General features: G+C 37.9%; 7 protein-coding genes across 16 annotated transcripts in view; 4 read left to right on the top strand and 3 right to left on the bottom strand.

Annotated features, from left to right (window-relative positions):
* Positions 1 to 2,591: 2,591 nt before the first annotated feature.
* On the top strand, positions 2,592 to 6,078 carry LOC116203578 (ABSCISIC ACID-INSENSITIVE 5-like protein 5). 4 transcript variants are annotated; one of them, XM_031535402.1, is made up of 6 exons: positions 2,592 to 2,925; positions 3,238 to 3,320; positions 3,560 to 4,706; positions 5,190 to 5,261; positions 5,342 to 5,371; positions 5,704 to 6,078. In XM_031535402.1, exons 2-6 carry the CDS (start codon positions 3,247 to 3,249, stop codon positions 5,776 to 5,778), a joined length of 1,398 nt encoding a protein of 465 aa, XP_031391262.1. In that variant the 5' UTR covers positions 2,592 to 2,925; positions 3,238 to 3,246; the 3' UTR covers positions 5,779 to 6,078. The 4 variants fall into 4 exon arrangements, with proteins under 4 accessions (XP_031391262.1, XP_031391339.1, XP_031391502.1 ...); XM_031535479.1 differs by lacking the exon at positions 3,238 to 3,320 and having other exon boundaries at positions 2,593 to 2,925; positions 3,516 to 4,706; XM_031535642.1 differs by lacking the exon at positions 3,238 to 3,320 and having other exon boundaries at positions 2,593 to 2,925; positions 3,526 to 4,706.
* A 215-nt stretch (positions 6,079 to 6,293) lies between these two features.
* LOC116203499 (THO complex subunit 5A) lies at positions 6,294 to 11,610 on the bottom strand. Its single transcript, XM_031535283.1, has 8 exons — positions 11,276 to 11,610; positions 10,495 to 10,782; positions 9,736 to 10,072; positions 8,867 to 9,204; positions 8,486 to 8,745; positions 7,611 to 8,202; positions 7,166 to 7,270; positions 6,294 to 6,940 (listed from the first exon to the last, which is right to left on the bottom strand). The coding sequence occupies exons 1-8, from the start codon at positions 11,513 to 11,515 to the stop codon at positions 6,698 to 6,700; spliced, it is 2,403 nt and encodes an 800-aa protein (XP_031391143.1). The 5' UTR covers positions 11,516 to 11,610; the 3' UTR covers positions 6,294 to 6,697.
* Positions 11,611 to 12,912: 1,302 nt separating this feature from the next.
* LOC116214910 lies at positions 12,913 to 18,482 on the bottom strand. The gene is made up of 11 exons (XM_031550412.1): positions 18,114 to 18,482; positions 17,962 to 18,013; positions 17,750 to 17,801; positions 17,527 to 17,612; positions 15,900 to 16,927; positions 15,202 to 15,350; positions 14,760 to 14,988; positions 14,294 to 14,429; positions 13,952 to 14,046; positions 13,724 to 13,847; positions 12,913 to 13,259 (listed from the first exon to the last, which is right to left on the bottom strand). The coding sequence occupies exons 1-11, from the start codon at positions 18,212 to 18,214 to the stop codon at positions 13,173 to 13,175; spliced, it is 2,139 nt and encodes a 712-aa protein (XP_031406272.1). The 5' UTR covers positions 18,215 to 18,482; the 3' UTR covers positions 12,913 to 13,172.
* Positions 18,483 to 26,445: 7,963 nt separating this feature from the next.
* Positions 26,446 to 32,657, top strand: LOC116214920 (trimethylguanosine synthase-like). 2 transcript variants are annotated; one of them, XM_031550425.1, is made up of 9 exons: positions 26,446 to 26,840; positions 26,935 to 26,986; positions 27,632 to 28,198; positions 30,214 to 30,362; positions 30,602 to 30,806; positions 31,147 to 31,282; positions 31,531 to 31,625; positions 31,733 to 31,856; positions 32,320 to 32,657. In XM_031550425.1, exons 3-9 carry the CDS (start codon positions 28,080 to 28,082, stop codon positions 32,404 to 32,406), a joined length of 915 nt encoding a protein of 304 aa, XP_031406285.1. In that variant the 5' UTR covers positions 26,446 to 26,840; positions 26,935 to 26,986; positions 27,632 to 28,079; the 3' UTR covers positions 32,407 to 32,657. The 2 variants fall into 2 exon arrangements, with proteins under 2 accessions (XP_031406285.1, XP_031406290.1); XM_031550430.1 differs by having other exon boundaries at positions 27,947 to 28,198.
* A 4,929-nt stretch (positions 32,658 to 37,586) lies between these two features.
* Positions 37,587 to 42,473, top strand: LOC116214940. Of its 3 annotated transcripts, none has more exons than XM_031550465.1 (10): positions 37,587 to 37,774; positions 37,885 to 37,936; positions 38,097 to 38,148; positions 38,286 to 38,371; positions 38,995 to 39,790; positions 39,957 to 40,185; positions 40,951 to 41,086; positions 41,334 to 41,428; positions 41,537 to 41,660; positions 42,124 to 42,473. In XM_031550465.1, the coding sequence occupies exons 1-10, from the start codon at positions 37,674 to 37,676 to the stop codon at positions 42,208 to 42,210; spliced, it is 1,758 nt and encodes a 585-aa protein (XP_031406325.1). In that variant the 5' UTR covers positions 37,587 to 37,673; the 3' UTR covers positions 42,211 to 42,473. The 3 variants fall into 3 exon arrangements, with proteins under 3 accessions (XP_031406325.1, XP_031406331.1, XP_031406340.1); XM_031550480.1 differs by having other exon boundaries at positions 37,624 to 37,763; XM_031550471.1 differs by lacking the exons at positions 38,097 to 38,148; positions 38,286 to 38,371 and having other exon boundaries at positions 38,998 to 39,790.
* Positions 42,474 to 42,538: 65 nt separating this feature from the next.
* On the bottom strand, positions 42,539 to 53,944 carry LOC116214931 (probable manganese-transporting ATPase PDR2). 3 transcript variants are annotated; one of them, XR_004158378.1, is made up of 23 exons: positions 53,642 to 53,943; positions 52,936 to 53,201; positions 52,333 to 52,425; positions 51,792 to 51,991; positions 50,981 to 51,053; positions 50,614 to 50,786; positions 50,349 to 50,520; positions 49,949 to 50,053; positions 49,754 to 49,864; positions 49,575 to 49,661; positions 49,311 to 49,493; positions 48,910 to 48,960; positions 48,707 to 48,832; positions 47,944 to 48,023; positions 47,418 to 47,526; positions 46,994 to 47,122; positions 46,242 to 46,307; positions 46,073 to 46,144; positions 45,431 to 45,582; positions 45,032 to 45,143; positions 44,827 to 44,943; positions 43,119 to 44,258; positions 42,539 to 42,938 (listed from the first exon to the last, which is right to left on the bottom strand). XR_004158378.1 is itself a non-coding variant. In XM_031550443.1 (22 exons), the coding sequence occupies exons 2-22, from the start codon at positions 53,182 to 53,184 to the stop codon at positions 43,182 to 43,184; spliced, it is 3,537 nt and encodes a 1,178-aa protein (XP_031406303.1). In that variant the 5' UTR covers positions 53,185 to 53,201; positions 53,642 to 53,944; the 3' UTR covers positions 42,539 to 43,181. The 3 variants fall into 3 exon arrangements, 1 of the variants encoding a protein (XP_031406303.1); XR_004158377.1 differs by having other exon boundaries at positions 43,044 to 44,258; XM_031550443.1 differs by having other exon boundaries at positions 42,539 to 44,258; positions 53,642 to 53,944.
* Positions 53,945 to 65,585: 11,641 nt separating this feature from the next.
* LOC116209585 overlaps positions 65,586 to 69,154 on the top strand; it is a 4,534-nt gene continuing 965 nt past the window's right edge. The window contains exons 1-7 of one of the 2 annotated variants that reach the window (XM_031543283.1): positions 65,586 to 65,903; positions 66,290 to 66,404; positions 66,570 to 66,656; positions 66,751 to 67,416; positions 67,892 to 68,258; positions 68,741 to 68,822; positions 68,941 to 69,154. The exon at positions 68,941 to 69,154 is cut by the window's right edge and continues 16 nt beyond it. In XM_031543283.1, the coding sequence (XP_031399143.1) occupies positions 65,712 to 65,903; positions 66,290 to 66,404; positions 66,570 to 66,656; positions 66,751 to 67,416; positions 67,892 to 68,258; positions 68,741 to 68,822; positions 68,941 to 69,147 (1,716 nt within the window). In that variant the 5' untranslated portion in view covers positions 65,586 to 65,711 and the 3' untranslated portion in view covers positions 69,148 to 69,154. The remainder of the gene's footprint in view (positions 65,904 to 66,289; positions 66,405 to 66,569; positions 66,657 to 66,750; positions 67,417 to 67,891; positions 68,259 to 68,740; positions 68,823 to 68,940) is intronic. The other variant, XM_031543276.1, reaches the window with a different exon arrangement.

A 69,154-nucleotide genomic window follows, 5' to 3' on the forward strand; every position in this document is an offset into this window, starting at 1 on the left:
GGGCAAGGCTTAAGTTTTTAAAGGGTTTCTTTGATATGAAGTTATTTATAATGATTGATGAGCTTGATGATGATACTTCTATTGTTTTTACGTTCTAGATAGAAGCGTAGAGACAATTATTATTGAAAAAAATAAGAGGCGCGTTGAATTTTCTTTATATCTTTCTAATTTGGAATCTTGGAGAATGAAAGAAAGCACGAGGGCGATGGTCTATAGGAATAGAATTTACTAGGCTTCCCTAAAAAAATTTAATTTAATCCTAGCAGTTTAAAATTATGATCCAATATGTACTAGTATGGTAGGGTTCGGCCGGTCTATATGTGCAGCTAGGTAGTTCTTTCAGTGAGATATACTTACATTTCGATTCGAGACGCCAAGTTACAATTAATAATCCCCATAACTTATGCTTTTCATAATATATATCTTTTCGATAAATACATATTGTTTTTATTTTTGGGTTTGCTAGAGCGGTCTATGGTGGTCGGGAAAATAAGAGCGATCTATAAAACTTAACGAAGGTTAGAAGAGAAGATACAGAGGTGCGAAAAATTTAACTGGAGACTTTATGCTTCTAATATCTTGACTCGATCGTGATTAAAGGTCACTCCACTAAATCCAATCTTTAAATATAAATGCATATATAGTTATTATTCTGTGATTTGGTTTCATTGGCCAATGCAAAGATCTTTCTGACTGGCGAATGAGAGCCTGTGTTCAGATGTATATTCAAAAAATATATAAATAAAATAAAATAAAATAGCATACTTCTAAGGCAAAGCTCTTTTGCTTGGACTTTGCTGCCTTTTGTCATCTAGTTCATCCGTTCCCTGCCCACAGCTCATAAAATCCATCTCAAGCCACAAATTCCAAACGAACAATTTATCGAATTTCTACTTTTTGTCAACATACAAAAAAAAAAAAAACACGAGATTATAATTATCTGTTGGTCCGAGGAAGCTATGTTATAACATATAGTGAAAATAGATAAAAGACTCCTCAAGATCCCAAGCTGCCTTTAGTTGCTTCGGCGATCTGCACGCAGTAAGAGAAGCCATAAACCAGGGCTGGTTTGGCCCTCGACGATCAAGTTAATGTTGGCTAAGATGGTTGAGAGAGTAAGAAAGGGACGAGGGACAGAGAAAATAACAGATAAGGAAATATCCCATGCCACGCCATGTTGTGTGTCTGGCCAGTGTCATGTGTCTAGCTCGTGTTCCGCACCATGTCCCCATACGTCTAATTACACCTTCAAATCCAACTTTTTAGAGCGTGGTGATGGCCGTGTGTCTGAACCCTGGAGAGGAGCGTACCCAAGGCCAACCTCCACGGGAGAGGAGCGCGGCTCTGTCCAAGTCCCAAGGAGTGTCGCCATGCCCGAATCCTTGGTCGTCTCCCTAGATCGGCCTCTATGGTCATGTGTTGACTCTCGAGCAATAACATGATTAATGTCCACAATGTCCATTTCGCAAATAATTGTTCGTGATCATATTGTTATCCATTTATTATTATGTTGGAGCGAAATGATGGACCGCTTCGTTTGTTTGGATATTTATAGACAAATACATGTATGCACATTAACAGTTTGCCATAGTACAAATCAACTGCAACACTTTACACGTAAAAAGGTCAAAAGTATCATGTCGGATTAAGACAATAATAGGACATTCCAAAAACACGGATTTTCGAAATTGACCAAAACGCCCTCCTCCGACTTTTTCATCCCATCGCTTTTTTCTTATCCCACCGGAGTTTGGACCCCACGCGCTTCACCGCCCTACCAGCGCACTTTTAGCCCCTGCCCGTCGCTGTCGATCCCCACTGAAGTCCCCCCCAACCGCCAAACACCGGCAAGCCGAAAGCAAATCTCAGCCGTGCGTTGGTAGAGACGTGGACGGCAGATATCCTCACACTTTGTGCGCTCCCATTGGGTGACGTCGCAATCACACCTTCCTACCCCATGGTGATTGGTCCACGTCCATACTGCCAGCTGGCCCGCTCAGAAATTTCCCTATTATCTTATTATAACCCCAAAAAAGAAAATGTAAAAACAATAGAATAGGAAAAATAATAATAAAAAAACAAGATATTTCTTCAGATTTAATCAGTTCCATTCCATCACATTCAGGGGAAAAAAGTAAAAAAAAAAAAAAGAAAATTCAGTTCTATTACCAATTTATCACGGAAAATTTGAATTTCGATTTGTTGCGTGGAATTTTTAAATTTTTACAATTTGAAAATTTTGATACAGAGACACACGTTTTCACTTAAAAAATATCAAATTTATATTTAGAGAAAAGCTCGTATTTGGATTAAAAAATTATCATTGAGCGGGTGGTTAAAACAATCATTATTTACTAATAAAAGTACTGATTGAGTGACAAGCAATTTCAACCCTTACAAAAAGATAGCAGAAATTCGAGTCTCGAAAAGCGTACTTATTGAGAGGAGAAATAACTTTTAATACAAGATCTTTCAAAATTGCAATTCCCACAATTGTATTTCACCCAAAAAAAAAATCCCTGTTTTATTTTTTATTCAATTTTTTTTATAAATATTATATAATATGTAGTGTATATATATATATTCGGACAACATTGGGGAGGGGGGACTGATATGAGATTTTCATTGTCTTAAAAGGAAAAGAAAGACAGAAGAATAGGCTGGCGACACTTGGCGGCTCCGCCGTGCCCTGAGGCCGCGAGGAAGAAGGAGGCGGGAGCCCCCCGACACCAACATTTACCAACTACTGCTCTCTTGCTGCTGCAACAAGCAGCCTTCAGCCGGCAGCCCCCCAGCAGCATATTTAGCACTCACAGCAAGAAATCCTCCCCAGGAAAAATTTCTTCTTTTTATTTTTGGGATATAAAAAGGGAGGAGAAACATTATCGTTATCGCCTGAGGAAAAGCAGCTGACCGACCCTTCAGGTAGGAGCAGTCCTTACCTGTTCTTGGCACGCTTGATTCTTCCGTAAATCGGTTTTTCCTACTCTTACTTCGTTCCGATTTGGTTTGGATTTTTGTGGGCTTCTATTATTCTTGATCGTTGGGTTGTTGGTGTCATTGTTGTCATTTTCTTGGAAAATTGCTTTGCTGAGCGAGTCAGGTTTGTTGCTTCTGATGTTCCATGCAGTCGGGAGTTTAGTTTGGTAGCTGATTGTGGTGTCTGCTAGTGGGGGCTTAGGCGTTCCTGCAATGGGATTGTTTCTGATTCTTGTGAATTTTTGCTTGATCGAGTAGGGCTTTGGGATGTTCGGCTGTGTTTTGACCGGTCTGGGGACGTTAGGATTTAGATCGAAGAGAAAATTGCGGGTTCGGTTCAGGTTAGAGCTATTCGGCGGACCTGCTTCTGCTTCTGTATCTCCATTTTTCTTTTCAATGGATTCGCTGTCTGTTGGTGCTTTGAGTTCGTGAATGAAATCGAAGTCAAAGTCGGTCTTTCTTTGTCAAACTTAGAGTCAAGAAGTTCACGTATTGGGTACCAGGGATGAGGTCTGTCCTGTTAACTCTAAGTGCAGGGATTTGCAGAGGTTGGAGCGGATATTAACACTGTTTCGTTCAGATTTCACAACATGGGAAGCAACCTCAACTTCAAGAACTTCGGGAATGAGCCCCCTTCAGCGAGTAACAACAGGCCACCAGGAAATGCCCCCTTAACCAGACAAGGATCCATCTACTCTCTGACCTTTGACGAGTTCCAGAACAGCATTGGAGGGATGGGGAAGGACTTTGGATCCATGAACATGGATGAGCTCCTAAAGAGTATTTATAGTGCTGAGGAGAACAATATTACAATGGTCTCGACTAATGGTGGAGGTGGGCAAGATGGGACTGCCGGGCCAGGTGGTTATTTGCAGCGTCAGGGCTCGTTAACTTTGCCTCGGACTCTTAGCCAAAAGACTGTAGATGAGGTTTGGAAAGACGTTTCCAAGGAGCTTAGCATAGGGAAGGATTCCATGGGAGCGACGGGAGGTTCAGCTATGCCACAAAGACAGCAGACTTTGGGGGAAATCACTCTTGAAGAGTTTCTTGTTAGAGCGGGGGTTGTAAGAGAAGAGGCCCAATTGGCTGCAAAGTCAAATATGGGAGCAAGTTTTTTTGGGGACTTAGCACGAGCTGCAAATAATCCTGGGTTGGGAATTGGGTTTCAGCAGCAGGTTCGGGGACCAACGAACTTGATGGGTATCAGGAACTCGGAGAACGTAAATCCGATCCAAATCCAGTCCTCTTCAAACTTGCCTTTGAATGTTAACGGGGTCCGATCAAACCACCACCAGCAGCAGCAGCAACAGATCCTACCGAAGCAGTCTGCCGTTCCATTTGCTCATCAGGTGCCACCATCAAGTGGCAGTCAGCTTGGGAGCCCTGGGATTCGGACTGGGCTTGTCGGGCTAGCTGATCAGGTAATGAACAATAACTTGGTTCAAGGTGCTGCAGCTTTTCAGGGTGGAGGAATGGGAATGGTTGGGTTAGGGGCTGGACCCGGGCCTGTTGGGGTTGGAGGCGGTTCCCCTGCTAATCCAGTCTCATCGGATGGAATGGGAAGGAGCAATGGCGATACTTCCTCTGTGTCACCTGTTCCTTACATGTTTAATGGCAGTATGAGGGGTAGAAAGAGCGGCGGTGCTCTAGAGAAAGTTGTCGAGAGGAGGCAGAGGAGGATGATTAAGAATCGGGAATCAGCTGCAAGGTCACGGGCTCGTAAACAGGTGAACATCAGTGTCATTCACCAATCTCGTCAGTTTGGTTTTTCTGTTGCTATTTTTCTTATCTTTTGATACGAATGTCAGTTACTTCGCCAATCCAAATTCACTGGGGACTATTGATAGAACAAGTTAGTTGGCAATTGGCTAGTAGCAGAAAGATGGAATGTGCAGAGACATATGATAAGCCGATTACATTATGAATCAGGCAATCCGTTTAGTTTCTTGGAATTTGCTTAGTGACCCCGGGTAATGAGTTTTCTCAAAGATACAGTTATTAAAAGTTTCAATGGACCCTGTTAATGTCTTTCCGATATAAAACCCCAACGAGAAAGAGACGACTACTTATTTACCGATAGAGAATTCTTCACTGAATGTCAGGATCAAAGGTGTGAGGATATCAACCCGCACTTTATATTTTTAAACATGAGATTATTGGTGCCTCATATATTTATTGATGGTTCTCTCATTGTTTCGGTCCTCTCCCAGGCTTATACGATGGAATTGGAAGCGGAGGTCGCAAAACTGAAGGAGGAGAATGAAGAACTGCGGAAGAAACAGGTACATGTTCCCCCAATACAAAGCCATATTCATGCTTAAGGCCACAGAGTCCGCTCATTGACTGTTCTTGATTGCTGCAGGCTGAAATCATGGAGATACAGAAAAATCAGGTAATTCCGAGTTTTTCATCGACTGTTCGTGAATTTATGTTATGCAGATATAAACCTTCTGCTGCTAACCTACCTACCTACCGATCGATATATTTTATTTAATGATCCGTTTATGTGGTCGTAAAAGAATCTTCACATGACTCCCCAAAAAGCCCAGAATTTCATCTCGTACATCTTAAGTCTCGTACCCGATTTTTGAAAGAACAATTATATGCCAATACACTGAAGGGACTCTCAAGTTGGCCGGAATGCTGATACAGCATGGCGGCTTCTTGCTTTTCTGTATTCTGGGCGAATGTCGGTGGTTGTCTAACGATCTGGTGCTTTGACAGGTACTGGAGATGATGAACATGCAAGGGGGAGTCAAGAAGCGCTGCTTGAGAAGAACACAGACGGGTCCCTGGTGATGGAGACGAGGTCGATAATTTTGTGGGAGTGTATGTGGTTGCAGAATCGCGATGTAGTTGATATAAACTTAGGTGTTGTACATACACTTAGGGCAGTGAATATATCTTCTGTTGTAGATCCCAGAAGAAGAAATTTCAGATCTATAATTTTATTGTCATAAGTAACAAAGAGAATACCTTCCAGGGTTGTGTCTTGTTCTTTTTCCCATATGTATGCCCTCTAGGTTGCATTCCATTTTGTCTCGGATGATTAATACTTGAAATAGGTTTGTAAAATCACCTTGCCTTTGATTTTCCTTATCCTCTTGTACTGCAATATCTTTCTTGAAGTCGTACGAGGTGATCTTGAAAGAAGAGAATTTGGAGGACTTCATTCGATCTTGACGCTCTTTTAATCATCGGAGTAACAAAAACTCGAGTCAGATCTGCAAAGCATGCATTTCATGAATCTGACCTACTGATTTCTTAAACACGTATGCCAACTTCACACAATTTGATGCCCCGAACAAAGAAGCTGCTAGGCCAAATCCAAGAATTAGGTACACAACTCGTCGTCTACCGTAATCCGAACTACAGATCATTAGGTACCCCAGAAATTGACTGGGCGGCAAAGCTGACTAAAGAAACACACTCTTCTCTTGCGATGAAAATGTTCACAGAGACAAACAACTCCTCGAGCGACAACAGGAATTCTAGGCTGATATGTGTCCCTGCCACCAACTCGGGGAAAAAAAATGGAGGCACAAGGGAGGGGCTAAATTGTAACCTTAATGTTTCGGAATCTAGAAAATCTGAGAATCTCAAACCAGATCGTTTTCCAACTCAGGAAAAATTGGAGGCTCCAAGTTTTTGCTTTTAATAACCAAAGACCTCGATTGAAAGGGAGCTGAGAAATTCTTGAGGAATGCGAGTTTGCCTACTAAACATGCTTCCAGGATATTATATTCCTACGATCGCGTCCTCTGTATGATCTCCCAAGGAGACTCCCTGTCACGGGCTTACACAAGCCTACATCAACAATGGAAGTGCTGTCCCTCTTTCCTGAAGAGGAAGATGCCCCATCCAGGTAGTGATCGAATAGCATTGCCAAACAGTGTATTTGATGAGCTAAGACGTAGTTTTCATGCTCCAAAGGCACCATCTTCAACATATGCAGATTCACCTACAAGAAAAGGTAAAATTAGAGACGTAAAGCTAGAAATTCAATGGATTATCAAGACAAGACAGGATTACGGCAGATAGATTAGGTAATGAAACTCTACATGGATTCTAGGAACTGCATGGTGGGGGGGGGGGGGGACCAAATATTTACTAGATTGTACTGTTTTACATTCAGCATGTACGATTAAAGATGAAAGCATTTCTATAACTACGATAGGATTCTTACCTCAGCTTCCATAGCACGGGGTTCATTATACCACTGAACATCAGCTGAGTCAAGGCTCAGTGAGAACAGCGGAGGCCTGAGTGGATACTCCATGCTTATTTTGATCTGTCAATGTTGAAAAGAGATATTTACATCAAATAGGTAAAACCATTATGCTGAGCAATGGAAGATAACAAGAACTTTTATTGTCAGCTGATCTAATAAAAGATTTCCAATTTTCAATTTTATTCTCAGAGAAAAACATAGAAATCAAACATCATGAATGGTTCCAAACATCATAAAAATCAAAATGTAAACTGTTTGGAGTGCTCCCAGCAGACTTTTTCACAATATGTTCTGCTCATCTAGTCAAACTCCAAAAAAATGCCTAGAAGGTCATGATCGAAATTTCAAGTAAGAGTGAGATTCAAAAGTGTTCTCCAGGATCAACTAGAACGTTAAATACCTTTGCTTCCAGTTTCACATCTCTCTCATCAGTTCTCAGTTTCCTGGTCAAAATGAGACGATATTCTCTAGCCCCATACTCAACCCATGCGTCTTCAGCAAGCTTACGGACTTGAACAGCCGATGCCACTTCCTGCTCAGTTACTGCAGGTTCATCTATATCACTATCAGCTTCAAGCAGGATTTCCAGCTCATCATCTTGCTTCTTGAAACTCAAAGACTTAGCCTTAGTAATAGGTGAAATGCTCTTAGACATTAGACGCAGCTGCTTGGAGTTCCCAAAACTAGGTCCCCAGGGAGTAAGTTTGACATCCTTTGCTACAGAAGCAACAAGAGCCAAAGAAGGGAGCTCCCCATCTTCCGTTACACTCTCTAGCTGGTCTTTCGTATTATCAGTTGATCCATAAGCACCTGCTTCTGTGGGCTCCCGAAGTTGTTCCATCTCAACAGCAGGCATAGGTAGATTTTGATTATGTGAGTACCCTACCAGTGACCAACTATGCAAATTGCATGAGGGAGACTGTGAAGCCCATGGAACACTTTTATAACTTAAAGCAGGCCATTTGAGCTTCTCAAGTGAGTCAAGCTGCTCCCTGTAAGCCAATGAAAGAAGTTGAAATTTCAAGTAAACTATACCTGGTAATTAGAGTATGATGAACACATATCAATGAAACACGACAGAGTAATCCAAACTAAAGACTGCAGAGTACCAAGCACTTTAGTATCACCAAATGTGGAGATTTAATATTATCCCAAGTGAAAGAAACTACAAAGGTCATTTAGATCTCAAAATGTACGGTGTACATTCTTTGCTGATTTATTAATTTCCCACTCTCCCTTGATACCTAGAACTCCAGTCATACAGAGTTGACTCACACAAGAGCCAGCTGAGCCTTCTTCCGAGATCGAATCCTCTGCAAAATTGTCTCCACCCGATTTTGCTGGCGGTATAGTGAAAGGCCTGATGCAAAAACATCACTTTTGCTCATCTCGTCGCTTGTATTTTCTTGAGCTTTCAGCAGTGGAGACACTTCTGGCAAAAAATCAATTCCTGCTAGGTGCTGGGCCCACTTAAATGGGCGCGAACTTCTCTTTACATCAAATTTGAGGTTGTCACCACCAGCCAGTTTGGCCGACTGGACCATTGTCATGAAAGTAAATTTTCTTTAGAGACTAAACTGAATGAACGAAGCTAAAAGCAGTCTTGGAAGCAGATAAAGAATCAACTATGATGCATATGAACTAAATTGACCATACCTGGTGAGGAAGCTCAAGGCCGGTATCATCAGGAAATAAGTTGCATAAGATATTATCTTGAGGCCCTTCATTTGCAGCTTCAATCCCAACACACACCACATTCAACTTCAACATATATTCGAACTTTAGAGTTACAAGTTTCACAGGCTTAGGGTCTGAAGTCTCATCATCATATATATGAAGGATGACCTTGAGTGGATGGACTTGATAATATCCTGCGTGCTCAAGATTCTCTTTGGATGGTACCTTCTTTGGACGCTTCCTCCTCCTCTGTCCATCATCTTCTTCATCAGGGACATCATCCTCCAACCTGGAACTTTCTTGATTGGAAGAAATTCCTGGACCGTTAAATAACATTAGGTTTTGTTACCTTCTTTTAAGAGGGAATGATACGTGACGTATGAATCAAGAAAAGCAAAACTAAAATATAAGCAAGCACATTTTAATTGTTCTTGAGAGTTGCTATAGAAGCACTTATTCTTACAAAGCGATTATCTTGCCAAAAGAAATCAAATTGTTCCATATTTTATCCAGCCCGAAACCTCTTGATTGTAAGGCATGTTTGGACCATTAAATCAAATTACTTATTTACAACAGCATCCAATGAGCTGTGAGTTTTTCTTACATGTGCCTACCCTTAAGCAAAATTAATGCTCCTTGTTTTTCCTTACTTTAAAAAAAAATTTGTTGGAATTTTTTTATCAACCGAGATGAATATTGTACATATGAACAAGACTAGCAATAGCAACTGCTGAACAGAAAAATCCACAACAAACGAATGCCTACTGGAAAGATATTTAAAATTACGCCTGTTTGGCAACAGTAAATCAACAAAGAATTCTTTGACAGGATGGTCAATCTTATGTTACCAGAATCCTTGTTTGCTTGCTGGCGGACAAAGGTCTGTGCATCCTTCATACTCCCTATTATCTCCAGATCAATCTTCTCTTCAAATGCTTCCTTCTGTGCCATCAACTGGGAAAAGACCACATAAAGAGGTGGAGGAAGCAATTCTGCTGAGTGATGCTGCTTCAGCTTCTTAGAGTGCAGAACCCCTAGCTGGTTCTGCACTGGCAAGGATGCTTTCTTTAGAGACTTGAGATGAGAGGGCAGGCTTGATAAGAACTTTTTTCGGTTCGCAATAGTCTGCAAGAGACTTCTTTTGCGTTCTTCCAGTTGCTCATGGAGCTTGCGTAATTCCTTTCGCTGTTGCAAATGATATGTAAGTACTTAATGACAGCAAAAGTTACAAAACAGGCATCTTCAGAGTACAAACAGCTATACAACACCCAAAAAATAGAAAGTGACTACAACAGAAACCCTTTAAAGATTCTTGATTTCTGAATAAATTTACGAAATCGTTTCCCAATAAGCTAATCATACAAAAATGAAGCTCCACAAAGTAATAAAAAGGCACATAGCATTTCACGGTAATATCCAAAACATTTCTTCTGGAAACTCTGAAAATCCTCCAGTCTCTGAAAACTATTCTACTCAACATGCATGCATAATAAAAACTAAGAAACTCCCAATCTGCCACTAGTAGGCAACAACTTCAAATAGACCACTGAAAAGCACATCAAACATTATGTCAGCATGACAGAGACAACCTTAAAATGCAAACTCACCTGGAAGAGCTCGAAATTAAGCCTCTTCAACATTAAACTGTGGGCATCATTTGATTCTACGGACCCTTTAATATCTTCAGGTGCATCACGAAAAAATTCCTCCTCAGGTACGAGTTCAATGTCAGGATACTTTGATTTGAAGTCTTTACACGCCTTAATTGCTTTAATATAGTGACTTTTCTCATACATCAAATTATGAAGCTGCAAGGTCGTGAAATCAACAGGTGCCTTGGCACGTTCTGTCTCCGCTTTCACACGGTCTTCCTCCAACAAGATCGTGCGGTTTACCTGCAACACATAAAGTTGAGGCATGGCAGAAAAATGTCAGATGTAATATCTCATTCCAACAGTGATATATCGGATGCGCCAAACTAAAGACTCGATAGCAATGGCACGAGAGATCCATATAGTGCAGCACACTCGTAAGCATACGTATCCCAATACGCAAGAGTACCTACGAAGAAAAATTTTTCTTCCATCCAACTTCAAAAGTGCAGACTTTTCTATCGATAAGTGAGCTCGATAGACCTCAGCAGATTACTTGGCAGCGCAATAGAACCCTCGAGCAACAATCTATCCAAAATCAATCTTACAGACTACGAGCACCCAACATAAAAGCTCCAGGAACTCTTCCAGACATCAGAACATTCAATGAAAATTCGTAACCGAGCTCGTCGAACAGTTCAATCTCAAGCCAGAAAAGTCACGGAACATCCACTACACTGCAAGTTGAGAAACGGCAGCTGCGAGAGAGGAGGAACCGCGTGCGGCCGTCCCTTACCTGGCGGAGAGTGACGAAGTGGAGGAAAGTCTGAGTGACGAGCTCCCGCAGCTGAGACTTCGGGTGGCCTTGCCTCTTGATGGCGAGGATCTTAGCCACGACATCCTCCACGGAGCTCTTGCTCTCTCTCAGAAGCTCGTACGGCGACTTCCCTGAGGCCCTGCGGTCAGCCTGCCGGTGGCCGGGCAACGACTGGGGGTCTTCGTCCACCACCATGCCTTCCTCTATCTCGTCGTCCATTTGTTCCTCCTCCGCCGGGGGTTTTTGAGCTCCGTCCCACTGCGGTCCTCTGTACAGAGCTCTTCGCAGAAGTCGATGCAGCAGCCGAGGAGAAGAAGTCGCGGGCCGGGCTAATATACTTTTTCGGGTCGGAATACACACGCACCCCTGTACTTTCGATTATTTGATAATAAACCTTCATACTTTGCTCCGTTTGAAAACGGAGTTAAATTTAACTTTAATTTAACTTCACTTTGCTTTTTTCTCAATTCAATAATACGATAATAAATTTTTTTAATTTAATAATAAATTCTCTCATTTACTTTTTCTTACCTATTATTACACATAATTTTCAATACTAAATTCTCTCAACTATTCATTACTTTTCCATCGATTCAACAGCAAAATCATTTTTTTATCTTCTACAATTTAATAATAAAAATTTTTAATTATTTTTATCTTTTTCCTGTGAAATCAAATAAAATCATAATTGTACTATGTAACCAAACACACTATGAACCTCTAGGGAAAGTAACTACGCGAAAAATAAGGAATTGTTGAATTTCTTATATGGGGGATGATGCATGCCCAGTGCTGGAAGGCCGAGGAAGTTGGCGACCTAACGAGAGGGGAGCCGGCGACCGAAGCCCTAGTAAACGGCGGCCGTAACTATAACAGTCTAAAGTAACGAAATCTCTTTTCAAGAGATGATTGAGAGTTTACAAAATCGAAATGTAGGATATAATCGCAACAAATTCAATTGCCCTCATATATTGATTTTAAAATGGCATATTTTTTACTCGGCCGATTATGCTGCACGACAACTGTTTTCCCCGCTCGTGCGTATTCCAGACTTGCCTTTTAAATCTATTTCAAATAAGAAGCACCTTTGTAATCCTTTTTGCTAGATTTTTATTTTTATTTTTTTGAAAAATTTAAACTTTTTTTGGTTAGGGAGATTGTGCTTGTCCTTGAGGTTCAGTGAGTTGAGGTGGAGGTCAGAGAGATTGCCATCTTACACATTTGTAATACGTATAGATCGAAATGGGCATCAAGTTCGATCATCAATTCTAACTTATTGACAGCATGGGGTAAAGGATCATGTCATTTTTTTGTTGTTCGGAGTTAACTTGCATGGAGTTCAGACTATGCAGTAGTGGCAATATCAAGTGTCAGTTGATTTCAGTTGGTGATTAACTGAGCAAGGCCTCAAACTCTGAACCCGGGTAACGCTTCGAGGTTGGTTCAAGAATCTGGCATTCGATACAGGAGAAACTAAATAGGACTGATGAGCCTAGGAGGCAAGTGGTTGAGATCTCTGAGTCTATAATCGATTGTTGTTGAGCTTTGGTTATCTCTGATGGAGAAGCTATGGTACGATGTTGCGAAACCGAATTAGATTTGAGTTGTTACTGGTCTTATGGCCAAAAGAATCGTCCAGACAGCTAGATTGCTTTATCAATTACAGTAATTCATAATCATTTACAGCCAATTTAGGAACAAGCGTATTGCACAAAATAATTTTGAATTACCCAAGAACAAAAGCTAGGCGCCAGGAATTTACATTTTGATCTGGCATGAAAACTACCCCACGTACTTATGCAAGCACAACCTTAGCTCGATATGTGACCATGGCAGTGATCTTCATATTAACTTAGATCCATCACCGGGTTGATGTTTATTGGTCATTGTTCGTGCTGATTTCTGGGTTGGTGAAGTAAGCAGTTATAGCCTTTAATTTGCCATTCAAGAAATTCCTCTCAGCCTGAAACAACAGAAGTTGATTAAATAATGCATCAGTTCTTGCTAGAGGTGAACAGAAGAAAATAAAGATGTGCTTCTTATTAACAAGCATCAAGCAATAAGAACATCAGAAGCCAATGCAAGCATGAGGAAGCATCGGCTGAGAAGCTTAGAGAAACTGGCTGGTGCTAGCGTTTTACTTCTCAAATTCCGTTCTTACCAAGAGGGATATAAAATGTTCTACGCATGCATTTCACGTTCACGGAAAACCTATTTTGTTGATTTGTTTTACAAAAGTCGCATTTTTCTCCCGAACTAATCTCTCAATTTTCTCTTGAGGGGAATGGTCCAGTCAATCCCACTCTATAGATTCTGACATTCAAACTCTATTGTAAGGAACTGATAATTTGTTGACGACAAAAAATGGGAATAGTTTTCATCATATAAAGGGAAAAGGGCAAAATCTATTTGGAGAGACACTGTTACCTCCAGTGACCATGGAGGACGGGAAGAAAGAGAGAGCTCCGCTAGTTGGTTAATATCCACGTTTTTTGGGAGGAACATGACCACCTTAGAGGCAATTCCCTTGGCAGTTTCGAAGAGGAGGAAGCTGTAGAACCCGTGGTAGATCTCAGAATTAATGAGAGACGACAAACCGTGAACCAAAAGTAGAAGATATACAGCTTAAGAGAAGTTATGGAAGTCGCATCTTACCCATCATGTGGCTTAAGCATCGTCTTGATATCATATGTCTCTACTTTTGCATAATCAGGTCCTCCCCAAGGAGGTGACAAGAAGACAGTATCTGCCTGCAGAAAGGGAAGGCAAACATCTATGGAAAGACAAGATTGAAATCGTTCTTTATGGCAGTTTCTTATGGAATGAAGATAGATGAAAAGTTGACATCATAAGAAAATAGACCAGTGCTGTTCAACTTCTAACAGAGAATCGGCATGAATTCATATAACTCTGATTCAGCGGACAGGAAAGAAAAGCCACAAAAGTAAACAGAAAAGTGACTTCGTCATGTCTATTGCGACATCTTGGCTTCAGTACCTTTAGTCTTGGTGCCAGGAGAAAGAAGTCACCCCTCACGAAATCAATTCGGTCATCAACTTTATAGACGGCAGCGTTATGATTGGCGTACTCGATCTTCTTTGGATCGATGTCGACTGCAATAACATGCTTGGCACTGAAATTGCAAAAGAGAAGTCAAAGGAAATAGAGTAATGGAAATCACTACAGGAGTAAACAGACTATTTAAAAGCAAGCAGCTCATATCCAAAACTAAATCAACATCCAACAAAATGAAGGGACCAAAATTTGGAAATTCAATCTCCTCATACCCAAAACCAAATCTACATCCATGGAAATGAGCGGAGCAAAACTTAAAAATTAAATCTCCCCACGAATATCGGATATAAATAAATCCTTATCCAAATATCTTGAATTCTTTACCTAACCATTAGGAAGTTTAATCTGAGAAAAATAGAAGAAACAGTGAAATAAAGGCAGCTCCTACCATTTTGCAAACTGAATGGCATTCCCACCGACGCCAGTAAATCCATCAATTATGGCATTACTGCCACAACGAAGGGCATGGTGCTTCGCGACAGGCTCTGGGGTGACGGAAAACCACCCTTCCTCATCAAGTTTTACGCCATCATCAAATCTGGAGAATAGAAGATACCGCTGATACCAGTACTTCTCGATACTTGTTGAATAATCTTCCAGCAGAAGCAATTTTAGCTCTGCGCAGAACCACTGGTTTATCAATTTGAAGTCAATATGATTCCTCAAGGATATGACGGATATATCATAACAATGTTACAAGATATCAGCATGAACAACTCCCTTCATTAACCAGAATGGTAGTTCTGAGGATGCAGCCGTTAACTCAATGATAGACCTAATCACCTATAAGGAGCATACTCAAACTAATAAGGCAAATATAAATGAAGAACCTTCATCAGCAGCACCAGAAAATGTCTTCTGCCCCTTCTTTTTCCTTATTTTCTTCTTTCGTTTTACCACTTGAAAATCACCCTGAGCATCTGGCTCATCCAATTGCAAAGTCTCCTCTGAAACAACTTCAGTGACGCCATTTGTCATGCTGGGATACAATAACACGGGACGGGTCAACTCAATAAGACATGCCTTTAATAGAAAGCTCAAAAGTAGATCAAGTATTTACAAGGCTATATCCTGCAGGAGGCACAGGATTCTGAGAAGTTTTCCTCTCATATATAGAATTTCTAAAGATTGTTTTTCTTTCATTTTGTTGAAGGCAAAAATGAGCCCCAGCTTCTTCTTTTTTTTTGATGTTGTGATTTTTTAACATCTTTCATTACAATTAATCTCCTTTTTGCTTTTCTATAAGCCATGGTAAACAGATTTCTCAAGTGTCCTTTTTTTGAAAATTTATTTATTGTCTACTTAAAGCAAAGCGCTGCCAAAAAAGTTCTCCACCAAGTTTTTTTTTCTTATTGCAAAAATTTGAAAAGAGAACTTCAAAAGTCATAGCAACTTTTTCCAAAGACCCAATGTGACACTTCCATCTTCATGATGAATAGTAATACAATAAGCAGCTATCATGGTGAAGGTATTATTTTCATAAGGTAGCAAGCAAATACATGCAGGTCCAGATGGCAAGACAGCACACCTGCTGATATCTTGATTATTTGACAAGTACGCCATAATATCTTCATTGCAGCTACTATCAATCCCATCAAAGTTATCCCCATCTGTACATCTGCTGTTCAATGTAGTTATAGTAATATTGCATTTGGTGGAGCAAGAAGTAAAGTCATTGTCCAATTTCATAGGTTGATCAGGTGATCTATACTCATTTCTGCACTCTTCAACCAAGTCATTTTGCAAATCAGAAGCGTGGCTGCCATTTGTCTTAGACGACTTTACAAGCGTCTCATCTAACTTGTCCCTGATCCCATTGGAGTTTTTTGTGCACTTGATAAACACCTCGTTTTCCACACCAGGGGGTGGAAACCAGGTAGACTCCTGTGACTTTATATTGTAATAGTAATATCTCTCGTAAAAAGAGTCTAAATAAGCCCTCCACTCCCCATATTCTCCGCAGCACATATAACTGTCCATTTCATCATTTTGGAGCACTTCCATACATGAATTTACAGCAGCTTCTTCATGCAAGAGAGGTTCTACCAACTTGCATGACTGACTGACTTCATCATGGTTTACATCTAACTGTTTGTGCTCAATGAAGCTTCCAAAAGATCCTTCCTTTTTGTAGTCAGCAACATCAAAGTCATTTGCTTCTCTATTTATTCGCGGTATTCTCTTGGACAAGGCATCAACCTCCACAGATTGACAGTTCTGGCAAGCAGTTAGTAAACCTGAAATTTCAACAGAAATTGACTCATTGATGGCACCATGATCAATCCGAGACAGACTTCCTGAGCCTTCTTCGGCATCGCAAATGGATTTCTGGGCATGTGCTGCGACATCATAGCAAGATGATACACTTTGGCCCAGCATTGACATGGAACATAAAGAACCACTAGGAATAGGATCATCATGAAAAGGGGAATGAGATGCAACATCCCCCTCACTCACTTTGCATAGTTCAGGCATTTCATTCCCAATTTCTTTGAATCCTGAAGAATCCTTCATGCTTGAACTCTTCTTTTTTGCCTTGTCCTTTCCACTCTTCTTCTGTAAAAGATACAGTAATGCACCAAAAACGACTAGTCGATACAGAGAAGAAAGATGATGTAGTTCACGAAACAATTATATATGCTACAAAGATAACTAGATTTTTACATAATTGTTAAATTCAATTAAGCAACCTGCTAATTTCCATCTTAAAAACTTCCACATAACTGACTTAAGACTTCAGCGATGATTCTGGGAGAGGAGGGAGCACATATGAAATCGGTGGATGCCACAGGCTTTATATGTAATTCATCTTAAAAAATTTCAAACTTCTTCCAGATTATAAGTCTTAAAGGCATCCATTTGTTCAACACCTATTGCATATATATATGTGACTAAATCCAAACAAATTATCAGGTAATAATCACGGCTATGTTTTTGGTGCAAACAGTCAGACATTAGAAATGGACTAAAGACGAAAAACTTCATGTCATATGGGAACAAGGGTTGCCTCCACTGTCAACCCAAAAGCATATTCTGGGTATGAATACATAATGTTTGAAGAGACCGTTCAGAAGATTAGCAAGACACCGTCTTTCCCACAGCAATTAGCCTTACCAAATAATAGTAAATGCACAGCAGTGAGAATGAGAACTAACCAGTTTGTTCGTTTGAAATGAAACAGGAAGGCCAAGTGCATTCATCTGTTCCATCATTTCCATGTCTTCTGCTGACAGACAGATCTCTAAACACACAACACAACCAATAAATTCATCAAGTCTGATGAAGCTTTCCCAGTTGCATCATAAGGCCGCATTCAGAGTAGAGCAGAAACCAGTGAAACTCTGCGATCATGAGGGCAACTGAAAGATAAACTCTTACCAGAGGTTGTGCAGTTCTTACAGCCAATATCATCGATGCAGTGAGGCGATTTCTGTAGACACACGCAAAAGAAAATAGGTGAATTCAAACACGAGTACTGCAACCTACAGGCCGAAAAAACAGAGAAAAACATTAACTTTCAACTGTCAGGAGAGTTCACGGCCAGAAAGTTCATCGGTAAAGCACAAGAATGCAAAAGGGAAGAAGCTCACGCTGCTCTTTGTGACCAAAAGAGGCTCCCGTGTCTCCGTGGAGCCATCGTCCCTGTCGGAATTCAGAAAAAAGTTCCGTCAATCTTCCAATGGAGAATCGGGGTGCGGCGAAAACTAAACAGGAAGAGAGAGAGAGAGAGAGAGAGAGAGACCAAAGGTAGACTTCAGTGAGCTTGAAGAGGGAGCCAAGGGCTTCGATGGCGGAAGATCCGACGCCTCCACCGTCCCCCTGCAGAGCAGTGGCAGAGCCCATACCTCGGTTGGAGACAGTGGGAAGTCGAAGCGGACGCGGCCTTCTCTTCCGTCAGCTGCTCAGCTCAGCTCTGCTCAGAGTTAACCTCCCAATTCTTCCAGAACTCAACGCGCTAGGCGGTCTTTTCTCGTCTCTTTCTCTTCTACTCATGCATATTTATATCTATACCTGAATTTTCCTTCGGAAATAAAAACTATGAGTTTTTTTCGAGGGCGAAATGTATAATTCGATTTCTCGTACACGGCCCCCTTTAATTCTAATGGGTTTCGAATCGAAATCAAGAAGAAAAAGAATCTGCAAGCCGAGGTAATCTTGAATCAGATGTCATTTGTCTATTATTATAAACGATAACATCCATATTATCCATATCTCTATCTATATTCATATCTATTTATCTATTTTTCTAATATGTTCATTTTTCATACTCTCAAATTTCTATTTCGAAAAATATGAATAAATTAATGTAAATATAGACATTACTTAACAATGAAGTAAATAATAATAATATAAAATAATATAATTGTTCTTTTATGCCGACTTATAAAGTATTTAAATAGTGAGTGTTACTTATAGAAGTTGGATAAGCCAATAATATCATAGATAAGATGCATCAATATAATGACATAATAAGAGTTGGTCGAAGAATACTTTATGTATTTTTAATAAAGATATTGAATTGTTAAAATTTTCAAATACTTTATAATTATCATATAGAATTTAACTATGAAGCAAGTTATATATGTATTGTGCATGATTTCATTTATTAGTTTTTTCGTGCATTGCACGGGCAATCCTACTAATACATATATAAATCGAACGCATTTCAGAAGTTCCCGCAGATAGTACGTTTGTTTTTCCTACTTTCGAGTTATAGACATTATTTAACCATAGAGCAAGTAGTAATAATAATAATAATAATAATAATAATATCATAAAATAATAATATAATATAATTGTTCTTAATTTGATCTTATATGCCGATTTGTAAAGTATTTAAATAGTGACTGTTACTTGTAAAACTTGAATAAGCCAATAATATTATAGATAAGATGCATCAATATAATGGCATAATATGAGTCAGTCGAAGAATACATCATGTATTTTTAATAAATATATTGAATTGTCGAAATTTTCAGATATTTTATAATGATTGTATTCATGGTTGTTAGAATCGCGATTCAAATCGTAAAATTGTACGATTCTATGAGTTAAGAGATGAGTAGTGGTTTCGATTCCATGTCATGAGTTGGAAAGGTAGGATTGTCGCTGAATTGGGAGGAAAATCGCAGAATGGGGTCGATTCTGCGATTTCGGGTTCAGCTCATAGTCGGTCCGAGATTCTGGTTTCCGCCCAAAGTCGGGCCGAAGCCTAGCCCATTGAGCAACCCAACCCACCTTCCCTTTTGTTTCCTCTTCTTCACCAATCGGCCTATCCTTTTTCTTCCCCTCTTTTTCTGTCGACTGTCACCTAGAGTCTAAGACTTTGCCCTAACTTTGCTCTGATTGTTCGCTTCTTCGTGCTTTACTCAGCGATTTCACCACGTTCTAGAATCAGCCAGGAGCTTCTTCTTGCTTTATTCAATTCTCCGTCCTCGAGCTTCCTCGAGCTTCTTCGAGTTCGAGCTAGGAACATCATTTCCATCTAAGAACAACAGATGCAGAATGCTGGACTAGGAAAGTTGATAACTTTACCATAGGTATCTGCAAACTCGAGGAACAAACAAGGCACCTATCTGGTCAATGGAACGCTTCGAATGAGTGAGCCAGACTTGGTTCAGCTCCCACTTGTTAGGCCCCGTCTCCGACTCGGAGAGTAACTAGCAACTCATATTAAGGAAATAACAAATAAGTTTATGGTCGATGGAGGACAAAAGAAAAGGCAACTATCACAGGCTCATAGATAAAGCTAATATTTCCAGAAAGGCTTCCTTTATTGAATCGTAGGATGACTCAGCAAAATTTTGCCAAAAGAATCTACAACACTGTGGCCAAGCAATCCCTATAATGTCTCGGGCTCGGTAGCAACAACCGCGATCTTGCTCTAAAGAGGTCAGGTCGCGTGTATATATATATATATATATATATGTTATTTTTTTAATTATAAGTAAACTCTTACTATTCACTATTCTATGACATTTGATTAATTCTAGGTAAAATCGTTATTCTGACAATCTTAATTGTATTAAATTAAAGTAGAATTTAACTATGAAGTAAGTAGTATAGGTTTTCTATCATATTATACCGTGCATGATTTTATTTATTAGTTTCCTGTGTGGATCGGCAATTCTACTAATATATATATATATATAAAAGAGCTCATGTCTACACATGCATTCATATACACATATATGTATACATATGCCCGTACAGTTTTTTCCCCTTTAAAATTCTGGATAATGATACATGGCCCTACATAAGTTTTACTAATATTATGGTAAATTGTACTGGTGATTCAAAATTTTTTACAAATATTACAACATGGTACAAACAATTTTTTTTTGCTACTTAATGGTACACAATCTTTCAAAAGTGTTTCAGTATAGTACATACCGTCATCTCACGATTGACGTTGTCAAGTCGACACTGACGTAGCTCATTACGTGTCAACACCTTTCTGACGTCGCCAAAACAGTAAACTAATGTGGCTGAGGCGGGAAAACCGTTGCCATGTAAACCAATCATATCTCGCCACATCATTAATGAGATATAATCTAAAAAGCTAAAAAAATACAAAAAATAAAAATAAAAATGCAGAACAATTATCTAAAAATAAATAAATAAATTACCTCAGAATTCAATATGGTTATGCTCCCTCTCTCCCTACCTACAGCCCGTGAGGAATGAGGAAGGGGGATCGAGGAAGGAAAAGAGAAGGCAGTGGTGTTGCTTTCATCCCGACTACTACCATCGGACTAGCTTCCGCTGGCAAGCAACTCATCGCCGCCCCATCGCCACAACGATACCTCCTCATTCCTATTTTTTGTACTTGCTGGCCCTTGCACGAGATTAGATTTATTGCCCCAACCTCCTCTATCTCAACTCTCTCCACTTGGAATCCAAGCTCAAGACCAGAGCAATGCCGTGAGTTTCCCCTCCTCCACCGCTGCAAGTTCTTAGGCTTCCCTATGGTCTGGAACCAACCCGAGCTCAAGCACGCATCTCGTCATTGCCCCACCAACTCTACATCCCGAGCTCACGAGCTCTGTCCCACTATTCTGCCTATTCTCTTTCCCTTTCTCGCTCATTTCTGTCCGTTCTCTTTCTCTTGTAGGTCTGGGGTCCTACCATCTCACCGTCTTGAGCTTCCCCTCTTCTGCTACTCGAGTCTTGATTTCGACCTAGTACATGTAAAACTATTCCCTTTAATGGTTTACTGAGGCAGTACTCAGCTGTCACAGTTTGCATCTAATTTGATCTTACCGTGAATCCTTAAGTTACTTAAAGAAACATTTTGCATCATTATATAATCTCTGTAAAACATTTTGTACTATTAAATTACAATTTCAAAAGAGTTTGTACCATTATGTAACGTTTTACTAAAAACAGATAACAGTATCTTCTTTCCCTGTTTCTGTATATAGAGTTGTTCCTAAACATATCAGTTTTCAGAAAGGGAAACGGATGAACTCGGAGCCAGGCTTTCAAAAAAAAAACGACATTGTCATTTCCTTTACAAGATCTGATTAGTTTGAGGGTTTCTCCCAACCATTATGACCATCGCATCATAACCATTACAGCATCTTCTCCGTGATTTTGCCTCCGTCTTGGATCCACAGTCGAGGAATCATTGGCCTGAGTTTGCCTCCGTCCATGATGTGAACAGTCACCGGCATCTCCACGATTGCATATAAGGTGAACTTTCTGTGAATCCATCAAAATAGTAAAATCCGAAATTCGATTTTCATTTCACGGGTTTTGGAGCCCTTTGATGATTTCACAGGTTTTGGCGCCCTTCTGTGAATTCACCTCGACCACGTCATAAAGATGCTGACACGCAGTGAGCCACATCAGCGTCGACTTGACGGCGTCAATCGTGAGATAACAATATGTACTATACTGAAACAACTTTGAAAGATTGTGTACTATTAAATTAGCAAACAACTGTTTGTACCATATTGTAACATTTGTAAAACTTTTTAGACCACCGGTGCAATTTACCTCCAATATTATGTGATTGATGAGATAGAGAATCGTAGTATAATGAAATACACTTTCAATTATCACTAGTGAGATTTATCATAGTTCTATATTTTCATTATGCCTTAATTTAGCATGAGTTGATCGAGACATCAAATCATCTATGTTATAACTTATAATGTCATATGAAAAGCGTACCGCAGAGAAATCGGATTTATCCAAATATAAATACGAATGTAGGTGACTCGAAAAATTTAAGCGACTGAGCCAATGCATTCTTACTAGATAAAGATGATAAAATCGACAACCTTCGACAAGAATTGAGAGCACTTTTCTTGGATCAGGATTAAAGGGATTAATATGCAACTGCTTTTAACGTTTGAGGGCTGAGGGTGGGATTATGATTTCAGTCCTTTGATTTATTCTAATTTGTTTTGTGTTGTCCTACGAAAAAGGGGTGCCTTCCCACGCAAAAAGATTGACATTAGATTCCTTGGCTAAAGCCAACTTTTATGAAGGCTCTCTCTCTCTCTCTCTCTCTCCTTTTGTTTTTAATTTCATTCGTTTGTCTCCCTTTTTCTTTTCTTTTATTTATGAATCCTAAGTCAAATTCCCCTAAAACATCCGAGATAGGGAAAAGAAAGGTCCATAGAAATCACAAAAATAAGTTATAGGTTGAGTTTTCAGTGAACAGACTTTGACTGTTATATAAAAATTCAATACTCATTAGAAGCGTCTCGTGGTTGAACGAAACTGATACTTGAATAGAGATTAATTTCAATCAATCTGCAAATGATATCTCATGGTCTCATCAAGGAAGATAAATTATAAACTCTATAGAACTTCTAGACCACTTGGATCAAATTGTTTTCTCCTCACATCCATGAAAGAACTTTATGTGCGAAATAGGCATAGCACTAAAATAAGATTAATTGATTGAAAACATTTTATATTCAAGGCAAGTTGACGTCTGAGCAGCAAGGCTAATGTTATCCAAGGAGCCATGTAGGATTCCACATCACTCCACATCACTCCACATGCGATTTGTTTGGAGAAGGAAGAGGACTGGGATGGCTAGGCTAAGTTGCTTCCATTTGATCATTAGTAATAAGATGGTCCAAAAGAAAAGTTATTAGACATACAAGGAATTGTTGAATTTTTTATATGAGGGTTGACACCTGCCCCGTGCCGGAAGGCCAAGGAAGCTGGCAACCTGACGACAGGGGAGTAGGCGACCAAAACCCTGGTGAATGGCGGTCGTAACTATAATAGCCCTAAGGTAGGAAATTCCTAGAAATGATTGAGAATTTATAAAATCGAAATGTAGAATACAATCGTAGTAAAATCAATTACCCTCTTATATTGAATTTAAAATGGCATATTTTTTTACTCGATGGATTTAAATTTTTACTGTTTTTACCTAATAAATTTGAATTTTTAAAAGAGTATATCAAATTTAAGTTTTCTATAACGAGTTGAATTGGCAAAGAAAATAAGAATGTAAAATTGTAAAATTTTGTGTATGAATAGAATAGTGTGTATGAACCCTTCGGTCTCTATTATTACATCGATTTTGAATTTAAAATATATTTGATTGATTGGAATAATAGAAAATAGGAATATTTCTTGATCACGACCAGCTAAAGCAAAAGTTCATTAATGAGCGTTTCCACACACGAGGTAGAACCTCCTCAGGGAATATAAGGTTTTTCATGAGGCTGATCTTGAGTCGCCATCCAAGCATGAATACCTTGGTTTAAGAGAATATTTTTGGTGTGGAAAGTTTATTACAAAATCAATTTTGTCAGCCCTGTTCATCAGCTTCACAATAAGGTCCCTACAACATGTTAAATTTTCAAAATTAGCCCTACATAATATATATATATACACATATATATATATATATATATATATATATTCATACTAGGAACCGACCAATTGAGAACCTCAGTACTTCGGCTCAGACATGAATAATATGGACTAAGCTAAACACTATATCCATAAAGTGCTCCGCCTATTTCGAACATAAAGTTCTTTCATGAATGTGAGGAGAAAGTAATTCGATTCAAGTGGTCTAGAAGTTATATAAACTTTATAATGTCTTTCTTAACGAGTTCACGAGATATCATCTACTTATTGATTAAAATTAATCTACATTCAATAATCAATTTCGTCTAGTCACTAGACGCCTCTAGTGAGTATCGAATCTTTTTGTAGCAATCAAAATCTGTTCACTAAAAACTCAATCTATCGCTTATTGTTGTGATTTCTATGGACCTTTCTTTTCACTTTCTTGAATGTTTTGGGGGAATTTGACTTGGGGTTCATAAAAAAAAGAAAAGAAAAAGGGCGACAAACGAATGAAATAAAAAACAGAGAGAGACAGAGAGAGAGAGTCAGACAGCAGCCTTCGTAAAAGTTGGCTTTAGCAAAGGAATCTAACGTCAATCTTTCTGCGTGGGAAAACACCCCTTTCTCGTAGGATAACACAAAACAAATTAAAATAAATCAAAGGCTTGAAATCATAAATCCCACCCTCAGCTCTCAAACGTTAAAAGCAGTTGCATACTAATCCCTTTAATCCCGATCCAATAAAAGTGCTCTCAATTCTTGTCGAAGGTGGTCGATTTTATCATCTTTATTTAGTAAGAATGCATTGGCTCAATCGCTTTTATTTTTCGAGTCACCTACATTCGTATTTATATTTGGATAAATCCAATTTCTCTGTATTAAGCTTTTCGAATGACATTATAAGTTATAATATAGATGGTTTGATGTCTGGATCAACTTGTGCCAAATTAAGGCATAATCAAAATCAAGAACTACGAGAAATCTCGCAAGTGATAATTGAAAGTGTATTTCATTATACTATGATCCTCTATGTCATCAATTACATAACATTGGAACAACTTATGCAAGGGCGTGTATAATTATTCAGAATTTTAGAAGGAAAAAAAAAGTTGTATGGGCATATGCATTCATGTATAGACATGAGCACTTATATATATATATATATACACTAGTAGGTTACCCGTATACACGGAAAACTAATAAATAAAATCATGCACAATATATATGATAGAAAACATATATTACTTACTTCATAGTTAATTTTACTTCAGTATAATATAATCATTATAAAGAATTTGAAAATTTTGATAATTCAATATACTTATTAAAAATACATGATGTATTCTTCGACCGACTCATATTATGCCATTATATTGATGCATCTTATCCATAATATTGTTCGCTTATTCAGTTCCATAAGTAAAAATCCCAATTTAAATACTTTATAAATCTACCCGTAAGATTGAATTAAGAATAATTATATTATATTATATTATATTATTATTTTATGATATTACTCTATATTATTATCATTATTACTTATTTCATGGTTAAGTAATGTTTATATTTATATTAATTTATTTGCATTTTTAGAAAAATAAAACAGAAACTTGAAAGTATGAAAAACAAACATACTATCTGCGAAAACTTCCGAAATGTTTCCGATTTATATATATATACTAATAGGATTGCTCGTGCAATGCACGAGGAAACTAATAAATAAAATCATACACAATACATTTAAGATGAAAAACATATATTACTTGCTTTATAGTTAAATTTTATATAATAATTATAAAGCATATGAAATTCAATATCTTTATAAAAAATAATGATGTATTCTTTAACTGACCCTTATTATGTCATTATAATGATACATTTTATCCATAATATTATTGACTTATTCAACTTCCAAAGGTAACACTCATTATTTAAATGCTTTATAAATCGGCATATAATAACAATTATATTATATTATTATTATATATCACTATTATTATTGACTTCATGGTTAAGTAATGTCTATATTTATATTAATTCATTCACATTTTTTTTTAAATAAAAGACAAATTCGAGAGTATGAAAAAATGAATGCACTCTCCTAGAGAACTTCGGAAATGCTTCCGGTTTGTATAGATAGATAGATAGATATATAGCTATAGATAGATAGATAGATATAGATAATATGGATGTCATTGTTTATAATTATAGACAAATGGCATCTGATTCAAGATAACCTCGGCCTGCACATTCTTTTTCTTCTTGATTTCGATTCGAAACCCATTAGAATTTCAAGGGGCTGTGTACGAGAAATCGAATTATGCATTTCGCCCTAAAAAAAATTCTTATTTTTTTTATTTCCAAAGGAAAATTCAGATATAGATATAAATATGCATGGGAAGAAGAGAGAGACGAGAAAAGACCGCCTAGCGCGTTGAGTTCAGGAAGAATTGGGAGGTCAGCTCTGAGCAGAGCTGAGCAGCTGACGGAAGAGAAGGCCGCCTCCGCTTCGACTTCCCACTGTCCCCAACCGAGGTATGGGCTCTGCCACTGCTCTGCAGTGGGACGGTGGAGGCGCCGGAGCTTCCGCCATCGAAGCGCTTGGCTCCCTCTTCAAGCTCACTGAAGTCTACCTCCGGTCTGTCTGTCTGTCTGTCTCTCCCAGTTTAGTTTTCGCCGCACCCCAATTCTTCATTGGAAGAATGACGGAATTCTTTTCTGAATTCCGACAGGGACGATGGCTCCACGAAGACACGGGAGCCTCTGTCGGTCACAAAGAGCAGCGTGAGCTTCCTCCCTTCTGCATTCTTTTGCTTTACTGATGAACTTTCTGACCGTGAACTCTCCTGACAGTCGAAAGTTCACGTTTTTCTCTGTTTTTTCGGCCTGTAGGTTGCAGTACTCGTGTTTGAATTTACCTATTTTCTTTTGTGTGCGTCTACAGAATCTGCTTTTGGGTTGACAGTGGAGGCAACCCTTGTTCCCATATGACATGAAGTTTTTCGTCTTTAGTCCATTTCTAATGTCTGACTGTTTGCACCAAAAACATGGCCGTAATTATTACCTGATAATTTGTTTGGATTTAGTCATATATATATATATATATGCAAGATGTGTCGAACAAATTGATGCCTTTAAGACTTATAATCTTGAAGAAGTTTGAAAGTTTTTAAGATGAATTACATATAAAACCTGTGGCATCCACCGATTTCACATGTGCTCCCTCCTCTCCCAGAATCATCGCTGAAGTCTTAAGTCTGTTATGTGGAAGTTTTTAAGATGGAAATTAGCAGGTTACTTAATTGAATTTAACAATTAAGTAAAAATCTAGTTATCTTTGTAGCATATATAATTGCTTCGTGAACTTCATTATCTTTCTTCTCTGTATTGACTAGTCTTTTTTGGTGCATTACTGGTAATCTTTTACAGAAGAGTGGAAAGGACAAGGCAAAAAAGAAGAGTTCAAGCATGAAGGATTCTTCAGGATTCAAAGAAATTGGGAATGAAATGCCTGAACTATGCAAAGTGAGGGAGGGGGATGTTGCATCTCATTCCCCTTTTCATAATGATCCTATTCCTAGTGGTTCTTCAAGTTCCATGTCCATGCTGGGCCAAAGTCTATCATCTTGCCCTGATGTTGCAGCACATGCCCAGAAATCCACTTGCGATGCCGAAGAAGGATTATCTTTCTTCTCTGTAGCGACTAGTCTTTTTCGGTGCATTACTGGTATTCTTTTACAGAAGAAGAGTGGAAAGGACAAGGCAAAAAAGAAGAGTTCAAGCATGAAAATTTCTTCAGGACTCAAAGAAATTGTGAATGAAATGCCTGAACTATGGAAAGTGAGGGAGGGGGACGTTGCATCTCATTCCCCTATTCATGACGATCCTATTCCTAGTGGTTCTCCATGTTCCACATGGCCCCGACCCGAATAAGCTTGATAGTAGTTGCAATGAAGATAGTATGGCGCCCTTGTCAAATAATCAAGATATCAGCAGGTATGTTGTCTTGCCATCTGGACCTGCATGTTTTTGCTAGCTACCTTATGAAAATAATACCTTCACCATGATAGCTGCTTATTGTATTGCTATTCATCATGAAGATGGAAGTGACACATTGGGTCATAGCAAAAAGTTGCTGTGACTTTTGCAGTTCTCTTTTCAAATTTTTGCAATAAGAAAAAAAAACTTGGTGGAGAACTTTTTTGGCAGCGCTTTGATTTAAGGAAGTAGACAATAAATAAATTTTCAAAAAAATGACACTTGAGAAATCTGTTTACCATGGCTTATGGAAAAGCGAAAAGGAGATTTTTTTTTTCGGTGTATACCCTGGTATCCAGAATCCCAATGGATTCTGACTAATCCAGTCGGGAAATTGAGTATTAAAGGTTATACTCCCTCTCAATAAGTGCGCTTTCCGGGGTTTGAACTTTTGTTCTCCTTCTTACGGGGGTGAGTTGCTTACCACTCAACCAATACTTTTGTTGGTAAAGCGAAAAGGAGATTAATTGTAATGAAAGATGTGAAAAAATCTCAACACCAAAAAAAGAAGAAGAAAAAGCGGGGCTCATTTTTGCCTTCAATAAAAAGAAAGAAAAACAATCTTTAGAAATTCTGTGCCTCATTTCAATTTGAATTAGGAATTCCGTGTACAAATACAAGCGGTCCTTAACTACTTACATATACAGCCGATCATATATGTATTAACATTATACATTACAAAAAAGAATAAAGAAGGAGGATTTTCAATGCGAGATCTAAAAACATATCTTTCCGTGGCACCGGTACTAAGTACTCTATGGTTCGGGGCTTTAGCAGGTCTATTGATAGAGATCAATCGATTATTCCCGGATGCGTTGACATTCCCTTTTTTTTCATTCTAGTTTTTGACATGGGAAGGGGTGAAGAAGATTAGAGAGAGAATCAAAAGATCTGTGACTAATCCCTCCCCTCTTTTCTTTTAGATAAAATAGAATTAGATACAATTAAGTAAAATAAAGAAGGTAAGTAGAATAAAGAAAAAAGAAATAAAAAAGTGGATTCAACCTCGTCGAAATTCGGGTTCTCCAATTCAATTGATAAATAATCTAGTGAAAACGGAAAGCGAAATGTGTTTAAGACTATACTTCGACTTCGACTTAGAATAGAATTCTATTCTAAATCTAAATAGAGTTCGAAATCATTATTTTACTTAATATTTATTTACTATTACTTATTGGGTTGTGATTGCAACAAAATAATCTTTCATAATTTCGAGTTAGCAACTTCTATTTTTTTTTTCCTTCCTTTTTCCCTTTAAATCAGAAAATCGAAGAGTTGGCTCAATCAAAAACTCAAAGAAAGAAAGAAAGAAAAGGGGTTCATGGCCAAGGGTAAAGAAGTCCGCGTAACGGTTATTTTAGAATGTACCGATTGTGTTTGAAAGGGAAAGGGTGTTAATAAAGGATCAACGGGCATTTCCAGATATATTACTCAAAAGAATCGACATAATACTCCTAGTTGATTAGAATTGAAAAAATTATGTCCCTATTGTTACGAACATACGATTCAAGGGGAGATAAAGAAATAGATCGAATCAAATCAAGGTGTCTGTATGTCACTTTTTTAAGGAACATGAAAGGGGACATATTCTATCTATATACCATATTATTATATAGAAATACCTTATTTAATTTAGAAATACCATATTATATTATATAGATATCGAACAAGATTTCTATAATATAGCTTAAATCTATAATCTATAATAGAATAGAACTTCAAAATAGAACTTTAATTAAAATATTAATATAAAAAAATCAAATGCTCTTTTTTTAATCCTAAATAATTTTTGATCATATTGAAATAGGATTTTCGGGATAAGGAATAAACAAACCATGGATAAATCCGAGCGATTCTTTCTTAAATCCAAGCGATCTGCAGGATATAGCCTTGCAAATACTTGATCTACTTTTGAGCTTTCTATTAAAGGCATATCTTATTGAGTTGACCCGTCCTGTGTTATTGTATCCCAGCATGACAAATGGTGTCACTGAAGTTGTTTCAGAGGAGACTTTGCAGTTAGATGAGCCAGATGCTCAGAGTGATTCTCACGTGAGAAAACGAATGAAGAAAATAACAAAAAAGAAGGGGCAGGGGACATTTTCTGGTGCTGCTGATGAAGGTTCTTCATTTATATTTGCCTTATTAGTTTGAGTATGCTCCTTAGAGGTAATTAGGTCTATCATTGAGTTAACGGCTGCGTCCTCAGAACTACCATTCTGGTTAATGAAGGGAGTTTGTTCATGCTGATATCTTGTAACATTGTTATGATATATCTGTTATATCCTTGAAGAATCATATCAACTTCAAATTGATAAACCAGTTGTTCTGCGCAGAACTAAACTTCCTTCTGCCCTGTAGATTATTCAACAAGTGTCAAGAAGTACAGGAAGCAGCGGTATCATCTATTCTCCAGATATGATGATGGTGTAAAACTGGATGAGGAAGGGTGGTTTTCTGTCACCCCAGAGCCTATCGCTAATCACCATGCCCTTCGTTGTGGCAGTAATGCCATAATTGATGGATTTACTGGTGTCGGTGGGAATGCCATTCAGTTCGCAAAATGGTAGGATTAGGAACTACCTTTATTTCACTGTTTCTTCTATTTTTCTCAGATTAAACTTCCTAATGGTTAGGTAAAGAATTCAAGATATTTGGATAAGGATTTATATATATCCGAGATTTGTGGGCAGATTTAATTTTTAAATTTTGCTCCCCTCATTTCCATGGATGTAGATTTGGTTTTGGATATGAGGAGATTGAATATCCAAATTTTGGTCCCTTCATTTCCTTGGATGTTGATTTAGTTTTGGATATGAGCTGCTTGCTTATAAATAAATAGTCTGTTTACCCCTGTAGTGATTTCCATCACTCTATTTCGTTTGACAACTCTTTTGAAATTTCAGTGCCAAACATGTTATTGCAGTCGACATCGATCCAAAGAAGATCGAGTACGCCAATCATAACGCTGTCATCTATGAAGTTGATGACCGAATTGATTTCGTGCGGGGTGACTTCTTTCTCCTGGCACCAAGACTAAAGGTACTGAAGCCAAGATGTCGCAATAGACAATGATGAAGTCACTTATCTGTTTACTTTTGTGGCTTTTCTTTCCTGTCCGCTGAATCAGAGTTATATGGATTCATTCCGATTCACTGTTAGAAGTTGAACAGCACTGGTATATTTTCTTATGATGTCAACTTTTCATCTATCTTCATTCCATAAGAAACTGCCATAAAGAACGATTTACGTCTTGTATTACCATAGATGTTTGCCTTCCCTTTCTGCAGGCAGATACTGTCTTCTTGTCACCTCCTTGGGGAGGACCTAATTATAAAAAAGTAGAGAGATATGATATCAAGACGATGCTTAAGCCACATGATGGGTAAGATGCGACTTCCATAACTTCTCTTAAGCTGTATGTCTTCTACTTTGGTTCACGGTTTGTTGTCTGACGTTCATTAATTCTGAGATCTACCACGACTTGTACAGCTTCCTCCTCTTCAAAACTGCCAAGGGAATTGCCTCTAAAGTGGTCATGTTCCTCCCAAAAAACGTGGATATTAACCAACTAGCAGAGCTCTCTCTTTCTTCCTGTCCTCCATGGTCGCTAGAGGTAACAGCGTCTCTCCGAATAGATTTTGCCATTTTTCCTTGATATGATGAAAACCATTCCCATTTTTTGTCGTCACCAAATTATCAGTTGCTTACAATAGAGTTTGAATGTTAGAATCTTTATAGCGGGATTGAAAGGACCATTCCCTGCAAGAGAAAATTGAGAGATTGGTTCGGGAGAAAAATGCAACTTTTGTATAACAAATCTACAAAATAGGTTTCTGTGAACGTGAAATGCATGGGTAGAACGTTTTGTATCCCACTTGGTAAGAACGGAATTTGAGAAGTAAAACGCTAGCATCAACTAGTTTCTCTAAGCTTCTCAGCCGATGCTTCCTCATGCTTGCATCGGCTTCTGATGTTCTTATTGCTTGATGCTTGTTAATAAGGAGCACATCTTTTTTTTCTTCGGTTCAACTCTAGCAAGAACTTATGCATTATTTATTCTACTTCTGTTGTTTCAGGTTGAGAGGAATTTCTTGAATGGCAGATTGAAGGCTATAACTGCTTACTTCACCAACCCAGAAATCAGCATGAACAATGACCAATAAACGACAACCCGGTGATGGATCTAAGTTAATATGAAGATCACTGCCATGGTCACATATCGAGCTAAGCTTGTGCTTGCATAAGTACGTGGGGTAGTTTTCTTGCCAGATCAAAATGTAAATTCCCGGCGCCTAGCTTTTTTTCTTAGGTAATTCAAACTTAAAAATTATTTTGTGCAATGCGCTTGTTCCTAAATTGGCTGTAAATGACTATGAATTACTGTAATTGATACAAGCAATCTAGCTGTCTGGAAGATTCTTTTGGCCATAAGACCAGTAACAACTCAAATCTATTTCGGTTTCGCAACGTCATACCATAGCTTCTCCATCAGATAACCAAAGGTCAACAATAATCGATTATAGACTCAGAGATCTCAACCACTTGCCTCCTAGGCTCATCAGTCCTCTTTAGTTTCTGCTGTATCAAATGCCAGATTCCAGAACCAAACTCGAAGTGTTACCCAGGTTCAGAGTTTGAGGACTTGATCAGTTAATTCAACAGACACTTGGGGCTCTATTGGCTTGATATTGCTTCTACTGCATAGTCTGAACTCTATGCTAGTAAGTTTACTCCGAACAATAAAGAAATGACATAATCCTTTACACCATGCTGTCAATAAGTTAGAATTGATGGTCGAATTTGATGCCCATTTGGATCGATATGTATTACAAATGTGTAAGATCGCAATCTCTCTGACCTCCACCTCGACTCACGGAACCTCAAGGACAAGCACAATTTCCCTAATAAAAAAATGTTAAATTTTTCAAAAAAAAAATTATAACAAAAAGATTACAAAGGTGCTTCCTATTTGAAATGGATCTAAAATGCAAGTCTGGAATACGCACGAGCGGGGAAAACAGTTGTCGTGCAGCATAATCGGCCGAGTTAAAAAAATGCCATTTTAAAATCAATATATGAGGGCAATTGATTTTAATGCGATTGTATCCTACATTTCGATTTTGTAAACTCTCAATCATTTCTTGGAATTTCGCTACTTAGACCGTTATAGTTACGGCCGCCGTTCACTAGGGCTTCGGTCGCCGGCTCCCCTCTTGTTAGGTCGCCAACTTCCTCGGCCTTCCAGCACTGGGTAGGCATCATCCCCCATATAAGAAATGCAACATTTCCTCATTTTTTGCATAGTTACCTTTTCTGGAGGTTCAATAATTTTTATTTAAAGCAAGGGGAATAGAATAGTCTGTATGAACCCTTTGATCTCCGTTATTACATCAATTTTGAATTTAGAATATATTTGATTGATTGGAATAATAGAAAATAAGAATATGTATTGATCACGACCAGCTAAAGCTAAAGTTTCATTAACGAGCGTTTCCACGAGATAGAACCTCCTCAAGGAATATGAGGTTTTTCATGAGGCTGATCTTGAGTCGCCATCCAAGTATGAATACCTTGGTTTAAGAGTATTTTTGGTGTAGAAAGTTTATTACAAAATCAATTTTGTCAGCTCGTTCATCAGCTTCACAATAAGGTCCTTACAACATGTTAAATTTTCAAAATTAGCCCTATATATATATATACACTACTAACACTTTAGTCCTCGAATTATTTAATAGCCACCACTTGACTACCTGAATTTTCAAAATCAGGAATTTGATCCCTCAATTTTAATTTCGTCTAACACTTTGGTCATGATGTCAAGTCCTTGAATGGAAATCTGACGTGGAAGCTAAGTTGGCAGAAACGACGTCAAATTTATGCCACGTCATCACCGAAACGACGTCATTTTGCTTCTCGAGAACACAAAAACGAAAACGACGCCGTGCAACCTTGGCCTGCAGACCCAAGAACGCAAAATGACGCCGTTTCGGTCCTTCCGGACACGCAAACACGATGGCGTTTGCCAGCTTCCCTGGCTAACATCAAAACGACGTCGACTTGGCAACTTGCAGACTGAAGAACGAAAACGACGTCGGCTTCTTTGCCTCAGTCAGTGTTCTTCCTGCCGATCGAAACCATCCTTGAGTTGAATCCCAAATTCCCAAATCCATTTGAAACCCTAATCCCCAAATTGCCAAATTCCTCCAATCCAACCGAAAACCCTAAGCCCCAAATTTCGTAAATCCTCCAATCGAATCGAACCATGAATCCTAATTCCCATCATCCAATCGAACCGTAAACCCTAATTCCCAAAATCATCCAATCGAACCGTAAAACCCTAATCCCCAAATTCCCAAAATCCTCCAATCGAACCGTAAACCCTAATCCCCAAATTCCCAAAATCCTCCAATCGAACCGTAGACCCTAATCACCAAATTCCCACCAGATTCCCAAAATCCTCCAGTTGATTGCAATCCCAATTTCGAGCACCATGAGTTGTAACCCTCTGTCACAATGGAGCTGTGATAATCATCGTCGCTTGTGGGAGGATTCAGCCGTGTACCCCAAGAGCAAGAGAACAAGCAATTGGAGCATGTCCAATGACGAATATGGATTGACGAAGATGGAAGAAATTACGAAATTGCGGGAATTAGGGTTGATTGAATTTGGGAATTTACCGGAAATTAGGGTTTTGCTCGCGGAAGGAAGAACACTGACAGGTGGCCAAGCCGACGTTATTTCTAAGTCTGCCAAGGCAATTGCCAAACCCCACCGTTTTTGCGTGGCCGGAAGGACCGAAACAACGTTGTTTTGCGTTTTTGGGTCTGCAGGCCAACGTTGCATGGCGTCGTTTTCTTTTTTATGTGTTCGGGAACCAAAACAACGTCGTTTCGATGATGATGTGGCATAATTTTGATGCCGTTTCTGCCAACTTAGCTTCCACGTCAGATTTCCGTTCGAGTACTTAACGTCAGAATCAAAGTGTTAGACGGAATTGAAATTGAGGGATCAAATTCCTGATTTTGAAAATTCAGGTAGTTAAGTGGTGGCTATTAAATAATTCAAGGATTAACGTGTTAGTGGTCTATATATATATATATATACACACACTAGGAACAGACCAATTCGAGGACCTCAGTACTTCGGCTCGGACATGAATAATATGGACTAAGCTAAACACTATATCCATTGTGGTATGCAATAATGGTTAGGTGTGAAATTTTTCGACGACAATAATCGACCGCTCTGAAAAGCTGCGCTTTCCACTATTGCCTGACTGACGGTGAAAGAAGAAACACGCCCATGGTACATTTGATTAGTTATTAGAGAAAAATTATATATGCTAGGTTTGAAAAATTTTATATCCTTATAAAAAATAAATCAAAGGCTTGAAATCATAAATCCCACCCTCAGCCCTCGAACGTTAAAAGCAGTTGCTTACTGATCCTTTTAATCCTGATCCAATAAAAGTGCTCTCAATTCTTGTCGAAAGTGGTCGATTTTATCATCTTTATTTAATAAGAATGCATCGGCTCGATCGCTTTTATTTTTCGAGTCACCTACATTTGTATTTATATTTGGATAAATCCAATTTCTCCGTAGTAAGTTTTTCGTATGACATTATAAGTTATAACATAAATGATTGGATGTCTGGATCAACTTGTGCCAAATTAAGGCATAATGAAAATCAAGAACTACGAAAAATATCACAAGTGATAATTGAAAGTGTATTTCATTATACTATGATTCTATATCTCATAATTACATAACATTGGAACAACTTATGCAAGGACATGTATAATTATTCAGAATTTTAGAAGGAAAAAAAGGTTGTATGGGCATATGTATACATGTATAGACACGAGCAATTATATATATACACACTAGTAGGGTTACCCGTATACACGGAAAACTAATAAATAAAATCATGCACAATATATATGATATGAAACACATATTACTTACTTCATAGTTAAATTTTACTTCAGTATAATATAATCATTATAAAGAATCTGAAAAATTTTGACAATCTTATTAAAAATACATGATGTATTCTTCGACCGACTCCTATTATGCCATTATATTGATGCATCTTATCCATAATATTATTCGCTTATTCAGTTCCATAAGTAACAATCTCAATTTAAATACTTTATAAATCGGCATGTAATATTGAATTAAGAATAATTATATTATATTATATTGTTATTTTATGATATTATTCTATATTATTATTATTACTTACTTCGTGATTAAGTAATATCTATATTTATATTAATTTATTTACATTTTTTTAAAAAATAAAAGTGAAACTCGAAAGTATGAAAAACAAACGTACTATTTGCGAAAACTTCCGAAATGTTTCCGATTTATATATATATACTAATAGGATTGCTCGTGCAATGCACATAAAACTAATAAATAAAATCATACACAATACATATATGATGAAAAATATATATTACTTGGTTTATAGTTAAATTCTATATAATAATTATAAAGCATCTGAAAATTTTGAAAATTCAATATCCTTATAAAAAATAATGATGTATTATTTGACTGACCCTTATTATGTCATTACATTGATACATTTTATCCATAATATTATTGTCTTATTCAACTTCCATAAGTAACACTCACTATTTAAATACTTTATAAATCGACATATAACAACAATTATATTATATTATGATATTATTTTATATCACTATTTTTAGTTATTTCATGGTTAAGTAATGTCTATATTTACATTAATTCAGTCACATTTTCTAAAAAAATAAAAGAGAAACTCGCGAGTATGAAAAACTCTCTTAGAGAACTTCGAAAATGCTTCTCATTTGTATAGATAGATAGATATATAGGTATAGATAGATAGATAGTTATAGATAATGTGGATGTCATTGTTTATAATCAGACAAATGGCATCTGATTCAAGACAACCTCGGCCTGCATACTCTTTTTCTTGTTGATTTCGATTCGAAACCATTAGAATTTCGAGAAATCGAAGAATACATTTCACCCTCGAAAAAAATTCTTACAATGTGTTTAGTTTTAAAGTTAAGTTGAGTTGAATTTTGATTTTAATTGGATTGTATTGTTGAATTATGAGAAAAAGTGTTAAAAAATAATGAATAGTTTAAAGAATTTAGTATTAAAAATTAAATTGAATGATTAAAAAATTGAAAAAATTTAAAAATAATAATTATATTATTGACTTTTATTATGCATTAAGTATAGTTAAAGTTAAAGTGACTATAAAACCAAACGTTTTTTTTTTTTTAGAAAATTCAGATATAGATTTAAATATGCATGAGTAGGAGAGAGAGAGGAGAAAAGACCGCCTAACGCGTTGAGTTCGGGAAGAATTGGGAGGTCAACTCTGAAGAGAAGGTCGCCTCCGCTTCGACTTCCCACTGTCCCCAACCGAGGCATGGGCTCTGCCACTGCTCTGCAGTGGGACGGTGGAGGCGCCGGAGCTTCCGCCATCGAAGCCCTTGGCTCCCTCTTCAAGCTAACTGAAGTATACCTCTGGTCTGTCTGTCTGTCTGTCTGTCTGTCTGTCTGTCTCTTCCTGTTTAGTTTTCGCCGCACCCCGATTCTTCATTGGAAGATTGACGGAACTCTTTTCTGAATTCCGACAGGGACGATGGCTCCACGGAGACACGGGAGCCTCTGTCGGTCACAAAGAGCAGCGTGAGCTTCTTCCCTTTTGCATTCTTGTGCTTTACTCATGAACTTTCTGACCGTGAACTCTCCTGACAGTCGAAAGTTCATGTTTTTCTCTGTTTTTTCGGCCTGTGGGTTGCAGTACTCGTGTTTGAATTCCCCTATCTTCTTTTGTGTGTGTCTACAGAAATCGCCTCACTGCATCGACGATATTGGCAGTAAGAACTGCACAACCTCTGGTAAGAGTTTATCTTTCAGTTGCCCGCGTGATCGCAGAGTTTCACTGGTTTTTGATCTACTCTGAATGTGGCCTTATGATGCAACTGGGAAAGCTTCATCAGACTTGATGAATTTATTGGTTGTGTTGTGTGTTTAGATATCTGCCTGTCAGCCGAAGACAAGGAAATGATGGAACAGATGAATGCACTTGGCCTTCCTGTTTCATTTCAAACGAACAAACTGGTTAGTTCTCATTCTCACTGCTGTGCATTTACTATTATTTGCTAAGGTTTATTGCCGTGGGAAAGACGGTGTCTTGCTAATCTTCTGACGACGGTCTCTTCAAACATTATGTCTTCGTACCCAGAATCTGCTTTTGGGTTGACTGTGGAGGCAACCCTTGTTCCCATATGACATGAAGTTTTTCGTCTTTTGTCCATTTCTAATGTCTGACTGTTTGCACCAAAAACATGGCCATAATTATTACCTGATAATTTGTTTGGATTTAGTCATATATATATATATATATATATATATATATATGCAAGAAGTGTTGAACAAATTGATGCCTTTAAGACTTATAATCTTGAAGAAGTTTGAAAGTTTTTAAGATGAATTACATATAAAACCTGTGGCATCCACCGATTTCACATGTGCTCCCTCCTCTCCCAGAATCATCGCTAAAGTCTTAAGTCTGTTATGTGGAAGTTTTTAAGATGGAAATTAGCAGGTTACTTAATTGAATTTAACAATTAAGTAAAAATCTAGTTATCTTTGTAGCATATATAATTGCTTCGCGAACAACATTATCTTTCTTCTCTGTATTGACTAGTCTTTTTTGGTGCATTACTGGTTATCTTTTACAGAAGAAGAGTGGAAAGGACAAGGCAAAAAAGAAGAGTTCAAGCATGAAGGATTCTTCAGGATTCAAAGAAATTGGGAATGAAATGCCTGAACTATGCATAGTGAGGGAGGCAGATGTTGCATCTCATTCCCCATTTCATAATGATCCTATTCCAAGTGGTTCTTTAAGTTCCACGTCAATGCTGGGCCAAAGTGTATCATCTTGCTATGATGTTGCAGCACATGCCCAGAAATCCACTTGCGATGCCGAAGAAGGATTATCTTGCTTCTCTGCAGCGACTAGTATTCTTCGGTTCATTACTGGTATTCTTTTACAGAAGAAGAGTGGAAAGGACAAGGCAAAAGAGAAGAGTTCAAGCATGAAAATTTCTTCAGGATTGAAAGAAATTGTGAATGAAATGCCTGAACTATGCAAAGTGAGGGAGGGGGATGTTGCATCTCATCCCCCTTTTCATGATGATCCTATTCCTAGTGGTTCTTTATGTTCCATGTCAATGATGGGCCAAAGTGTATCATCTTGCTATGATGTTGCAGCACATGCCCAGAAATCCATTTGCGATGCCGAAGAAGGATCAAGAAGTCTGTCTCGGATTGATCATGGTGCCATCAATGAGCCAATTTCTGTTGAAATTTCTGGTTTACAAACTACTTGCCACAGTTGTGTCACTGAAGTTGTTTCAGAGGAGACTTTGCAATTGGATGAGCCAGATGCTCAGAGTGATTCTCATGTGAGAAAACGAAAGAAGAAAATTACGCAAAAGAAGGGGCAGAGGACATTTTCTGGTGCTGCTGATGAAGGTTCATTTATATTTGCCTTATTAGTTTGAGTTTGCTCCTTATAGGTAATTAGGTCTATCATTGAGTTAGCGGCTGCATCCTCAGAACTACCATTGTTATGATACATCTGTTATATCCTTGAGGAAACATATTGACTTCAAATTGATAAACCGGTGGTTCTGCGCAGACCTAAAATTCCTTCTGCTGGAAGAATATTCAACAACTATCAAGAAGTACTGGTATCAGCGGTATCTTCTATTCTCCAGATATGATGATGGCGTAAAACTGGATGAGGAAGGGTGGTTTTCTGTCACCCCAGAGCCTATCGCTAAGCACCATGCCCTTCGCTGTGGCAGTAATGTCATAATTGATGGATTTACTGGTGTCGGTGGGAATGCCATTCAGTTTGCAAAATGGTAGGAACTGCCTTTATTTCACTGTTTCTTCTATTTTTCTCAGATTAAACTTCCTAATGGTTAGGTAAAGAATTCAAGATATTTGGATAAGGATTTATATGTATCTGAGACTTGCGGGGAGATTTAATTTTTAAATTTTGCTCCCCTCATTTCCATGGGTGTAGATTTGGTTTTGGATATGAGGAGATTGAATTTCCAAATTTTGGTCCCTTCATTTCCTTGGATGTTGATTTAGTTTTGGATATGAGCAGCTTGCTTTTAAATAGTCTGTTTACTCCTGTAGTGATTTCCATTACGGGTAAATTGCACTAGTGGTCTAAAACGTTTTATAAATGTTTCAATATAGTACAAAATTTTTTTTTTGCTACTTGATAGTACAAAATGTTTCAAAGTTATTTCAGTAAAATACAAACCGTCGTCTCGCCATTAACGCTGTAGCCGACGCTGATGGTGTAAAATCGGTTTTTGTGGGACGTTACATGATGGTGCAAAATGTTTTGAAGTTGTAACTTAATAGTACAAAATGTTTTACGTAAGTTACATGATGGTGCAAAATTTACAGATCTTGTACAGGATGGTTTGGCTGCGTCAATTGCAAGATGACGGTTTGTACTATACTGAAACAGCTTTGAAACATTTTGTACCATCAAGTAGCACAAAAACATTTTATACAATATTGAAATATTTGTAAAACTTTTTGGACCATCAGTGTAATTTACCCTTTCCATTACTCTATTTTCTTTGACTTCTCTTTTGCAATTTCAGTGCCAAGCATGTTATTGCAGTCGACATTGATCCAAAGAAGATCGAGTACGCCAATCATAACGCTGCCATCTATAAAGTTGATGACCGAATTGATTTTGTGAGGGGTGACTTCTTTCTCCTGGCACCAAGACTAAAGGTACTGAAGCCAAGATGTCGCAATAGACATGATGAAGTCACTTTTCTGTTTACTTCTGTGGCTTTTCTTTCCTGTCTGCTGAATCAGAGTTATATGGATTCATTCCGATTCTCTGTTAGAAGTTGAACAGCGCTGGTCTATTTTCTTATGATGTCAACTTTTCATCTATCTTCATTCCATAAGAAACTGCCATAAAGAACGATTTCAATCTTGTCTTACCATAGATGTTTGCCTTCCCTTTCTGCAGGCAGATACTGTCTTCTTGTCACCTCCTTGGGGAGGACCTGATTATGCAAAAGTAGAGACATATGATATCAAGACGATGCTTAAGCCACATGATGGGTAAGATGAGACTTCCATAACTTCTCTTAAGCTGTATATTTTCTACTTTTGGTTCGTGGTATGTTGTCTGACTTTCATTAATTCTGAGATCCACCACGACTTCTACAGCTTCCTCCTCTTCAAAACTGCCAAGGGAATTGCCTCTAAAGTGGTCATGTTCCTCCCAAAAAACGTGGATGTTAACCAACTAGCGGAGCTCTCTCTTTCTTCCTGTCCTCCATGTTCGCTAGAGGTAACAGTGTCTCTCCGAATAGATTTCGCCTTTTTTCCTTGATATGATGAAAACCATTCCCGTTTTTTGTCGTCAACAAATTATCAGTTCCTTACAATAGCGTTTGAATGTTAGAATCTATAGAGGGGGATAGAATGGACCATTCCCCACGAGAGAAAAATGAGAGATTAGTTCGGGAGCAAAATGCAACTTTTGTATAACAAATCAACACAACAGGTTTCCGTGAACATGAAATGCATGCGTAGAACATTTTGTATCCCTCTTGGTAAGAACGGAATTTGAGAAGTAAAACGCTAGCATCAGCCACTTTTTCTAAGCTTCTCAGCCGATGCTTCCTCATGCTTGCATCGGCTTCTGAAGTTCTTATTGCTCGATGCTTGTTAATAAGAGGCACGTCTTTATTTGCTTCGGTTCACCTCTAGCAAGAACTCATGCATTATTTATTCAACTTCTGTTGTTTCAGGTTGAGAGGAATTTCTTGAATGGCAGATTGAAGGCTCTAACTGCTTACTTCACCAACCCTGAAATCAGCACGAACAATGACCAATAAACGTCAACCTGATGATGGATCTGAGTTAATATGAAGATCACCGCCGTGTTCGCATATCGAGCTAAGTTTGTGCTTGCATAAGTACGCGGGGTAGTTTTCTTGCCAGATCAAAATGTAAATTCCTGGCGCCTAGCTTTTGTTCTTGGGTAATTCAAACTTAAAATTATTTTGTGCAATACTCTTGTGCCTAAATTGGCTGTAAATGATTATGAATTACTGTTATTGATAAAGCAATCTAGCTGTCTGTACGATTCTTTTGGCCATAAGACCAGTAACAACTCAAATCTAATTCGGTTTTGCAACATCATACCATAGCTTCTCCATCAGATAACAAAAGCTCAACAATAATCGATTATAGACTCAGAGATCTCAACCACTTGCCTTCTAGGCTGATCAGTCCTATTGAGTTTCTCCTGTATCAAATGCCAGATTCTAGAACCAAACTCGAAGTGTTAGGCCTTGCTCAGTTAATACCACCAACGTAAATCAACCGACACTTGGGGCTCTATTGGCTTGATATTGCTTCTACTGCATAGTCTGAACTCAAGTAAGTTAAAGTCCGAACAACAAAAAAATGACATGATCCTTTACACCATGCTGTCAATAAGTTAGAATTGATGATCGAACTTGATGCCCATTTCGATCTATACGTATTACAAATGTGTAAGATGGCAATCTCTCTGACCTCCACCTCAACTCGCTGAACCTCGAGGACAAGCGCAATTTCCCTAACCAAAAAAAGTTCAATTTTTCAAAAAACATTCTAACAAAAAAGGATTACAAAGGTGCTTCCTATTTGAGATAGATTTAAAATGCAAGTCTGGAATACGCACGAGCGGGGAAAACAGTTGTCGTGCAGCATACTCAGCCGAGCTTCAGGCATAGAATACAGTGGTATGTCCCCTTACCTGGCCCAATCTCTATCCCAAGCACTGGACCCGTAACTTTCACAATACTGGTTTTTCCACCTCTCAAAGCTGCTTCTTATCCAGACCAGCAGCAGCTTGCCCTTGCCGTTTCTTCCAAGCTGGTATCTTCCCGGGGAAAGCCCATCTCAACAGCCTCTCCCATGAGTAGCATCCCACAAACATGAGAGCCGCCCACAGCAGCAATTTATCCCTCAATCCCGGCGGCAAAGGAACCAGCTTCAGCCAATCATTCAAGTCCCGGAACATATCCGAAGTAATCACCGTGAAGAACCCGACGGCCGCCCATAAGGCATATAGGAAGGGCTTGTTCTCTGGGATGCTCTGATTGAAAGGGTGGCCCATGTAGTTCACTGCGAAAGTGGCTACCTGTATCATCATGCTTACCATGTACGAGACTGTGTTGACAAGGTTGGGGTGGAAGTCTGAATCGGGCTCTATGCATTCCTCGGGCATGTACTTCTCAGCCTCTTTAACGGACGAGATCAAGAAGAACAAATGGACTGCGAACTGGCCCATCAGGGAGAGGAAGACATAGGAGCAGAACACGTGCGGGTGCGGCCGAGCAGAGGAGAGATTCAGTAGAGGCCGAGCATGAGAAATAAACAGGAAGAAAGCTGCTGTGAAAACTCCACTTATTGTCGCCTGAACATCGCCGAGTTTCACACCATCCAAATACATGACACTTAAGACGTAGGCTGTGGCGAGGCAGTTTAGGCCAAGGATCTTGAACATTTGGAGAGTGGTCACAAGAGTGCTTCGCCCCTGACGGATAATGTCGGTGGTTGGGCTCACTGAAGCATGCTTAGCAGTGAAGGGAGAGGCCATGGAGGCATCCCCGAGCTTCACTACTGGGGCCGCGCGGCCATCACCTTCCTCATTCAGCTCATCCATCATCTTCTTCAGCTTCTGCCGTTGCAACTCCGCAGCTGTGAGGTGACGAGAACTGGGAGTTTCTGCTTTCATGATCGACTTAGTTCTCGAACCTTCTCCATTAGCAAGTGGAGGCTTGGATTTCTTCACTTTCCCAGACTTTGTGGATTCATCTTTCGATGCTTCAGAAGAGGGTTTTCCAGTTTGCGCTGGAGGCACAGCATTCAGTAGAGCAACTCCGACATGGGCCTGAAAAAGAAGAGGCATCATTATGCTGCTCAAGCCTTACTCTCCTGGGCCATGTTCGGCATGAAAAATGAAAGGAGTATTGTCAATGTATTCATGCATTCCTATTCCTTTACACCACATAGCCTCAGGTTTCCACACTGAAATGAGAATATGCAATTGACAGCAAGACATATTCAGGGAACATATAGCACAGATACTATCATATAACTAATTTTTTGCTGACTCGCGTGTCCGGGCTTCGCCCAACTAATTCCGGGACTCCGTGAACCCCTGGCACCACACGGAGCGAGTAATCACGCCAAAAGCGCTTCGGCGGCTCCAAGGGGTTTCGAATCTGGGATCAGGTGGATATATGAGCTACGCCAAGCCCTTGGAGTTTCATATAACTATTTAGTAATTATAACTGGTGACCCACTGAAGCTTACCTTTCCCTTCCCACAGCAGATTGAACATATTTCAAATTAAACTTAAATGTTTCTTCGTGATTGCAAAATCAACAGTCATTGACGACCATGAACCCACTGCATAAATATCATAATTGCTCGAGAATATATCAAAAACAGCTCACCTGCTTCAGAGCTCCAACATCATTGGTTCCATCACCACACATCAGTGTTATCCTTCCAACTGATTTGAAAGTAGTCAAGATAAGTTCTTTCTGCTGAGGAGCAACTCTTGCAAATACCTGAGATCATCGTAGAGAGCGGACTTAACAAAGATATTCAGGGGAAAGAAAGGAATAAAAAGAGTCAACAGACGGAAAAAAAGATGACCTTAACATAAGGAATGACTTGCAAAACAGCAGATGTCCGTTGTAACATTTCGATGCAGTCACCTCCAATGCAGAGATCATGAGTTTCCGACAAAGCATCCACTTCCTTATCACTGAAATAAATGAATCTTTTCTCAACACAAAGAAGAGAGTAAACTTAAAAGTAGATGTTTGAACATAGAGAGCAGGAATTTGCATGACTGATGATTTGTTGACAACATACTACAATAATCACAATAAGAAAAAGATGGAACAGCTACAAGTCTAAGCTTAAGACACATGCAACACTCCATTTAACAGCTGATTTAAGAGGATTCAACTTGCTTTCCCCAGGCAGGGAGCAGTCGTCAAGAACACGCTATAAAGTTGCATCAAACAGTTGAAAAGAAACTACCATTACCTGTAGGGAATTGCTTCTGACTCATCAGGGGAAATCCATTCATAACCCTCACCGCTCCTGGCTCGGCTGAGAATCAATGTAGGTTTGGAAATTATATGAACTTGACTGGCAACGTAGCAAGCAGTTAGCGCTTGGTCACCCGTAATCATCACCTGGAATTAAGGTGAAAATTTTATGTTTATACTATATATACATATATAAACAGACATATCTGGTCAACTAAATGTATATAAAACACAAGCTAATAATGTGAAATATTACAAGGTAAATAGAAATTATAGGCATTTCCAAAAATTTAGGCGTAAAGATTTGAAATTTGAATACTAAGCATGGTTTAAAGATTTAAAACTTTCTTCGGACTCTGCTGATGAGGTGAAAAGTTGTAGATGCAGCTTATACAAGCATTCAGCATCTAGGTTCAAGCAGAAGGTTTATGATAATTCTTTGGAGAAAAATAGTATCCTCATAAGCAAATCCATAAACGAACAGTCAAAGCTAGTAAAAGAATAGTTTCTAGAAACCCAATTGGTCTAGCATCTCCAGATCAGCTTCTATTGCATAGGTTTGCTTCCACTTTGAAGAAAATGAGTATCACCCTTAAAAGAACCTACTAAACTTGCATCCAAAAGGAGCATTTCTAACCAAGTCATGTGATGATCCTTTCAGCTCGAACAAAACTGTGGCTGAATCTGCTCTTATAGGACAATTAAACACCTGTTACACAATGAGATAAGCAAAATTATGGTAATCACTAGTGAAAATGTGGGGTAACCATGGTGCATTCACAGAAGAGTGACCGTATTTTTCTTACAGCAAAACCAGCAAATGTTAGGCCAGTCTCCACCTCATCTCTGTCCAAGCTTCTAGCTTCACTAACCTTCATACAATTAACACAACGTTAAGCATGGGTAAGAAAAAATCAAGTAGAATAACGCAACAGTCTCTCCTATATCACTCTTTCATTACAGATGAAAGTCCGAAACTTTAATTGAAGTTTCATATTTAAGAAAATTGTCCAGAATTGATGAACTAGCATCAGAAAGAGCGATTGAGACATTAACATAATTCATCTGATAGAAAAACTAAGTATCGATTATTTAAACAAATGAATAATAGAACATCCAGAAAAAATCAACTAACTTTACATCAGAGAAAAGTCATACAATTCAAGAGTAGCTATGAAGAAAAATGAGGGGACAAGAGTGCAGAAACATCTTAAAATAGATTTGAGCAACAATTAGGACAAAATTCACAAATCCATTCCATCAAGTTTTATATATATATTTTTTGGGATAAGACCATTTTATCAACTTTCCATTACTTGATTGACTCATTATTTCATTTCGTGCTTCAGATGTATCTCCAGCCACCTTCAATACTCCACGCTCTGCCTCATATTATTCTTAACCCTTAATGAGCTCCTCGGTTTATTAACTTTTAAGGACTTACTATGTTAATTACGAACAGGCACTATAACAACACAGTGGCATTTCAATATTTACACTTGTCCAGAAAAGGCTTTGATGTCAAAAAGTTAATGGCACTGAACCAGAGAGCACTTACTGTCATATCAGGAAGAGCCTTGAAAGCAAGGGCCAGAACACGGGAACCCTGCCGCGTGTACTTTTTATAAGTCTCCACATATGATGGTGGCAAGACGATGAGCCTATCCTGAATAGTCTCGGGTGCACCCTGAATATTAAAGATAAAATTAAAAGAGAGAAATTTTACATTAGAACAATTTGAAACATATTACAAAATTAATAAGATTGGTTTCTTCTTGCCAAAGTATTGCAATTTCCAATTAGGAACCATACAGCAAGAACTCAAGCAAGACATGAAACACACAAGCAGGTAATTTCAGATGAAACTAGTAGCCAAGGTCCACGAGGGTATGATTCATGTAAGTACTTCTGAAATGCCATGAAGTGCAAGTAACCTTCAGGGGGACAAATTGCAGTAGCGAAATATTAAACAAGCAACTGACCTTGACAAAAGCAAAAAACTCCTCCTCTACACGAACGACCACTGACATTCGCTTTAAGTAAGAGGCAAAATGGTGCCTCTGAACAATTTGCACAGCGTTACCACTTCCCCTGCAATTGATGTGGACAGATGATTAATGTTTTCTACAGATGAATAATATAGGGCATATCAAGGACTCCATAAGATCCAAAACAGGATTGTGATTTAGGTCACTCAGAGACGAGGATGTGTTAGTAAATAAAAAAGAAAACAGAATACTGTCTTCATCTGTGGGAACACCATTTACCAGACCAGTCTACTGGCCCGTGAAGGCCAAAATGCAAGTGCCTGAAGAAGGCAACACATTATGCTTTTTGCAGTTGATGTGAATATCTCAGTCTTCCTAAAGGATATCTGTGATCTTACTCAAACCAGTGGTTGTCGATAGATCCAGCCATAATAAATTTGGGTGATAGGAACTCATCTCATACAACTCCTTCAAAAGGTGTCATAATGAAACTTAGAGAACAATACACAAAGAAGCTTACTTCTTTGGCATGGCTTTCTCATCAGATCTGTAACTCCAGTCTATTCCTTTCAGAGCAGCCTTCTCAAGAGGGTCTCCAACCTAAAATAGACATTAAAATTGCTTCAACAATATCTGAAATTATGCACATAACAAAACATTATTTAAAAAAAAAAAGCAAGAAAAAAGCTTGACATCTTTTATGCATTTGAACTGCAGTTTGAAAGTTTTACGACCCAAAAATTGAGAGTACACCTCGAGGATCAATGACAGAGTATAGAACAAAGACGATAATTTTCTTGTTTCTTGCCAAGTTCTGAAGCTCACAGTTTGAAATTGTTGTAAAGACAACAAACCAACATAACAGGGAGAGAGAATCCAAAACGGTTATACTTTCATAAGGTCAAGGATTAAACCAAAATCATTTTGGTTTGCCTGACCCACTTTTAGGGTCCAAGTAATTTAGTGTGTTTGGTTTTAGAGTAGAGTTGAGTAGAGTTTTGATTTTAATTGGTTTGTAATGATTATGATGTTGAATTATGAGAAAAAGTGTGAAAAAGTAATGAATAGTTGAGAGAATTTATTATTAAAAATTGAATTGAATGGTTAAAAAATTCAAGAAATACAAAAAAGTAATAATTGTGTTGTTGACTTTTGTTATGTAGTGAGTAGAGTTAAAGTTAGAGTTAAAATCTTAAAATCGAATTGGGAAATCAAACGGGCCTAGTCATCCAATGTATGCGATCACAACACGACACAGATGATAAGATAATATTCGAGCATACCAGCTTGTTGTCCACAAACACCAGTGCATGGCAAGATGCCAGGATCTCAAGTGTACGTGATGGGACTTTAGACATATCAGATTCTAAATCCATATTGTCAGACAATCCGACAACTCCACGAAATTCCTGAATCGCAGCATAGAAAAATTATAAACTGTAACAGATAATTTTAACATATAAAATGAATCTAGGTAAGCTTATACCATGTCATCAGAAGTGAGGGTCCCAGTCTTGTCAAAACAACATATGTCAACCTGCACGTGAAACAATAATACTTAATTGACATGCTAATAAGAATTGAAGCTACTCATGGCTCTCTATAAATGGAATTTTCCTTCACTAATCCACGAAAATAGTGCAAATATAACCATGATCGGGAATGGCGTAGATTTCAATTCCTAAAACAAGAGCAGCTATGCCTGTTCCGCTGACAGTTTAGTCTACGCCCAAAGGAAAAATATAATATTGCAGCCACAATAAAACCACTTGAACCTCCATATGAGGTATCATTTACATAGACATCACAATAGGGTCCATCAATCAAGGAGGAGAAAAATGAAAAAGAAAAAAGCAACACAAGTAAATGCATGACTATGAAATTTACCTTCCCAGCAAATGGAATCCGAAATGGTTCTGTACAATATATTCCACGTCGTGCCAGTGCAATCAGAGACGTATTTACTGCTATTGACAACTCCATTGGCAACTCGGGCGGAATCACAGAAGTTATAATAAGCGAACAACTTAAAAGAAGCTTGTATTTGCTCCTTGTTGGATCCTCTAAGCCCTGTTTATTGACAATAAGGGGTCACTACGGAATCAATTGAACTGTCACAATTATCTTTATTGAGCAGTGGTAGAAACATACCTTCTTAAGTACATAACCAGCTGCAATAACTGCAAATATGACTAAAAATAGTATGAACAGCCCACTTTCCCAGCTATTAGCAGTTACCTACAGCATGCTGACAACAATTAAAACGAAAACAAGCTACGCTAAAATATCAGCAACTGACAAGAACTGGAGCTCAGTAAAAGGAGCATTACCCTTTCTGTAGAGAACAAAATCGTTCTCATCAGTTTTCCTTGACTTGTTTCGAAACCAGTCCTCAGAACAACAGCCAGGCACCCACCATCAGGGGTTCTCAAGGGAAAGCTCTGATTCCATAACAAATACAAATATAAGGTTAGCATGAGCATATCTCCAATTAGAGATGAAATTCCATCACAAGAATAACCGACCTTATCTGGCGTATGCTGCAATATCTTTGTCCCACCAAACAAAACATGGGCCTTATCTCGTTTTATAGAGAGCTTCTCATCCACTCCCCTACCCGTTACAGAGACCTGCATAACATCACAAATGTGATCCAAATGATATCACGCAACGATGCTTCAGCAGCTTCAATATGCCACCGTAAGTGCAACTATAGGAATTAAATCATATCCCATTTATATTTGGACTCTGGGAAACAGAATTAGAAGAAATAAACGTAGCCCAGGAATCTGGATTACCAAATAGAATAACCAAGTCCACATCATAGCACATAAAATCCGTATCTACCATCAAAGCCTCACAACCTCATTAAATTGAAACTTATGACTTGATAAATAGTTAATTTGAGCAAAGACAGACAATCACCTTCCATTGGGGAGTAGACTCGCCTGTCAGAATGGCTTCATTCACAATAGCACTACCAGCCAATATGAGCATGTCCGCAGGAACAGACTTGTCTTCCCCACTCTGATCTGTCGAGCGTCCAATGGAGACGACATCACCAGGCAAAAGATCGGTACCAGAGAGTTTTACCCACCTACTCCAAAGCATTTAGTGCAATAGTTTCTAAGAAACAGCTAAAGGAAATTAAAACAATTAGTATTGATATAAAGTTACTCATATGACATACTTCCCACACCGATGCACCATCAGGGTCTGGCTATCCACTCTAACTCGCCTAAGCTCAGTTAGAGTTTTCAACCGACTCTTTGCCATTGTAGACTCGAACATGAACAGCATGAATAGGGTGAACAGACTGTAGTACCAATATTCGTCCAGACACCACAATCCAACGCAGAATACCTGTCTCAAGGGGCAGTATGAATATAATAGTAATTAGTAGTAACCCAAAAATCACAAGCTCAGGATTTCATTGTACAAGAAATTCATAGCTGCGTGCAAGCAAAGAGGATCGGGTTGACAAGAAAGTAAAAAGAACAGCGGTGAGGACTAGAGATTAGAAACACGGAGAGAGAGAGAGATTAAATAGGCCAAACCTGAAAGACAAAAAATGGTTCCATGCAGTTCTCTTTCATTAATTTCTGAAACGTCGGCTGCGGATAATCAAATCTGCATGCAATTAAATCATTTAACTATATATAGCATACCATCTGCTATCTGATGAACACAAGGTAATTAGCGCTTCAGGTGCCAGAATAAATGAAAATCCTTCACTGCGAGGTAAAACCAGGACCAAGTTTTCACAATCTTGGACTTGCAATAAATTTGCCCAAAATTCTCAACAAAAAGAAGAGCTCAATGTGCCAGAAGAATGGTGGAGAATAGATGCACTCAAATGTTATATGGCACAAGTATTCCAACACCCCGATAGGGAGGAAAGTTGCATCTTGAATTCTCATAACCATATTCCAACAACCTTTCACACAGTAAAACGATAAATTATGCTAAAATTTTCAAACTCCTTCAAGGATGATTGCAGCAGACCACTATGTGGCCAGGAAAGTGCTGTAAGGCAAATTATAAACAAAACATCTTTCGGTTCTATCTTATAAACAAACTATCCTCAGCTTCCACAAACAATATCAGCACTAGTTTTCACCTCCAATGATATAGGGAACATGTCATTGTCAAGGGAAAAAATTAATCCTCAACTGTGTAGGTATACTAACAGGCTGTCAAGAGACTCCAATGGTGGTAACTATGTTGATAACATCTCAGATATTCTAATAGCACTGCTGAAGAAGATAATGATGACATGTAGGAACTCCACATAAAATATTGCAAAGTCCCAGAAGTAATTGAAGCATAGACCTAAGATAATTGATATATAATAGAGAGGTAACTCACACATTCCGGCCCCATTTTTCAATGGCTACACCAACTTTAGCTTCAGTGCCATGTCCAGTGTTTTTATGATAGTAACTGAATGACTCCTTAGTAGGGTATGGAAGTTTGCTGAAAGTTTCCTTGTCCTTCGAATATATGAATCGTTGCTTCCTAAAGTCAAAATAAATTTCTTCGACATCCGAGGATGATGAACCTGCAGACTATGGACGTAAAATCCTCGAGTTAATTAGGGCTTAGAAAGACCATTATAAATATCCTTTACTTATTGAATCAATTACAAGTAGAAAATACATGGCTGAACAGCAGAAGCACCAGAGGTAGCCACAATATAACAACAGATTAAAGCATAAGTATCCACTCTTGCTAGAATTTTATGAAATTTAACTATCTCAGTTTCACATAATTTAGCCAACAATAAAACTTATACAATCCAATTTTGACTTTTGAGAACAAAACCTTAAATGCAAATATACATGCCATGCAAATATTGTATGATACTCTAAAGTAGTTCGATTTCAAATTGTAAAGGAATAGCACATACTAGTTTTCGAAGGTGAAGAGGAACAACTTCTTTGGAGCCAGAAAATTTTGCAGGAGTAATTTTGCAAGCATCTGCGTGGTGAATATCATTAACCTGTATGCAGGGAATAAAAAATCAGTGACAAAAGCAGAATATAATCCAATATAGACCCAGAAAAAAAAAAGATAAGGAAAACTATTACGCTTAATCAATGTTTAGCTGGCAATTACAATTTATTAAGGATAGTAAAAGTGCTCCATTAGCTTCCAAATTGCTAAGCTTTTAATTAAAAGGCCGCAGTTTAATTGCAGATGCCAAAAAGTTCAATGCAGAATGGCACAAATAAATGACGAAGAAAACAAATACACTTGATCAATGCTCAGATGGTAATAATCTAAAATTGTTTCTTCCAGATTAGTTTCCTTTCAGACCAATAATGTCAATACACAAGTGAAATTCATCAAAATGAATGCTGTCATGGAGGACAGTGCCACCAAAGAAGCACATTTTCCAATAACATATTTCCTAGCATCCGAGACCATCTTATCTTGTTAGTTAAAATTTAGACTTCCATGCTCTAAAAGTATGCGGATAAAGACGAAATATTTGAACAAGAGTGTCTACCTGATTGTATTGGACCAAGCATCGGAAATCCACAGACCAAACAGTGAAGAGAAAAACCAAAATATGAAGAGCCACGAGCCCGCCAAGTACGATGGCAGCGTCTACAATATCAATGCTAGGAACAACAATTGCCACCCAGGTGACATAGAGAATGGCAAAGGGCCAAACATCCAGACGCCAAGCCCAATGTTTTTTCCTCAACAAATCAACATTCTCCACAACTTTCCCACCAACATGAAATCTAGACATTTCCAGGTCCTGCCCACCTGAGAAAAGGAGTACCAAAGCCATCAACTAATGAATCAAAACCGAAATTTAAGCCTTATTCTGTCTCAAAGAAGGGTATATGCAAGAGGAAAAAAAGTAAAAACATTTTCAGCAACAGAAGAAACAATTGCTTCAGACAACGCTAATGGAAAAGTAGCAGATATTGGATTAGCTAAGTACTCTTCAGAAAATCCAGACTTATGATCAAGCTGCACAAATTTTCACACATACGGTGGACACGGTACGCATAGCTGCAAAGCTGAACTAATTATTATTCCGCCCGCCAAACAACCCCATTTCGGCTGTCAATGAAGAAGAAATAGCAAAAAGAGCTACCTTCTACTACCACCATGACACTTGCTTAGCTAACACTACAGATCAGCTGAAGAACCATGTCGGCAGCAATCATGAAAATCGGTTGCATAATCAGTGGAGTTACCTGGGTGGTGAAATTTCAGAAGATACGAAACCCCCGAGCGGAATCAACGTCCCAGAGGGACCAGGGGCCCTTTCCTGAGGTTCAATTGATCCGGGGGCACTGATCCGACGTCGCCGTGATGAGCAGTCAAAGTCCTAATCTTCAACCTCGAAGCCGGCTTCCGAGTAGCCTTCTTCCACTGCCATGAAACTTGGAGAAATCACAGAGATCGTCTGCTACTCCTGTGACTGAGAGAGGGACAAAGTTGATTGATCCAAGGACTGATTAACCGATCTCTGATTAGGGTTTGGGGAGCGAGATCGGTGGCGCGGAAGGAGATTACGAGAGAAGAACTGCTCGATCGTGCTCACGGACAATTTGGGCCTTTGGGCCGTTCATGGGCCGCGGCGTGGCCCAACTTGACAAAGACGCTGAGGATATCCACTGCCAGTTTTGGGCGGGCCTGGGCAGAGCTTCATACAATGGGATCATCTCCGAGCTTTTTGCGACATTACTACATACTCCGTTTGGTTTTACAATCGCATTTTTTAAATTTTAACTATAACTTTAACTTTACTCACTATACAACAAAAATCAATGACACAATTATTACATTTTTCTTTTTATTCAATTTTTAATATTAAATTCTCTCAACTATCCATTATTTTTTCCACAATTCAACAATATAATCATTATTTTTTCTCAACTATTCATTACTTTTTCACACTTTTTCTCATAATTCAATATCACAATTATTACAACCCAATTAAAATCGAAATTCAACTTTACTTAACTCTGAAACCAAACACACCATATTATTTGATTGGTTCTTAGCACCCTAATTGCTCCGCATATAATCACGTATTCTTAGCGAACCAGATGGGATACGCTACAAATGGGTACTATGGTATCAGCCTGGGGGGGTTTACATTGTGGTAGATGTCAGGGGGTTCAAGTCCGCTTCTCTCCAACTCGTGAACTTAGCTGATACAAAATTAGGATTAGATGGTATCTCTTAGTAGCTCAAAACTGGCGAACTAGTGTCCGGTCGAGTTTGGACTAGCCATTTCCTTCGAATCAGCCCCGTGATGCAATTTTTTTCTATCTCAACACGAACGTACCACGTAGACAATCAAATCTTTTTAGACCTGTTATTGTCATTTACCTGATGAGCGCAAATATATTTGATACCAAACTTTGTTCACAAATCACGGCCTCAAGCATGTGTTGGTGGCGCAGGGCAATGAAAAATGAAAATTAATATATACACACACTATAGCCCTCCCAATGAAAATTAATATAATATATATATATATATATATATAAGCATACTATAGCCTCCCACACGCATTTCGCGCATGTGAGATTGGTCTCGGGTATTTACGCAAACGCAAGGATTTTTATTGTATTGTCTCGATTTTCAATCCTTAAAAAATTTGCTGATTTTTAAAAATATATAATTGAGAAGATAATGACCAAATTTTTTTTGAGGTGATAAATTAGTGGATTTTTTTATTTTTGTTTTCAATATTGTTTTCTGAAAATAGAAAATATTTTAATAGTTTATTCATACTATAAAATTTAACTTTAGAAAAAATATTCACAGTTACAAAATAAAATTATCTCTTAAGAAATAGTATAAGATATAAAAAAAGAAAGCAGCTAAATACATGTTTGACAAATTTGTTGGATGTATGCATTGAATATTCTAATGCCTTTTCTTGGCGTTTGTTGGATGAAATGGAATGAGTAGGGAATATGGATTAGTAAGTAATAACATGAATATTATATATGAACTTATGTGTTTAGTTGGATGTAATAGGGAAGATGTGGGAATTACGATTCTCAAATTTGATTTGAAAGAACGGATATAGAGGTTTAGTATAAACATACGAAATTACCCCTCTTATACAAAAAAAAAAAACAAATGCCTCATCCAAAAATATTAGAATTTATTTATTAAAAACGAATATATTATACTATTTATTAGTAAAACACAAAAACTAAAATTTAAAAAAATGACGTTTTTGAAAAATTAAAGAGGGAAAAAAAATTAAATCTGGTTCGTCAGGCGTGGGGCTCATAGACAGCAAGTTCGGGTTCGCCCTTGGCTTGTGAACCTGGATCTACGAGCCCCAATCGGGCGAGCCTGGTCTTAACTAAAGAGAGAGATGAAGAGTCTTCAACTTGAGATCCGTAGCTTTGTGAGTCTCCAGCACTTTGACTGAGATCTCCGTCAATCAAGGCCAAATTTGGCCAACTTGAGGCAGAACCTGGCTTCACGACCTCGATTCCGGCTAGGAATGATGTTCAATTTCGTCAAAGTTGGGGTTCAGCCAGTAGTGAGGGCGCGGAGGGGGCAAAAGGGTGAATGGTACTAGTTGAAAATTTGTTGAATAAGTAAGAGCATATCGGTAATTTCAGTTTTTACATATGTGAATAAATTATTACATTGGTCATGGTGTAGTAGTTATTCATTATCTATTTATTTGATTGTATCTAACGGGTCCCGACTAATCCAGTACCCACTAAAGGATAAAAGATGATTTTCTCGATTTTAAAGACTTGAACGGGTACGACGACATTGTTTAGGAGGAACAAACGCCTAACCATTTGAATTAATATTTATTATTTTATATCCTAAACTCAACCCGTAATTACTATTACGATTACAAACAGAAACAAACAACGTAACGAGCATTACATACGTAATTGATTCCTAATGAATGACCATTACATCCAGCCAAACATGGCAAAGGGTTTCTACCAAATTTTGTACTTCAATATGCACATATTGATCAACCTTCTTCATTTTCTCCTCGTTCTTTTTGACATACAAAGGCCAAGCATTTTGGCCTGTTTATGACGCAGAAAACACGATTGATGTGTAGATAAGAAATCAACCGAGGCTAGACCTTCGGACGCATGACAAAAGGCCATTTCTTTCCATTCTGAATGACACACTCTTTGTGGTAGTTAAACTACAATCTTTCCGGCCTTCAGGACGCATGACAAAAGGCCATTTCTACCAACTAATGTGGTAATATGTATCGCGGAGAGGATTTATTGGAAAAAAATAGTATCCACTGCTGCCTGCAACCCTAAAACTAATTTTTCGATTGATAAACAGTTGACTAGCTAGCCCAATATATTGAAAGCGATATGCCGACCGACTCGATTACGACTGACGTTCTGTTTTTAGGTGAACCATAGCAATCTTCTGCGAGAATGGCTTTGGAGTAGGGTTTTGGTTGGTGGAGAGTTGAGACACAAGGACGAGCTGAATGAGATGCAAAGTTACTAATAAGGAAAGGAATTGAATTTTGACAACATATAGTGCTGAATGTAATGGATTTGCTGGTGAGATTTTGCCATAAGTTGTTGGGATGCCCGTCGTAGGATGGAAACTTCATTTTTTTGGCCCTTTTCCTAATATATTTGTCTACTTAGTAATATAATATTTGTCATAGTTGATATAGGCTGGCCGAAATATTATAATAATTTTAGAGGCAGATGACGAAGAAGATGAGACGGCCTGCCCGTTACTGAGAAAGGGATGCACCAGCTCACGCCGTGGCCAAAGAACGAAATGTAACGTCAACCATTGACAAACGCTTTTATCGTCATATCAATCAAGAAGTTATATGGGTCTGATAATCGTTATGTCTCTTTCTTTTTCCTTTCCTGGTCTAATGGACTTTTTCTTTTTATAAGTAAAAAATGAAAACTGTAAAAAAAACAAAATTGATATTGATATGTTTAGAGTGTGATCTTAAGAAAATAATGCCTCTAGTCCAATCATAACCGCAAGATATTTAGATGAGAAAGGCCAACAACCTACATTTTTCGGGTCCCTTTCCAATTGGGTATCTAATGATCCTTATGTTTAGTTTCATTCGATGGCAGCAATTTTAGTCCAGAAAGTCTATGAAATCATTCACATTTTTTTAATATATATGTAAAATTATATAGCTATTAGTGCTTTTAATTTTCTGAAAATCGTGTTCTATTTCATGCTAAAACTGAATATGGCCTCTTCATATTATTATTCACAAAAAAGAACAACAATTCAGTAATTGGTTGAGGTTTCATTTTCTTGGGACCGCATTCAGTGCAACTATATATATATATATATATATAACAGTATTATGAGAAACCCATATTTGCTTGGATTGACAAAATCATAAAACGATGTCCATCAATCTCTCTATGTAATCGAAAAAAAAAATACATATATAAAATGATGAGACGAATTTAAACTGACTTTGAAAATAAGCGTAAAAAAATAAAAATTTGGGAATTCACCGTGCTTGCCCTCTCTCCCTAAGCTTTTTTATTTAATCTTCCCACCACCACCACCCCCCGGCCTCTCATGGGGTAGAGGGAATTTACCATCTTCTTGGCTTGCTTATGAAGTCATGGGTCATATAAAATAAAATAAAATGGCAGTGTCTTAACCAAGGCACAAGTCCGGGCTGTCCAACTGACACACAAGTTGTAAGCTCCCCGATCGACGACTTTAATTTCGTTATCCCATGCAATAATATAGCTCAAACGTGTTTCACTATATTCGGTCGTGTTTATACAATCCTAATTTTAGACCGTGCATGCCCCATCTAAATCAATGTCATGATCCAATGATTCACGTGGACATGAATAGGACTTACGCACACGACATGTACATGTACCAATGTGCATAGAATACATCCAATCAAGAGTCATAGAAAAAAAAATAAAAGAGGGGATGTTGCAAACTTCGTTGATGAATTAAATGTGCTCTGTCTAAATTAGAAAAAAAGCAACAACTTACTGCGTCCGACTGTTTGCGGTATCTAAGCTAGCTTGCAGAGGAGAGGAGTCCACCATTAATAAATGCGCAGGTGAACGATATGAAAAATATCCAATGATGCAGGGCAAACATTGTGCAATAAAAAAAAATTAAATATCAGATCTCAAAATGAGACGATTAGAAAGAATTAATTAAATTGCTTCAATTAAGACTTATTATGCCAATTTTTTTGAATTAGCACTTATTTCCTTATCATTCTAATATGATTGATATTTTGTTACGTTTACATAGCGAAATAGAACCAACGAAGTATTTCTCTTATGAAGTACATACTGATCATCAATGGTTGTAGCCCCCTGTCTGTGCATCAACAGTGAATTTTTTTTTCCTGATAGAGAGATATTCATTCCAAAAATAAATAACAAGAGAAACAAAAGTCAAGCTGTGCATCACCAGTAAAGAATTTTATACGATAATAATTTGTAACCGTGACAAAGTTGTAATTGTTCAACATGATATTTCTATTTAAAAGCGTACTACTTAATTTTGCCGACAAGTATGACGAACAACGATGAATTTTCAGAGTGCTTCCTAAAGAAGTAAGCATCTGAATAGAAGTACCGCATATTTCAATGGACAGTATCATGTTGTCTTGATGACAAATCCACACCATATAAAATCCCCATAGTAAATATAAAAATGGGAAGTTAATACCTTTGTTTCTTTTATTAATGAAATTGTCTTGTTCCCCCGTATTAATCTGACAATTTTACTCTATATTCTTATATATGTATTGATGACTAAAAATGAGAAAAATAATTATATTCCTCTTAAAATACCAAAACATGTATAATTTTCCATAATTATGAACGAGTCTTTGCCTTAATATATTAGTACTAAGAGAAATCAAATCACAAAGAAACTGCTCTCGAGTACTGTGTATAGATTTAAAATAACTATTTCTGTGTGTTCTTAAAATATTATGAAAATATCTTTTTTTTTTTCTTTTTTTGTGGAAAATATCTTTTTTATTAATCGGCAAACATAATATACATTAGTTGACCACAGAATACTGCCAACGCCTAATTCAGTCACAACGCTGCCAGAGTCTATCCGGGTCATGACACTGTCGGTGTTTGTCCTAACCATAGAACTATTGGGTAACAACATACCCTTTATCACAACACCAACAAGGAAAACTAGTCGCACATCGTGCATAAACCAAACACAACCACATGATGTTGTGCAAATTAGACTAGATGACATATCTTCCAAGACTAACCAAGCACATATACAATATGAACAACTCAGAAGCTCCTCTAAACGGACACCGGGGGGAAAATAGAATCGAACACGACCACGGCATTGGACTACATCGGTAAATCGTTGACGGTGAGTGTCCAAGAGGTCAAAATTTTTAACTTGGGGCAGGGAAGAGAAAGCGGTGACCATCAAGGGCTTCAGAAGAGTTGAGCTTGTGTTGGCTTGGTACTTCAAGGGGTAAGATGAATAGATGCTGAGCTGCGGAGGAATTGGACGGCAGAAGATCGATATGGGTTGCACCTCTGTGCAATGGTGGATCGGTTAGGTGGAGAACGAAGAATCAGGGCAGCTGTGGAAGAGCATCGGGGGAGGAGCGAATGCTGATTGATTGAGAAAGAAGAGGGGAAACGATCTTTGAGAGCACGAGAGAGACAATTGCCGCCGGAAAGCGCCCAGTCGGAGCCGGACGAGCTAGCGGCGATAGGATGGGGTGGGGGTTACTGGTTAGGGTTTAGGGGGAGAGAGTGAGCAGGGAGAGAGCCGGATTTGGGTAAATATCATTTATTTTACTTTAGTTGTCAATGTTCTCATTTATGCATCGATTAGAATAGCTCTAAATGTTCACTTTACCAAGAATTAAATGAAAAACAAGTTTAGAAGGGCATCTTGTGCTCCATATGATATTTTTGGTAACCCATATAATAAATTAGTTAAACTTTCTTCTGGGTAAATGTTAAATTAGTTAAACTTTACTTACCGAAAAAAAAAAGTTAAACTTTAGCATGATCTTCACTAGCAAGAGAAAAGCATAGACTTTGACGACGTTCCCTCGTAAAAGAATATCCAGAACAGTATTTCGGTGGAAGTTGCTATTTCCGCGTTTCGGGCCAAATAGTTTTTTTTTTCTCTTTTAATATTATCACAAGATCCAAATCGAAGACCATGTTCTGTCATGATTTTTTTTGAATAAATACATGAACTGACATTCGATTAGTGCTTTTATAGATTTATTTCGTTTTTAACTTAATTTTCTGTCTATTGCGTAATCCATGATCTCCAATAACACGAGAGCATGCACGTATCATATGCAAAGCGTGTGAAAATGAACTGCACGCTTATGAGTTTACAACCACGATGTATTTTTTCGACCTAACGATGATTTTATCTCCTTCAGATAAATTGGGTCAATACTAGAATTCCCGTACGTTTTTCGTTATATATTAAAGGGAAAACTATACATTTTGTCCTCTAAGTTTAATTATTTTTCTATTTTAGTCATTTTTTCTATCTTTTTATTGTTTATATCCTAAGTTTTAGATGCTTTTCTGTTACATTCTTTTTCCTTTTCTTGGTTCGATTTCATTCAACTTCTTTGCTTATTTTTCTGTGTTCATCCTTTTATCAAAATTTTCATTGATTTTTTTAAAATTTTGGTACTTAACCTTTTGTAACTACTTTTTTTTATCATAATTCTTTTTTAGTTCATCTTTTTCTTAATATTAGACATTTTATTCTTATAATTACCGCTTAATTTTCTATAACAATGCTCACATAATATTTCAAAAATATTTTTAAAAAATAAATTAAAATAATAAAAAGCAAAATCATGAACCTATACGAGTTAATGAGAGGGAGCGAGCGTTTAAGTTGCAAGCAATCTTGGCATGAGTAGTTTACATTGGAACCAACAGTACCCGAATTTGCAAGCAAAGAAACGGAAAAATATATAAAAAATAGTGGCAATTGTACTTGGAAAGCCACCAATCATGCTTGTGATGCAATAAATGATGTCGTAAAGTGCAATGATAGCTGTGATTGCAAAGAGAAACGTTAATATATCTATAGGTCTATGATGACCTCTCCTAGGACAGTGATGCTCGGATTCATCCCTTACCGTCGCCTCTATCATTCTCAAGTTATCATCATTCATTTAACAGTTAGCACCACCCAAGTTGAGGTTGCTAATACTTCAAACTTTAAGTAGATTCATATACTTCGCGTTATTATTTTAATTTATTATTGATTTTTTAATTTAAAAAGGTAATTGTTTTTGGTGGACTAAAAAGAATAAAAAGTAATTTTTATTTCAAGATATGTCATATGTTGGTAAGAAGTTTAACATCGAGACAATATTTGATGAACAAAAAAGAATTATGACAAAAGGAATAGTAAAAAAAGGTTGATGACCAAAATTCAATTTTATAATAATTATTTTGATGTAAAGGATCTAAACAGAAAAACAATCAAAGGTATTAGACGAAATGGAATCAAGAAAAAAGAAAATAATTAAGATAAAAAAACATTCAAATGTATATTTGTAAACGATAAAAAAGAAAAAGAAAAAAGGATTAAAACAGAAAAATAATCGAACTTAGAGGACTAAACCTAGACGATCGAATGAAGTGAGTAAAATGATTGGCTGCAACCAGATATATATAATAGACGCAGCTGTTGCATGCGGCCCGATGCATTCAATGCGAATCCAAATCCAAGCAAGCAATACCAAATCTCTTTGAACAATAACTTTGATTTCCCCGAGTCCCCACGGCAACTCTCAGGGGGGGACAGATGGACATGGCTACCAATCAAGGGCTGTCCAATTATTTGTTGTTCCGAGTGGGGACATGAATAAGCAAGATTTCTCTTGTGACTACTCATTCATCCCTTTGTTAAAATATTGCATATATACATATATAAATATTATCAATTGAATGTGTTATGGATAGAGGGGGAGAAATTTGAAAATTGAATTTCAATTGTGCCTCTTTTGGTGGACATGATTGAGGATTGGTGAAGTAAAGACTTGTGATCAAACCCTTTTTCTTTTTATCCTTCTTGGGGTTTACTCTCTCTCCATAAGGTTTCCTAGTCAATCAATTTGTTCAAGATCTTCTTGTGCCCTACAAGCCGAAAGTGACTCTCTATCAAAGCACCTGACGTGGGACGAGAGCAAGGAGTCTTCATATATAGTTTAAATAATGGCTAACGGGAAAAGAAGGGTAAAAAAATAGTTGTCCTACAACTCTCTGAACTCCACGTAGCGTTTTTCAAAATAACAAGTGATTTTTTTTTTTTAAATAAGTCGTTTTGTGAAAGCAGTTTTTTATTCACGAGCGCATGTTTGCCTTCACGAACATATAATGAAGTTGTTTTAAATGTGTCAATAATTCTCTAAAAAAATGTTCATAAGACAAAGTTAGTGAGTCGGATCTCTTTGCCAGCTTCCACATGAACCTCTAAATCCTCTTAGCACATTTCCTGAGCGTCATGAAGATGATTACATTTGTTAAGATATAAATAACTAAATCACGTCGTGTTCGATAAGATTAACTTTTTATATTAGACAACTATGACACATCAAAATTTTAATATATCGGTGTATCCGTTTGCCTTTTATTTATGTAATTCGTGTAGGCCTTCAAAAAACTAATTCAACCCATCAGAGGAGAATATTGAGAAATAAATGACTAATCATTACTTATTTAACAAGATTAATCTTTTAAATTTTACGGTCGTGATGCATCAAAATATTATAACACTTGCGCTCCTACTTTTGACACCACTCGTCAAAACATTTAACAAGCACATCCATGATCGCGCAACCTCCCCTCGCAGCTTGTCGGGCTTGGAGCCTTTGAGGGCTATTAGTAGAATATGAAATAAAATGACACATATGTCCTTTAATGAGAATCAACCTTAAGACCTCTTAATTTCAAATTGATGTTGTGTGTTATTATACTTAAAGACTCCTTCCTCAACATTTTTGTCTTTTCATCATTAACCATCTCTTATTCCATATCCATTAAAGACCCCCAACCAAACAAATGAGAATTTGCCGTAAGCTCAATTATAATCTCTAAATTGTTATTCTCTCAATACATGAAAATTTTCTCGGTGGAACATGAAATTACTTTTTGGTAAAACAGGGGGCAAAGCAGTTCTAAAAGGAAAATGAACAATACCAAAAATAGTGAACGAAACCAGTGGACTATTATAATGTCACTAGTGCCCTCACGTGCAAACACTCACCTGCAGTACCAGTAATCAAGAAAACACCATAAAATAAGAGTAAATATTCGGTGAGTATTATTCAACCATTTGACTATATAATATCCGATCAGAATAATTGAAAGTAGAGAATTTGGCTCACAATGGGTTCATAGATTCCTCCTTACAAGCATTTTTATTGGTTGTCACTCATCCAAAGTTGATGAGTAATACACATTGAATATTTAAGTTTCGTTTAGTTTTTTAGTAAAATATCATACTCAATTCAACTTAATTTTATTTTTTACAAATTCAACAATACAATTATTATTTTTTGTTACATTTTTTTATAATTTAATTATAAATTCTCGCGCATATTTTTTCTAATCATTTTTCTAATTATTTTTTAATAATAAATTCTTTATTTACTTTCACATATATATATAATAATAATTTTTTAATAATAAATTATTTATATATACATACATATATATATTTTTATATATCAATATATTTATCAACACTTACTATCATCGTATAAAATCAAATTAAATTGAATAATTATCCAATTTAAAAATTAAAAGCAAGCTTAGTCATCACATGAAGGCCCCCTACCGTCATTTTGTCACTTTGTCCGGTCAAAAATTACACTGTCGGTCAATGCATATTCAAAAAGGAATCAATAACATGAAAAGAAGCAAAAAATCATTCAACTTAATTATTTATTTAATCTAATTAGCCATGGAATAGCCCAGCAGCCAATAATTAGGATCCCTTAAAATGTCCGCTAAAGAGCTCGCAAACTGCAAACTATTTGTCTTTTCTTTAATTTTTTTCCTTCTTTAATCATGTTTTTTACGGAAAAAAGTTTGCAAAAGAGCCCACAAATTGCAATTCTTCTTCTTCTTCTTCTTCTTCTAATGATGTAAATAATTGACAAAAAAATCATGTAAATAATTAGAGTATACATGAATTAGTTGATAACATATTCTCTTTTGAGACAATAATAAAGTGAAATTATTGAGGTAATTGAACAGAAGAAGACATGATATTCACATTTTCTTTCATAAACAAAAAATCATTTTCAATGCAATTTCTATTGATTTTAAAAAAATATGCTTTTCATTATTTTTTTAACAATTTTTTCTCATAAAGAAAACAAAATTTTCTAATTTTTAATGAAGAAGAAATGGATTTTGTATGAAAACTTCAATCTTTTAATCATATAACTATGTATTAGCTTGGGCGTTGCGTGACTTCACAAATATAGTGATAGCTAATTGTGAGTTTCTGATGATACATTTCTCTTTTCATTCTCTCTTATTTTGTGATATCAAAGACAATACTCATTTACTATGATAATTATTAGAGCTATTGTGTTTGTTCCGATTTGGAACAATCGAATAAGAGTGAGGTGGCATTTTTATAATTATCTGAAAACATTTTTATTAGTAGGAGGAGTTGGAGGTTTTCCCTCTTAAACTTTTCAAAGGAAAAATATTTCCCTATAATTATTGAATATTTTCATTGTTAATGAATATTTTAAAATTGTCAGCAGTTAAAAGATGAGCGGATCATAATTTCAGTATTTACTAGAAATGCTATCTCATAACGCTCTCTCTTTGGGTTTTTGACTTTTCTTATTTTTATTAACTTGAGGGTGACAAAAATTTGTTACATTATAAGAATTCAATATTTTCTATTTATAACGTGATGATGATGATGATCTTTTGTTTGGTGACCCCAACCCAAGTAGATCTCACTTCTCATTTTATTATATCAATTATCAATAATATCTGAAAATCAAATAAAAGAGATATTCCACCGAAAATAAGTAAAGGGGGACTTTTTTAACCGAAAAAAAAAATTCATCTTTTCGGTGAGATTTCTCTTTTTTTTTTTTTTTCTCGTCCCTCTTTTCTCACATGCAATGATCCATTGCTAATAGCACGCAAGCACAAACCTCTCCCGTCTGCCATTGGAGCAGAACCTCCCAAGCTCTCTCTCTCTCTCTCTATGGAGATTTTGATGTGAACGAGCAGACGACCGGAAATGGCGGAGCTTGGATACGAGGATCAGAGCTCGTCGAGGTCGGCGTTCAGAGCTCGGGACGCCAGCCCCGACTCCGTCATCTTCACTCTCGAGTCCAACTTCAGCCTCTTCTCCTCCGCCTCCGCCAGCGTCGACCGCTGCTCCTTCGCCTCCGACGCCCACGATCACGACACTGCCTCCGAAATCTCCCTGGTAAGTTACCAAATTCCCCTCCGCTCTCAGCGAATGCAAGGGAGGATTATCACCTCCGCGCATGTAAATTCACGATCAGTAAGCTCGCCAGTAGTGTCGGTTTTCAACTCGATCATCGGTTAAATCATTGCGAACGCAATCAGGCTCAGCTCGCAAGCAATGTCGAGCGAGCTCCGATTGAGCTTGACTTCATCTTCGCTTGACTTCCTAAATTTACGCTGAGCGCTAGATTGGGCTCGATCTTGATAGTTTAGTCAGTCTCCGCGAGCGGAAAAAATAGGAATGAGAAGGAAGATGAACATAGGAGATTTGTTGTAGTCAAAGGCAGAATCAGTATGAGCAGTACGAAATCTAACTCGGAGAAAAAATCTACGGATTCGATGCAGCATTTGGCAGGCCAGGAGCGAGAGGGTTCGAGTGGTCCAGATCCAGATCCGAATCCAAACAAAGCGCCACTGCATAAGCACAGTCGTCTCTCTAGAAAAGGCGATAAAGCTAAAGGTAACTGTGGACAGCTCCGTCGCTTGTTGTATGCTTGTGGAAAAAAGTGAAAAGGAGACGACTTAAGTCTCAGAAAACGACACCTTTCCTTGCTAATCAAAAGTTCTGGGCAGCCCTTCTCGAAGTCTACATCCCTCTTTGACTCTTTCCTTCATTCATACGCAGTGCCGAAAGTGGACAGTGAAGGCGATATAGAAGACGATAAGCAAGCCTTAGATTCTGCGAGGAGCTCCTTCTCTTTGGCTCTCAAAGGTGTCGATAACATACTTTTCCTGTTTGAGCAAACTGTGGCTTTGTTGGGTTGTATTTGCGTTCGAATTCTCAATCTAGTTTGTTGTCATTGTAGAGTGTCAAGAGAGAAGATCTAGATCTGATGCTCTGAGGAAACTAGATAGGCGAAGACCCGCTTCACTTGATTTCAACAATGCTACCGCGTCGTCTCCGCGGATGGGAGGTGTGAAGAAGAGTTCTATGGGCCGCAAGGCTGGTGCATTTCCGAGCCCTGGTACTCCGAACTATCAGCATGGCGGTGTTGGATTGCAGAAGGGTTGGAGCTCGGAGAGAGTGCCGTTACAGTCCACTGCTGGAAGGAGGAATGCAGGTGCTGCTTTCCTGCCTTACAATAACAATGGCAGGACACTTCCGTCGAAATGGGAAGATGCTGAGAGGTGGATTTTGAGTCCTGTTTCTGGAGATGGGGGCCCCAGACCTTCTGTTCCACTACCTCAGAGACGGCCTAAATCCAAGAGTGGGCCACTTGGACCTCCGGGGGTTGCATACTATTCACTGTATTCCCCTGCAATGCCCATGTTTGAAGGAGGGAATATGGGAAATTTCATGGCGGGGTCTCCGTTTTCTGCTGGAGTTATCGGAGCAGATGGATTGAACCTTCGGAATTCTGGGTGCCACGGTGCAGCATTTCCCATTCGGGCAGAGCCTTGCATGGGAAGATCAGCCAGTGTGCACGGATGCTCAGAGCACCTCAACCAGCCACCAACAACTGTCCCCCAAGGTTTTTTTTGTCCACATTCGTGTTTCTTCTTATTTGCATCGACAGCCTTTACGTTGTATTCTTCTGACTAGCTTTCTCAAGAGTACCCCACTAGACGTATTCACCAATATTTACCTTGATACAATTTTCCATGGTTTTCTTCTTGAGCCATAATTTGCGATGGAATTAGAAAGGCAAAAACCGTGAACAGAAGCTTCGAAGGAATAGAAGTTCCTTGAAATTGTAGAACAAAAACCATTTCTGTGCTGATTTAAATCTCCAAGACCTGTTTTCGTATTAGCATTTCATCACCTTTCCGTGCAGCTGAATTGCAAGTAATTGAAATTATATATTCATTTTTAGTACATCAGCTTATATATGTTAAACTTTGACCTACACTCTAACATGAGGTCAATTTGGCAGCGGCAATCTTGAGCATACTGCTCGCACCTGTTATTACTATTAAATATATGATCTTGTTCTTCTGGCATGGCAGAACTTGCAGACGAAAAGCTTGAGGGGGTGAAAGATGCAGCAACTGATATATGTCATGATGTTTCGAGAAGGGACATGGCAACACAAATGAGCCCAGATGGGAGCGCTTCCTCATCTCCCAAAGAGAGGCTTTCTTTCACCACATCCCCTTCCCTGTCTATTGTGGATTTGCAGAGCACAAATGGCTCTAAGTTGGGAGTCAAGGATGTGCAGGTCGATGAACAAGTCACATTTACTCGGTGGTCAAAGAAGAAGAAGTACGGGATCCCGGGAAAGGGCTCTGGGGTCAGTGAAGACTGGAGAAAGAAAGACACCGATACTCGATCTTCGACTTGGGAAATCTCAGAAACAACGAAGAACGTTTCGAAGTACGGTAATCTTATTTCTCTATAGTGTTTCCGGATTCTAGGTAGTATAAAAAGAAAAACCTTTACAACGTACCTGCGAGTAAAATATACATTTCATGACAGTGAGAATCGATAATGCTCAATAATTCAAGCCCCAAGAGATTTGTGGCATTGCTTTTTCACATGCCCTAAACTAGAGGAGGTCTTTGGCACTGGCAGACATGGGCCAATAAATACTCAAGAGAACATGAACGATATTTGCTGAATTGGATATATTCTGAGAATGCACGTTTTCTTGAGTTGTCAAGAGACTGATAATTAATGTTTGATAACTTCATATTTCACATCCATTTTCATGGGGAATGAAAAATTTAGACTTCTACTCTGCATAGCATAAGCTCATGGGCTTTATATGGCATTATACAGCATAGTACGAGTTCATATAATAAATGCATAAGGAACTATATTAATGTTAGTTACACGGATTCATTTTCCTTTTGCAGGGCAAAAAGAGAGGAAGCAAAAATTACTGCATGGGAGAACCTTCAGAAGGCTAAAGCTGAGGCTGCAATACGAAAACTGGAGGTTTGTTTCTAATAGCCCAGTGTCTTGCAAGGAACTTTTATATTTATGAGAGTTTGGTATTACCCCAGGCAGATTATTCTTCATCATGCCACTAATAAATTTTCCTGAAAATTTGCAGATGAAGCTGGAAAAGAAGAGATCCTCATCCATGGATAAGATCATGAAGAAGCTGAGGTTGGCTCAGAAGAGAGCCCAAGAAATGAGGAGCTCGGTATTAGCAAATCAGTCCCACGAGGTCTCTAGGACTTCACATAAGGCAGTTGTGTTCCGAAGAACCCATCAAATGAGTTCCTTAAGTGGTTGCTTTACTTGCCATGCTTTTTGATGCCTTC

This window comes from Punica granatum, chromosome 1 (genome assembly GCF_007655135.1).
Source record: "Punica granatum isolate Tunisia-2019 chromosome 1, ASM765513v2, whole genome shotgun sequence".
Lineage (NCBI taxonomy): Eukaryota > Viridiplantae > Streptophyta > Magnoliopsida > Myrtales > Lythraceae > Punica > Punica granatum.

Bases quoted from the DNA above. Each gene is read 5' to 3' on its own strand.
- LOC116203578 (XM_031535402.1), top strand. From the start codon at position 3,247: ATGTTCGGCTGTGTTTTGACCGGTCTGGGGACGTTAGGATTTAGATCG. The intron at 3,321-3,559 runs GTTAGAGCTATT...TGTTTCGTTCAG, and splicing joins AAATTGCGGGTTCGGTTCAG to ATTTCACAACATGGGAAGCA. The intron at 5,372-5,703 runs GTAATTCCGAGT...GTGCTTTGACAG, and splicing joins TGGAGATACAGAAAAATCAG to GTACTGGAGATGATGAACAT.
- LOC116203499 (XM_031535283.1), bottom strand. From the start codon at position 11,515: ATGGACGACGAGATAGAGGAAGGCATGGTGGTGGACGAAGACCCCCAG. The intron at 10,783-11,275 runs GTAAGGGACGGC...TATGTGTTGCAG, and splicing joins ACTTCGTCACTCTCCGCCAG to GTAAACCGCACGATCTTGTT. The intron at 6,941-7,165 runs GTAAGAATCCTA...CTTTTCTTGTAG, and splicing joins CCCGTGCTATGGAAGCTGAG to GTGAATCTGCATATGTTGAA.
- LOC116214910 (XM_031550412.1), bottom strand. From the start codon at position 18,214: ATGGGCTCTGCCACTGCTCTGCAGGGGGACGGTGGAGGCGTCGGATCT. The intron at 18,014-18,113 runs GTCTCTCTCTCT...GAATTCCGACAG, and splicing joins CTCACTGAAGTCTACCTTTG to GGACGATGGCTCCACGGAGA. The intron at 16,928-17,526 runs GTTAGTTCTCAT...TATCTTTTACAG, and splicing joins CATTTCAAACGAACAAACTG to AAGAAGAGTGGAAAGGACAA.
- LOC116214920 (XM_031550425.1), top strand. From the start codon at position 28,080: ATGACGATCCTATTCCTAGTGGTTCTCCATGTTCCACATGGCCCCGAC. The intron at 28,199-30,213 runs GTATGTTGTCTT...ATTGTATCCCAG, and splicing joins AATAATCAAGATATCAGCAG to CATGACAAATGGTGTCACTG. The intron at 30,363-30,601 runs GTTCTTCATTTA...TCTGCCCTGTAG, and splicing joins TTCTGGTGCTGCTGATGAAG to ATTATTCAACAAGTGTCAAG.
- LOC116214940 (XM_031550465.1), top strand. From the start codon at position 37,674: ATGGGCTCTGCCACTGCTCTGCAGTGGGACGGTGGAGGCGCCGGAGCT. The intron at 37,775-37,884 runs GTCTGTCTGTCT...GAATTCCGACAG, and splicing joins CTAACTGAAGTATACCTCTG to GGACGATGGCTCCACGGAGA. The intron at 41,087-41,333 runs GTACTGAAGCCA...CCCTTTCTGCAG, and splicing joins TCCTGGCACCAAGACTAAAG to GCAGATACTGTCTTCTTGTC.
- LOC116214931 (XM_031550443.1), bottom strand. From the start codon at position 53,184: ATGTCTAGATTTCATGTTGGTGGGAAAGTTGTGGAGAATGTTGATTTG. The intron at 50,787-50,980 runs GTTTGGCCTATT...CCCTTGAGACAG, and splicing joins AACCATTTTTTGTCTTTCAG to GTATTCTGCGTTGGATTGTG. The intron at 49,494-49,574 runs GTATGTTTCTAC...GTCAATAAACAG, and splicing joins CTGGTTATGTACTTAAGAAG to GGCTTAGAGGATCCAACAAG.